Genomic DNA, 71,815 nt, shown 5'->3' with positions numbered 1-71,815 from the left:
GCAAGAGAATGAAAAAGAAGAAGAAGAATACGGAGGAAGAACAGATTTATTATACACACACAAGCAATATTTTAGAGCGACCAATATTATTTACAGCAATAGATGGAAAAGAGCAGTCACACAGTGCATTGTTAACTTATTCTATTTCATTTACTTAATCCCCAAGACAAACGAGTAGGACAGGACGTTCACACTCACACGGTGGATATTGCAGGCAGGTAATGGCTCGAGGAGTCGATTGCTTGAGAGGAAGGCAAGGTCGGAGGCCGCAGCACCCCTCGCGGTTTTGGCGGGAAAACCTCCGTCGCGTATCCGCGGCCGTCACGCGCTGGCTCGGCACACCTGCTCCTCTTCCTGGGGTGGAGCCGTCTCCCTCCGTTCAGCGCGTCTCTCCAACGACAGGGGGGTATTGCAGGCAGGCAGGTAGGTAGGTAGGTAGGTAGGGCTTGCGGTGGATTGCGCTCCTCTTCCAGGTCATCCCCCAGCGTATCTCTCAAGGCCTCTCTGTAAAGCAGTTCCTTACATTCCTTTTTATCACCTCCGGCGGAATTAAGCCGCCGGCTCCGAGGGCACACCTACCGGGTCACTCACCGCGGTGTTGATTGGCTGTTAGGGCCGGTTCACTCCTGCCCTCTTCTGACGAGGTGGAGCCACGCCTTTCTTCTCCAACCTTACCTCGTGGCCAATGGTGGTTGAAGAGAAAAACCGACCAAAATGCGGAAGGCAAATGGAAGGGAGGTTTTGGGGAAATTGGAAGGGCCTACGCTTATTTTGTTTGATACAATGCAAAGTCAATCTAGTGGAAAACACATACTTAGCCTACATGGAATAAGGAAATACACTATTTAAAAGATATATCGTGACCTGCGTGTATGTTCTATGAAATTAATTAGGAGGACGGCTGCGACCATTATTTACATTACCAGGATGTTACCATACCAAAACCATACTCTTCACATCCGTTACCCTTCCTCCAAAATTGTTACACTCCTCAAAACCCGTTACACTTCTCAAAATCGTTACACTGCACCCTCCTTTCTTCAGGCACGTCCTCGGGCCTACTAGACTTAACTGAGTGTGACATGTAGGTGTAATTCCCTCTACTTTTAGCCTGACCCTGAGTGCGACAGTTTTAAAACATAAATAAATGTGTCCCGCTGCTCCATTGCACCCTGCCTAACAGACTTACGCCCACAGTTAACCGAATTGCGGAATGGTCTTCAAACTACACACTGACGGTGGGAAGCATTATTTACAATTGACGCTATTTTTATTTACAAAACTAACCCAGGACCTGTAATTGTTCTTTCTGGGGGGAGGACAGTCTGCTCTGCATCAATGCACCATGAAAGCACCTATAACGCACCAACACACCCTCAAGCACCAATCAGTGCAGTCACCACTGTTCATCAATAAAATAAATCCAACAAACCCAAACCCTGCAGGTGATCTCTTGCTCTTCGGCTCCCTCTGCTGGTTATTATTTGTTCTTCCAGATGTTGTCATTCTTTTGCTTTGCTTACTGGCGGCCTATTTTCAATAAAGTGTGCCCAATGTGTCCTTTTTTTATTTGATTTTATTTATGGCCCACAGGGCCGACTAGTGTGGTTCACCTGTGGGGCATCGGTGCCCTGTGGCCAAGGTCCGCCAGCAAGATTTCGGGCCCTCTTGGCCGGTTCCAGCAGAGGGGCCTTGCCCCAACCCATGGGGTCCATAAGTGGTGCTCGGCCACTGACATGTGGTCCATAACGTGGTGCATCGATGCAGACAGCTGGTTCTGGGAATTTCGGGCGCACAATGGCCGACCCACGCACGCTCCCCTCGGCGCCCAACGGCGCTCAGGTCCTCATGTGGGAGACAAAAAGGGGGGACAAGACAGATGAGCGAGGGGTAAGGTCTCAAGGGTACACGTCAAAAAGGCAATGCAAGGCAAAATGCGTACGGAGGGCGAAGTGAGAAAGCTCGTCCCTACCGTACGTCACCCCCCTGTCACCTAGCCTACCCTTGCCCTTACGCCATATGTACAAAATCTACACATTACCAATTCGTCACTACTGTCACGTCTTCCCCATATTTCCCCTATACCAAATTCATCACCACAATCCCTCTACTTCAAAAATTTGCCATCATCAATTCATCATCAATCCTCATAAGGAGGAAGAGATGGAATTACGCACAATGTCACACCCACGTCATGATGCGTCTCACATTCCAAACATTTGCACAGTAAAAATAATTAAACATGGCATGGTGTGGAGTACCTGTCACCTCAGGTGAGTGGATGCAGATGGTGCGAGGAGATCCTTCATCCTAACTATCCTCTAAATGATTTTAACACACTTTACACTACCCGGGTTCTTTCTCCGGCCAAACCATTGGCCCTCTTACACTATGGGTTCTAAAAACCAATTCCCATTGGCCAAACTGTGGTGCTTCTCAATTTGGGGTCTCACTCCCCCGATTCATCTCCCGGTGCTCTAGCACAATTTCTGGGCTGCGACGTGTACCTCTCCCAGTGGGTCTACCCACCTGCACACCTCCACCACTGCAGTTGCCACCCGAGCTTACCTAGCTCCTCACCCTAACCTATCTAACTGGGGCAGGCCCCTCCTGGCTCTGTCACCCCACTCGGTGCCCTCTGGCACTGGGCTACCCGGGTCCGTCCTCCGGATCCTCGGGCCCCATCCACAACAACTACTACCGGCTCCCAGAGCCCACCTGCGGCCTCACCTGGCCGACATCCTCACAGTGGTGGAGCGCCCAACCAACTACACACACTAACAGGCTACACGCCCAGCCATTTCCACAACACCAACGCACCCATCCACATACCATTCTGTCACCCGCACCACAGATGCCAATATCCAACTACAATTTACCTGTACCCTCTACCTAACACTTACACTACCCGCCCCGGGTATCCGTGATGGGGGTCCACTCTTCCCCCATTCACACCTTTGCACCATCCACTCCACTCCACAATTTCCACCATTCTCACTCCACTACCATCCATTCCACTACTCCATACCATTTATTCCATACAACCACATACACCTGTTGTTGCACACCTGTGCAATCCTACCTGGTGCCACCTGCACCCTCCTCCTCTTCCTGGACCAGTTGGTCAACACAACACACAATCACCACTACTCCCTCATACACTGCTCCACACACCTGTTCAGTTGCACACCTGTGCAATCACACCTGTCCAATTCTCACCTGTTCAATCCTCACACACACGGCATCATCTCAGCTAACTACTCCCTTCTGAAACTTGCGCTTCCCAGTCGTCCCTTTAAACTATTGCGCTCCCACGTCATTATCATCCACACTAATCTACCTGCGTCCCCACTACAGGTATCAGTCACTAACTAACCTTAACGTTACCTAATGTCAATCTCTTCTAGATCCCTACAATATAACCTAACCCACCCGGGCTAGTTTTCACTGCCATACACCCCATAAACTATAGCTCCTTTGCCCCAATTTGACCCATTGGAACACCGGCCCCAGAACAGGATCCTCCTGCTGGGCCGTGCTCCAAGCCAACTCTCCAAATTCCTCGTCCGCGGTTAGTGGCAAAATTGGCCCTCTCACCCGGGTTGCCCGGACGACGAGAATCGGGGCGGAATCGCCCAATTGCTCCCTCTCCTCGTGTCTCGCACAAAATTTACAGTTTTCCCCCAGACAAGGACGCCGAGAGAGTGCGTCCGCATTACCATGGGCCTTCCCGGCCCTATGGGCCACATCAAAATCGTACTGCTGCAACTTTTCCAACCACCTTGCAATTTGGCCCTCCGGTTCCTTGAACCGAAGGAGCCATTGCAAGGAGGAATGGTCAGTTCTAACCAAAAATTTCCGCCCGTACAGGTACGGGTGGAAATGGTTCATGGCAGCCAGCATGGCCAATAACTCTTTGCGAGTGACGCAATAATTTCGCTCGGGCCTACTTAAGGCCCGACTATAGTAACCAATCACTCTCTCCACGCCCTCCTGTGTCTGGGACAAAACTGCGCCCAATCCTTCCTGGCTCGCATCCGTGTCCAGGGTAAATGCCCCGTTACTAGTGGGGTAAGCTAGAAGGGGTGCGGATGTTAGACACCCCTTCAATTTCTGGAAGGCCTCGTGGCACTCCGGTGTCCAATTAAATCGCGTCCCCTTCTCCGTAAGCCGGTGGAGGGGACGGGCCAACTCCGCAAATTTCGCCACAAAGCGCCGGTAGTAGGAGCAGAGTCCCAAAAATCCCCGCACCTCTTTGATGGTACATGGTGCGGGCCACTCCTCTACCGCTTTAATTTTGTCTGGGTCCGTTTTTACCCCCTCGCGGCCGATCACGTGACCTAGATAGGCCACCTCTCTTGCAAACAAAGTGCACTTACTCGGGTTCAGCTTCAACCCTGCCTGTCTGAGGCACCCGAACACCTGGTCCAAATTCGCTACTGCCTGGGGGAACGTTTGGGCATGTACCAGGACGTCATCCAGGTACACCAGGCATGATTGCCATGGCATGCCGCCTAGTACATGCTCCATCAATCTTTCAAAGGTGGCGGGGGCGTTACACAAACCAAACGGCATCACAGTAAACTGGTACAGTCCCTTACCTGTGGAAAATGCCGTTTTCTCCTTCCCTGCCCTATCCATCTCCACCTGCCAATACCCACTCTTGAGGTCCAAAGTTGTGAACCAATTTGAGCCCGCAACGGCATCGAGGGTGTCATCAATCCTTGGCAGGGGATATGAGTCCTTGAGTGTCACGTTGTTTAGCTGGCGATAGTCCACGCAGAACCGCGTGGTCCCATCCTTCTTTTTGACCAGCACAACAGGTGACATCCAAGGACTTCCCGAGGGCTCGATCACGCCTGCGTCGAGCATTTTTTCAACCTGCTCGTCAGCTTCCGCCCTCTTGCTCCAAGGGAGCCGTCGGGCGGCCTGACGAATAGGCCGGGCCTCACCGGTGTGGATCTGATGTTTCACCAGGCCCGTACGTCCAATATCCTCGGTGGACAGGGAGAAGAGGTCCAAATGGGACCCAACCAGTTTGTGTAAGGCCTCCCTCTGGGTACCTCCCAACTCTATGCTACTACGATTTACCATCTCGCAAATGGAATCGGGCCAATTCCTAGAACTTATTGAAGGCTCCCCCTGGGGCCGGCTCGGCTGGACGTTCTCGCCCCTCACTGACGCGACTTCTCTAACTGGGGTGCAGCCAGCTACCTTCGTGCCCCTCACTATAGTGCGTGGTTCTGTGCTAATATTAATTACTCGGACGGCCACCACCGGCCCGTCCGTTTTTACAAGGGTACGGCCCACGATTAAACCAGGTACGGATAGCGCTGCCACCGGTTCGACCAGGCCGCAGGATTCCTGCCATGTCGGGCGAGCTGACCATCGGGCCGGCACTACGGCCTCGGCCCCCGGAGGGATGGTCACGGCCTCAGGAGCCTCCAGCTCCACCCTCTCGGCCGTGCTCACCCCCTCCAATGGTAGCTCTTCCACTCCCCATCGCAGGATCCCCCGACTCAAGTCGATTTTACAACCGCTGGCAGTCAACAAATCCAACCCTATTAAGCATGGGTCGCACACCTCCGCCACCCAAACCTCTATCTCTTGCTTTACCGATCCCAACTTGAGGGTCACAAAACCACGCCCTATGATCGGAGCCGTTGCCCCGGTAGCCAACTGCAAACTATGATTTTCCAGACGCTGGATTTTACCCCAGCCGTCTGCACTCGAATTAAGGACCACGGGGCTGATGATCGTGGCGCTGGCTCCCGTGTCCACCACGGCGTCTACCCCCACGCCGGCAATTTTGCACCGAATTGTCAAACTACCCGTCCCAATTTGGCCACAATGAATGACCTGTCGCGTCAACGAGGGCTTCTCTCCATCCCCTACTGCCGAACACCGCCCTGCATGCCCGGCACGTTCTAGTTTCCCGGGCCCTGGCGGGGGGGGTGTCTGTGGTCGGCTAGGCCGATCGATACTAGGCGGAGTTGAGGGCATCGGTTGGCGGGAAACGTCCCGGCGCGGAGCTCGACACTCCCACGCACGGTGACCCATCCGAGCACAGTTATAGCACCTCACCTGGTAAGGTGCTTGCCTCCGGTATTCCAAATTCCCCCCCCTGTATGTCCGAATTGGGGTACTCTGTCGGGGACTACCGGGTGCCACCGCTGGGGCCGCCTGCCATGGTCCAGGTCCCGCCAGGCGCCGATCCACTAACCTCTGGACCATGCTTTCCAGATCAGGGCCCCCGTCGGGGGCGGGCCCCCTTGGGGGGCCGCCCCCCATCACGGGCCCCATCTGACGCACCGCCACTGCATGGCGCTCGCCTCCCCGGGCCAGGGGCCTCGCTGCTTCCCAACGGGCTGCAGCGTCGGCCGCCTGACTCATGGTCTGCGGGCGCCACATGGCGAGCTGTTGTCGGAGCTCCAGATCCGGAAGGGCCTGAATAAAATGATCCAGCGCCAGGCTTTCCTGGGAACTCGCTGCCATGTCTGCGTGTGCAATCCCTACTGCGCGGCGAATATCGTGAGCAAGTTCCCCGATGGTCTCCTGGGGCTTGCGTTTACGCTGCGCAAGTTGAGCTTTAACAAGCTCGCTTTGCTGCTCGATACCGAAACGGTTAATTAAAGCCGCACGGAGAGCTGGCAGGGTGAGAGCACCCGGTGGTAAAGCCGTCAGCACCTCCGCCGCCGCACCGCGCAGTGCCCCCACCAGGTGTACTCCACCTTCGTCCGGATTCCAACCGTTGCCTTTACACACATACTCAAACTGCGCCAGGTACGCCCTCAAATCACTCTTGCCGTCATACGGCGCGAGTGGGACCTTGTGGGCGCCCGAAGGTCGGACCCCGCGCGTCACTCCTTGCGGGATCAACGCGGGACCAAACCGCTCGGGCTCCCACAGTACGCTATTCCCGGGGGGCTCCCGCGCATCCCCCGTCCCTCCAAACACTACCCCTCCCGGTGTCGATGCCTGGGTCGCCCCTCCGCAACCCGCTACCCATGCCATACCCCCACAGCCTTGCTCACCAGCACCCCCCTCACTTCCCATAGCCAAACCTCCTTGCACACCTCTTCTGTCCATACACTCCGGACCAGTCATACATCTTACCATTGGTCCCTCACGAACACCCGGGTCTACACCACCCCCCAAGCCGACTGAATCTCCCCTCACATCATGTACATTGCCACTCACCTCCGTACCTCGTCGCACCTCCTCTGCCACCTGCAAACTTTTTATTTGGTTAGTGAGCACCGCATCATGATTTGAACACAGACCTTGTACATATTCCATGACTTCCTCCTTTATCTCCCTCTTAGCTTCCCTCCGTCTCTTCTTAATTTCACTCACCCCTTCTTCCACCTCCTCTAATTTTTCCTTTACCTCTTTCAGCTCCCGGTGCGCCCCCTCGATTTCTTCCTCCATTGCTACTTTAACCGTTTCTATGTGCGTCCTTACCTCCCGGTCCTTCGTCTCCATTACTTCTGTCACCTCTTCCAACCTCTTCGTCAATCCCTCATGTACCATTTGACATTCCTTTTGTGTCGCTATTAATTCATTTTTAATGTCCTTTTGTGTTGCTTTTAAACCCCCGATGATTGCAGTGTTCTTTTCCACTTGGTCCGCTAGTTCTTTTTGTCCCACCATCAGCTGTTCTACTCCTTTCGTCAGATCTTCTATTCCCCCCTGTAACTTTACCGTATTATTTCTCACCTCTTTCTCGATACGCTTTTCGCCTCGCTTTACCTCCTCGCGTAGCCCCGAGACCTCCTCACTCACCCCTCGTCGTATTTCCTCCATCTGGTTCCCCATCTGTTCGATTTCCCGGGCGGATTGTTCCCCTATTTCCCGCAATTTGTCCTCCATCCTATTTTCTAACCCCATTAACCCATTTTTCACCCCTTCTATCCCATTGTCTAATCCCTCAAATTTCTTGTCTAACTCCTTAAAATTATTGTCTAACCCCTCAAATTTCTTGTCTAACTCCTTACCGGTACCCCTCGCTTCGTCCCTCATTACCCCCATTTGGTTTCCCATTACCCCCATTTGGCCCTCCAATCGCTCACCCTGAGCATCCATCCGGTTCCCCATTTGTCCCATTTTGGCTTCTAGCCTGTCCATAAGGGCCCCCATTTTTCTGCTTTCCATTTTCTCACTATCGTTATTTTTCTGCATTTCCACCATGAATTGGGTCATGAAGGCTTGCATTTGGGTCGCGCTCATTGGTTCCGCGACCGTGGCCTCCTCAACCACGTGCGCGAGGGCGCCATTTTGTGCGTCTGAAACCTCCGCAACCACATTGCCATTTTTCTCCTCCTCCCTTTCCTCCACATACATTTCCCCGAGGTCCTGGGTCGATTCCACCCTGTCTATCTCTCCCACCGACATCCGATCGCCTTGATTGTCCATGGCGCGATCTCAAAATTCGGGTTTTGCTTTATAAAACAAAATAAATTTCGGCAGCTTGTAATTTTGAGCGCGTTAAGCGCGCTTCGGGTCCGATTTCGGGTCCGATCTCCCTCCTCGACACCAATTGTTACTCTAATAGTACAATTGGTGTTCCAAAATTTGGGCCTAACAAATTTAGTCCCAGGTTCGAATCCAACTCCTCGACACCAATTGTTACAGACGCGGCTTTTAGATGTTATATTGACCGAGCGGTGGTGTATTTAACCGCGTCCGAACAGTTACTCCCCGATTAAAACCCGATTTCACCCGACGTTGACCAGATCGCCCCACGGATATTCAATCGGGAAATCTCTAAAGCGATCGCAAGAGAATGAAAAAGAAGAAGAAGAATACGGAGGAAGAACAGATTTATTATACACACACAAGCAATATTTTAGAGCGACCAATATTATTTACAGCAATAGATGGAAAAGAGCAGTCACACAGTGCATTGTTAACTTATTCTATTTCATTTACTTAATCCCCAAGACAAACGAGTAGGACAGGACGTTCACACTCACACGGTGGATATTGCAGGCAGGTAATGGCTCGAGGAGTCGATTGCTTGAGAGGAAGGCAAGGTCGGAGGCCGCAGCACCCCTCGCGGTTTTGGCGGGAAAACCTCCGTCGCGTATCCGCGGCCGTCACGCGCTGGCTCGGCACACCTGCTCCTCTTCCTGGGGTGGAGCCGTCTCCCTCCGTTCAGCGCGTCTCTCCAACGACAGGGGGGTATTGCAGGCAGGCAGGTAGGTAGGTAGGTAGGTAGGGCTTGCGGTGGATTGCGCTCCTCTTCCAGGTCATCCCCCAGCGTATCTCTCAAGGCCTCTCTGTAAAGCAGTTCCTTACATTCCTTTTTATCACCTCCGGCGGAATTAAGCCGCCGGCTCCGAGGGCACACCTACCGGGTCACTCACCGCGGTGTTGATTGGCTGTTAGGGCCGGTTCACTCCTGCCCTCTTCTGACGAGGTGGAGCCACGCCTTTCTTCTCCAACCTTACCTCGTGGCCAATGGTGGTTGAAGAGAAAAACCGACCAAAATGCGGAAGGCAAATGGAAGGGAGGTTTTGGGGAAATTGGAAGGGCCTACGCTTATTTTGTTTGATACAATGCAAAGTCAATCTAGTGGAAAACACATACTTAGCCTACATGGAATAAGGAAATACACTATTTAAAAGATATATCGTGACCTGCGTGTATGTTCTATGAAATTAATTAGGAGGACGGCTGCGACCATTATTTACATTACCAGGATGTTACCATACCAAAACCATACTCTTCACATCCGTTACCCTTCCTCCAAAATTGTTACACTCCTCAAAACCCGTTACACTTCTCAAAATCGTTACAATATATATGTATATATATTGTTACGGACCACGGACAAGATGTTGGTTTGCCGAGTGGATGGCCCCGCGGCCCTAACAGTTACCCCGATTCCCGAACGTTGGCCGGATCACGCCACAGGTATTCAATAGGGAAAAGACAAAGGCGACACGGAGGTGAAGAAGAAGAAGAAGACAAAAAGGTTGGAAATACTACAAAATTTATTCCTACTATTTACACGCTCAAAGTAACCAAGGAGAAGGAAGGATAATAAAATAATTTACAGAAGATATTAGAGACACAGTGCAATGCTAGCTTACCTACAGTCTTAATTAACCCAGGACAGAACAAACAAAAGACAGACTCACACGGGGAATGATGACAGGAATGGCAGGAGGTGGATGGCTGGAGGGGGAGGAAGGTTCAGCTGGACCCGCAGCACGGTCGGGTCGGGGATGAGCAGCCGCCACCCTCTATCGATCAGCGCGTTTAACAGCCGCCGTTCCTTCGCGGCCCTGCTCAAAACTGCCGTCAAGGCCCCCAAGCTGCTGCTGTGGCTGCTGCTGCTGTGGCTGAAGCTGCTCTTGTAGGGATCCCTTACTCAACTCCTCTCGTACTCAACTCAACTCTTCTCGTACTCAGTCCAACCACAACTCTCTGCACGTCTCCCTTTTGGTCCAACGACACCCACTTGGCTCTTGCGCGCACGCTTTTATAGCGCCTCAGGCGATCAAGCCGCCGGCCTTCAGGACACGCCCCTCAGTGAGCTCGCTTCGGCCCTGATTGGTGGGCACAGGCCCTCTGACTCCACCCTTGATGACGATGGGCGGGCACGCCCTTCTTCCCCGAGCTGAGCACATGCTTAATGGCGGCTATTGTAGTTGGCAGTAGAAGTTTTGGGAGTGGGAATGGGGCATGAAAGGGAATCTATCTTATTTCACTTGGTGCAATGGAGTGTCATTTTAATGGAAGACAAAGCCTTAACCTAATACACAGAATAAGGAAATAAACTACTGAACAGGGATATTATAGTGTCCTTCATGTATGCTTTATGGAACTAACTATGGGAACGCCCCTTTTGACCTTTATACAACCACAACCGGAGGGAGGAGGGGCGATACTTTCAACAACCTTTTACAACAACAATAAATAAATAAAAACCATTCTCATATCCACAACAATATATATATATATATATATATATATATATATATATATATATATATATATATATATATATATATATATATACATACATATATATATATTTATGGTTTTTAGAACTGGCACTTGTAAATAATAATCCTTGTAAATAATTCCCTGTAAATATTCCCATTTTCTAAAGGTTAAAGGTAGCACCCTAATTAGTCCATATACAACACGCAGGGCACCATAGGAACTCTTTCAGTTATTTCATTGGTATGTTTTTCAGGTAAGGCTCTGTTTCCAATAGTTTGACTCTGCGTTGCATTAATTAAATAAGATAGGTCCTTCAATCCCGTGCATTTTGATCTCTCTCTCTCTCCAAGCTACTCCATCATGCGCAGCTACAGGCGGGGTTTGTCTCTCTCTCTCTCTCTCCAAGCTACTCCATCATGCGCACCTACAGGCGGGGTTTGTCTCTCTCTCTCTCTCTCTCTCTCTCTCTCTCTCTCTCCAAGCTACTCCATCATGCGCACCTACAGGCGGGGGTTGTCTCTCTCTTGCTATTACGCACCTTAGCGCTTGCTTGCTAGCAGCGTTCGCTGCATCAAACGCCATTGCGCACGCGGTCAGGCTGGCGAAGAAGGGGGGGCGCGGGGAGGAGGCTAGGCCCCCCCCCCCGTCGACTCATCATCAAAGGTGGAGCCAGCGAGCCCTCGCCGACCAATCAGGGCTGAGGTAAGCTCGCTAGTGGGCGTAGCCCTATGAAGGCGGCTTGATTTCAACGCGCGAGATATAAGCGCGAGCGCGAAGCCCTAATACGAACTGCGCAGGGAGCCACCATTGACGACGGACTGCACGAGGGGAGACCATTATGCAAGGACTGCGCAGGGGAGGGTTGATTGTCAGGTTACGAAGAGGACTGCGGAGGGAACCATTGCTTGATACGAACTGCGCCAAAAGAGAGCTCGATTACCTAGAACTGCGCTGGGGGATGCTGATGATTACGAACTGCGCAGGGAGCGACCAACTGTATCGGACTGCGCCGGGGACTTCTGTTGAACTGCAGCATGTTATGAACGTTGAGAGAGAGAAAGCCGAATACCTTCCCCGATATATGAACCCCGCTAATTAAGGTCCGCTCACGTGCAACAATATATGAGCAGCGCTACCTGCCGGGTTTCGCCGCGGAGCTGGAGCGTGGATCGGAACTGGAGCGTGGACCGGGGTGGAGCGTGGATCGGAGCCGGAGCCCACGCCGTCCTTCTGCTTGGACCTTCCCTTCCTGGCACCATTACTCCTTCCGTGTAAGTCTGTTTGTGTTGTCCTGGGCGTGATAATTAAGACTGTATAAGGTTGCCCTGTGTCTGCTTCTTCTTCTTCTTCCCTTGTACATTTACCCTTTCGTTTCCTCTTTATTTACTGTGGTAATAAATTCCTGTGTTCTTCCTTACTCTGGTTTCTTCTGTCCGATCGTCTTAGTCTTTTCACAATTGAATATACGTGGCACGATTTCGGCAATCGCTCAGGATCGGGTTAGTCAACCGCTAACGGCTCGGGCTTCGGATTGCTAACCGCTCGGCAAATTCCATCTTGTCCGCGGTCCGAGCAGGAGTTATCTCCCTGCTTCACGGCCAGGGGTAGCACTCAGGCATTTGGGACGTCATTGACCAATCACCCTGGCTGCTCCCGACCGGAAGGAGCGTTATAACTTCTTGGGTTGGGGGAACGGCCAGCTTAAAAGACAAGGGGATTAACCCCCCCTTGGTAACGGGAGTGCCGTACCCAGAATCCGCAACAATATATATATATATATATATGTAATGATCTTTTGACTTATGAGGGAAAAGATGAGTTTGCAGGTTGACAAAGAATGTGGTTGTCATAGCTACCGAGTGATTTCCCTGAGGCAACAAAGTTCCGCCTGCAACAAATTGGACTTCTGAGTTTTAAATCTTGACAAAACTACGTATGGGTTTTTAAGTATGACAAATTGTGAAGTAAATACCTATTTATTAAATAAGGACTTTCTTATTTAATTGCATGCCTGTTTGAAGTTTTAACATGACTTATTAAGTTATCATGTTACTATTGTGTCAATTTGCAATATGGTATGATAACCCTTGCATCAACTGGCAGGATACTCAGGTCCTGTGGAAACAATGATGTTAACAATAAATGAATTACAGATAAAACCACAGAATGGTAAATCATTTGGTATAGTTTTAATAATAAAGGCACTGTAATTATTTAATTATGACTAAGGGTAATATAGTTAAAGATATGGTGCTTTGAAATAAAGTAAGTGGTCTTTGTCCTTGTAGTGTCGAAAATGAGTAAAAGATATATCCACTTATTTCTTATTTATGCTTCACTGAGATAGTCAATGAATGACCTTCAAATGTTCTTGAAGTCTCCAAGCAGAATGAAAAGGATGATGGCTCCGAAATGTCTGGCAGGGGACAATGGGAAACAGATGTGCCTCATTAAAAAGATTTGATTTGCAGACCTACTCGGCGGGGAGCCTCCCCATCCCAATATTTCACTCGATCAATCACATTGTATCCCTCGATCCTTGCTCCCTCCCACCCCAATATTTCATTCGACCAATCCCCATTGCCTTCATCCCTCCCACCTGCACTTTGCCCAACCAATCCTAATGCTCCCCTCCCATTTTTCCATCGCAACCAATCCCATCCTCGCTCCTCCCTCTCCGCTTTCTCCTCCCACTTTCAACTTGTATAAAGATCAGGACTGACGTCCAAATAGTAGGATTCTCACTTGGTTTGTAAATGTTGGTTTGTTGTACTTAGGATTTTCACTTATGTTGTAAATGTTGTACTTAGGATTTTACTTGGTTTGTCTACACTGTATGTTGACTGTATACTGTGCATGCTACTGTTATTTGGTGTATCCTTATGATGTTTCCTTTGATGTACATCTCTACTGTACCAGGATTTTTCACTTGAGACCTTGATCTAGGATTTTGTTGTGAATCTTGCAATGTGCTTTTGTGAATTGTAGTATGCTCTTCTTGGTTTGATAAAGGTTATTGTTCCTTGCTGTGTATTCCCTTGTAAACAAAAGTGTTGTCCTCCTCGGGAATTAAAATTTGTGATTCTTCTTCTGACAAAAGTTTATGGACATTGAATTATTGATTCATCTATTACATACTGTCCAAAAAATATATTCAACAGCGGCATAGCAAAATATCATAACAATTGTTCATTTTGTGAAAAAGCACCAAATTTGACACATGTACATTAATATATTATGAACAGATTTGGATGTTGGGCCATCACAGATTCTGCCCCCGACGGCTGTGGTAGCCATATTACAAAATGGCCGTCAGCAGTTTTTATTTCCCTGTGAAGCTGCTCAACCCAGAATAACTAGATGGAACAATTGCAACATTGATGATGGATTGATGGAACAAATAGATACTGAAAACTTCCAGATCTTCTTCGGTGATTGCCATTAGATTACCACACTGTACTAATCATAATTAATGCAAATTATGAATATTTTCAAAAAAAAAAAAATCGATGCTGAAATGCCATTTGTGAAGAACATGACATGATATTCTATTGATAACTAAGACTGTGCCAGGAAATGAACTTTTCCTGATGATCATGAAGAACAGATGCATAGTAAACAATCCAAAATGCTCGTCAATCTATAATGTAGAATAATAAATGTCAGTGTGCGTCAGTAAATCAGTGTGTCAGTGTGTGTGTGTGTCTCCTCCATACCTCCAAAACCATGAAACCTAGCGGCTCTAAACGTGCATGCATACCAAGGGAACTCCAAGGGAGTGCATGAATGAAATTTAAACACCCATTAAGAGAATTAACGGCTTTATTAACTTACAACAAAAACAGGCATTAGATGTATAGGGGCAAAAACATAACCTCCATCCACCTTTGGTGGCAGAAGTAAAAATTTTAATGTCAACAGGAAAAGTCATTAAAGTGACACAATCATGATTATTCTAAAAGAATTGTGTTTAAGAGGATGATATCCCTGACCCGTTTGCACAAAAAAAACATTTGGGTAGAATAAGCCGGATAATTGTTTTTTTATTAAATCGGACTATTTTCACTGGCATTAAGCAAATGAACTACTTCCGTAAATTTGTGTGACGTCACAGGTGCACAACTCAAAAGTATGTCCCTAGTGTAAATTTACTAGCCAAAATAGCACATCCACATACTTTTAAATTTTACATTACAAAATATTTCGTTTCTAAAGATATAATTTCAGAATTGTTTATAAAATATGCCGAATGGCAAAACTACAAATGCCAAATCCGCGAATGTCACATGTGGAAACCGTCACATAATTTCCACTGCTTTAAACTCAATCTCTCTATATTTTCATTCCAAACAGCATCATTCCAATCACAAATGAATACTATAGCATTAATCTTACTATAATTCACCAAATGTCTGTCTGTCCATCCGTCCGTCTGTTCCCAGGTACCGCAAAAACGGCTGAACCGATCGCAACGAAATTTTGGGTGGGTAATCCTGGGACCCCCTGGAGTAAAATAGGCTATATTGTTTTTCAATTTTTTCCCAATTTTTCCAATTTCCAAATTTTTCAATTTTCCAGTTTTTCCAAACATGATGAAATAATATTTACCGATATGAACAGTGATGTGGCTTTTATTGAAATTCTACAAATACTGTTTAGATTTTGATGATTTGCGTGTCATATGATTTAACGGATGTTTACATAAATTGTTTAAAAAAACAAAACAAAACCTTCAATTTGTGATATTTTGCCTTTTCATTTGGGCCTCCCCATTGAAGCCCCGCCCGTAGGGCGGGTATCGTTGCTAGTATCACAAAATACAATGTTAAATAAACTTGTGATGTAAATGCATATTGATCGATCTGATGTGATAACCAAAACAAACCAATCTGCCAGAGAGAAAGGGTGGATACGAAACACTATGTACAAATCGAAAAATCGAAATTATAATCATATTAAGGAGTTTATGAAACTTCTCATCCATCTTTGGATGGATAAAAGTGGCGTCGGTTGAGTGGAAACTCAAAATCACGATTGTAATGAGATATTTATCAAACCAGCGAATCTTCCTCATCTTGTGTACATCCGGATTGGGAGCAACTTCCTGACGATGAAGTTTCAAAATCATAATCGTATTGAGGAATTTATGAAACCTCCCACCTACCTTCGGACACCCGCTGGGACCTCAAAACGTTTCACAGGTTTGGCTGGGCTAGCCCCAAAACTGAGAGAGTAGTTTGGGGACACTTCTGTTTTATACTATAAATAACTACTTGAGGACTAGATTTGAGCTTTGCTCACATGGGCCTGGCTTCAAATCAACACGCAAGTCTCGCCCGTGTCTAGGCTGGAAATGGCATAATACTAATTAGTAGGCCGGGCAGACAGCTCTGGAGGCTGAAGACCGAGAAGCCGAAAGCAGTAATATCCCAATTAATCAATGACTACTTTTATTTTACTTACTGGTAGATAAAGGGGAAGAACCCTTTTGATCATATATCTTTATGGGGGGAAAATGGTTTATTGCAAAAAAATCATGAAAAAGAACGTGTGGAGTTGACTGACCGGGCGGGGGCGGGGCCGTAGCAGTACCTCTCTACTATACTCGCTGAATATAACGTAGGGCTAGTACCGTAAATTTCGGACCATTGAGCACATCGTTATAAAAGCCGCATCCCCTAAAAAAAAAATTTTAATCTGGAATTTAAACACACACAAGCCGCACTGGTTTATAAGCCGCAACCGTTTATTAACCACAAAAAGTGAGAAACTCAACAGCCACAGAAACTTGTCAGACGTGCGCAAAGCACAAATTCAATCACAAATGAAGTGACAAAGCAACACAAAAATACAGCTACACCAAAGATACACAATAATACACACAATCAAAAAATACCAGTAGTCACATTTATTCGTCGTCGTCATCATTTCCACTGAAGCCACTGAAAGCTTTGTCTTCAGTGTCGGAGTTGAACAACAGAAGCACAGCTTCTTCTGCTATGGCTGCATCGCTGACCCCGGCCTCTTTTTCACTGTCGGATGAATCCGAGTCTTGCTGGCTGGAGCTGGTGGCTTCTCTGTCGTCTGCTACATACAAGAGTTCAGCTTTGCGAAAGCTGTTGACGATCGTAGATTGTTTTACTTTTCCACACGCTGTCAAAATCCATTGACAGACCTCCGCGAAGCTTGCTCGTCGCATACGTCCAGTTTTGGTGAAAGATTTTTCGCCACTGGTCATCCATGTTTCCCATTCGACACGCAGTGCTACTTTGAAAGCACGATTAACACTGATATCAAGAGGTTGAAGATATTTGGTCGTGCCGCCTGGGATCACTGCTGGGATGGAGTTAGTCGATCTGATTGCTTCTTTTACGGTATCAGTAATGTGGGCCCTCATGCTGTCAAAAACCAACATGGCCTTGTTTCGGTGGAAGAACCCTACGTGTCGCTTGCCATAGCACTCAGTGAGCCACGTCTTCATTAGCGTTTCATTCATCCACCCTTTCTTGTTCACTTTAATAACGATTCCTTTTGGAAACTTCTCCTTTGGCAACGTAACGCGTTTAAATATGACCATTAGTGGAAGTTTTTCTCCGGATGCCGTGCAGCTCAGGACGCAAGTAAAATTGGTTTTCTCGTGACCAGTTGTTTTTAAACAGATGGACGATTCGCCTTTTTTGTTTACAGTCCGATTGAGAGGTAGGTCAAAGGTCAGAGGGACCTCATCCATATTAATTATGTCCTGCGGAGCAATGAAGTTCTCTGCTATTTTCTCCTGCGTGTAGTTCCGAAACTTTGCGATTTTTTCTTCGAAGTCAGGAGGGAGTTGTTGATAGAGAGTCGTTCGTGCTCTGACAGAAAGACCTTTGCGTTTCATAAATCTGAAACACCATGACTGCCCGCCCTGAAATTCTTCTATTTTCTTTTCTGCAGCGATCGATCTTGCTTTGAGTCTAATCTGAACAGCAGAAACACCACGACCATCCACTCTCTGTGTGTTAACCCAGTCTTCAAGTTAGTCTTCCAGTTCGGGCCATCGCCATTTCCTACATCTGAAAGCCTTTGTTGACTTTTTGCAGCCAGAAAGTTCGCCCCTCTGCTTTCTCCACCGTCTGATCATGGATTCATTCACTCCAAGTTCATAGGCAGCAGCTCGGTTTCCCTTTTCCATAGCCAGTTCGATCGCCTTCAATTTGAAAGCTGCATCGTAAGCATTGCATCGTGTTTTCGGCATGATGGAAGTTGTCTGCGCAAGGGCGATTAACTGAATGTTTCGTGTGTGTAAAGGCCGTGTGTAAATTTGGAGGAAAAAACCGTAAACAGTTATCAATAGCACACTTTTACAGTGAGTTTTGAATTCACGAAGAGTCAAAACCAGTTTTGAAACCTAATGTGAATCTAAACAGACTGGAGACTGATGACAACAACCTGATTTGGCCTGAACGCGTCATCAGGAAAACCCGCAACATCGGAAAATTCCATAAACAAGCCGCATCGTTATTTTAGCCGCAGAGGTCGAAGTTAAGGGAAAACGTTGCGGCTAATAGTCCGAATTTTACGGTATATACATTACTAGCAGACTGTCTTTTCACAACTAGCAATATCGATGAAGTTGCAAAGGATAATATTATGGGGAAAAAAAGTTAAAATAAAATTTCTTACCTGTCTTTGTATTGGAACATTATGTCTCCAAACCGTAGAGGGTCGTGATGGGGGCACTGTGTAGGATTTGTGGCTGAAAAGTGTCGGTAGGGCATCGTGTTTCAGAAATTTCCGAGGCTTGTTTCCCAGTAGTGAGCCTGTTGATCAAATACAAACGCTGACGGCTCGAAGTGGTCTTCGCAAACAACACGATATTTTGAATGAACATACGTTTTGATGTTCAATTTGGTTGTTCCTTGGTTTTTCAACCACAAAGCACAACGTTTATGATCTTTTTGTGGGACAACGATGCAAAAAACCAATTTTGGAGTTATGTGGGCAAATTTCTCAACGATTCGAACAGTTAAAAGCTTGGCACATCGGCATCTAGAACGCTGGAATAACTCGTGATGAAACGCTTCCATCAATTGAGTTGTGCACCGGTGACGTCAGGCGAATAGACGGAAGTAGCTCATTTGCATAATGAAAGTGAAAATAATCCGATTTTTAAAAAACATTATCAGGATTATTATTCACCCAAAAAAATGTTTTGTGCTAATGAGTCAGAGATATCATCCTCTTTAACATATTTCTTTTAAATTTGTCATGATTGTGTTGCTTAAAGGTTAGCCCCAAAGGGGCACATGGTGTTGAAATAGTACAGTTCTGATCAGTGGTCACATTCACAGTTCGCATTAGAGGACAGGATGCAATGCTATGAACACTCCCCATCACAAATACAGAGTTCTGTTCATTCAAGTGCAGCCTTCATACACTTGTAACCTTTCTTGCACTTCATAGTTCGCTGGCTACCTCCACGGGATTTGCTTTGCCAAGGCAAATAGTGGCTGTTCAAAGGTGATTATTGATATCTGCCCAAGATTCAGATTCTTGTCCGCATTCTTGACCACATCCATCGAGTGCTTGGTCATTGCCACTGTGTGGGTGCAGTCAAGGAACAGTGGAAGTGGAGCAGATGACCCGACCTTTGAGTGGCTGGTGACTTGTGTGGTTTGCAGCCCAAGATACATTTTCCACGGTCTCACTTTTGCTGTCAAGGACCAGCCTTGTATGATCTAGGCAGAGGTACTCTTCCTTAGCCTGCTGCTTGAAACTGTCCTTGCTCAGAAATGTCACACTGGCAGTTGGGACAGATAACCGCTTGATGCAGTTGGTGACAGGGGGCATGTCAGTGTAGCCCGCGTCCCCAGAACCTCCAACAATGACAATATTTTGATCCACTCCAAAAATGGCAATGCAAAAGTGGGATTCTGGAGAAGGGAGATGGCAGTACCATGAAAAGACCCCTTCGCTGTAGTTGTTGGTGTTGTCTAGATAGTTCTCTATAGTATAGCCCCAGATAGTTATCTCGAACAAGCCTGCAGCACGGATACAGCCGATCCTGGTTCTGGGCCTGCATGTCTGGAAACTGGGCCAGGAATCGTTGCTTGATTCGTGTACTGTATGCTCTCACATCCAGCTTACCCTCCGAGCTGCTAAATTCTAGACATCTAAAGACGTGCAAGATCAACCAGTTTGAAGACTGGTACAGTCTCTTCATCCAGGCGTGTTTCCTCGATGTACATGCCAAGTTCTGCAAAGACGATTCCTGATATTGCTCTGTTGATCTGTGTCCTCGGGTCCTTCAGACTTGGCCTTTCTTGCACATTTGTACAAGCCCACAAAGCACTTGGTATGGTATTTGGCTTCCAGTGCCACCATGTCTTCAGCACCGAGTCAGGCCAGCAGTTCTGTGTCCTCAAGCACTGCACACTGCACAGGCCCGCACCCGGCCGTCCATCAGGAATGTGGCTGATTCATGGAGACCATCGGCATCTGGAGATTGTCCATAGAAAAAACACGCTTCTCAGACGGACTATTTTATCGGTACTTGACAAACGTGAATGTCACCTCGTGTGTTTGCATGCAGCATGGACATTGCGACCCTCCATGTCTGTCTTAAACACTCCCTTTTCTGCTCTTTGCAACTTTGTATTGTCTCTTTGAGCCTACATGATTGAAATTGAATTTTTGGAACCAATTCAATGTATAGCCCATAGGTTATTTGCGTGAAAATACAGAAGTTGTTCGAGCTCATTGAATTTGACCAAGTTTTCCACCAGTTTCTGCAGCCGCTTCCCATGTCTTTACTTTTGGATTGTGATGGATATGTCAGTAGCTCTCCTTTATCTTCTTGGCAAATGATGCACAGTTTCTAAATAGTCTAAGTTGGATGCTGGAAGGACATAGATGGGGCTGGAGGCCCAGGGTCAACCAGTTGGAAGCTCTTCGACATGAATTTGCTTAGCCAACACCACCACTAGTCCACAGGATGACCAGCAACCACCACCATTAGTCCACAGGATGACCAGCAACCACCACCATTAGCTGGACATAACACCAATCCTGCAGTGATACAACGTAATCTTTCTGGTAACGACTCGCCTAATTAAACTTGTTACTCTGTCCAAATCAAAGAAGTAAACAAAGTAGTCCGTCTTAGAATCCATTACACCTCTGTGGGTCAATTAGACGACACTTTCACCTTCTACTCTTTCTGAATTCAGTCGGGCTGTAAGCAGTGGCAAAGAAAAAATTTGGTGGGCATTTTGCAAGATGTCTAGAGCAGAATCTGCAATGGCTCAATATCCAAATATGTTCACAATATATTTGTCTACATGTATGCCAAAGTTGGTGCTTTTACCACAAAATACACAATAGGTTTGCTATAATACCGCACTAACATACTTGGTACATTTAATTCACTCGCTATCAACGTGTAGTTTATATAAACAAATCTGTGTGAGCACACACTGTTTAAAATTGAACCATTATATCATAGAGAGGTTCATAAAACACCGAGGAGTGCGGTGTCCTGTGTCTGCCTCCGATTACCTTTGGGCAGGTGAGTATCATCGCTGGGGTCTTCGGAAGGAGAATCACATGGTTCCTGTTTTACACTCTCATTGCTCAAAGCATCCTGGGCAGACTGAAGAATGTGTCTTTGGTGGAAATTTTCTGTCTTCACTGGATGAGCTTCACCTGCAAATTGTAAAGTTTACTACAAGGAAGAAAACAAAAACAATTCTTTTTTTTTTCAAAACAATATTGTCAAAACTTAGTTGTGGAAAATGAGTGCTCTGGACCAATTTGCCAACCAGTTCCCTTCCCCAAGTGGAACAACTCTCCACCAAACTGATATCTCCCTCAACTTCTCCAATCAGGGATGGAGCTGTCATTTGCCAAATACTTTCTTCTTCTTCTTCTTCTTCTGCCACCTAGCTTCTGCTCTGCCTTAACCACAAGACTCCTCCACTTCCATCTTTCTTCAGCCAACTCTCCTCTCTCCAAACACCACCACCTTACTGATATCGCTCCTTACACAATCCTCCCATTTCAACACCTCTTTTCCTTCAACCTATCCACTCTCTTTGTCATTCTCTCTTCCCATCTGCACCAAGTGTCCAGCCCATCATCTCAACCGTTTCTATCATACAAAGTGTTGCAGGAAATTTCAAGACTACATACCATACAAGAAAACATACCACTACATTTCATCCGTTCATAACTTTTTGAGATATCCTGTTGACATACAGACAGACAGACAGACAAACAGGGGTGAAAACATACCTCCATCCACCTTCGGTGGCGGAGGTAAACATTCCGAAGCCATTTCTGCTTCGGGATTCTTTTCCAACCAGATGCAATCTTCTCTGCATTGAGAAACTGGTTTCTAAAGTTGAGGACACTGTTGTAGAAGGATTTTTGAGGTATGCACCTCTGAGCTGTCTCGTCAGGGTTTGAATTCCAACCCAGCTATAAACTAGCATCCTGGTGTATTGTAGGCAGGGCGATTCATAAATGCGTGATGTGCCTCGGATGGATGTTAAACTGTGTGTCCCAACTGCCGGCATTAGTTGGTGGCCATTAAAGATCCCACATTGTCCTCGGTAAAGAGAACATGATCTATCGCTGGCAGCCTGAACAAATTACAAAATTCTTGCGAGAACTTATATAAAGGGGCACTGCAACAGCGGCACAGTCAAGCTACCATTATTATATCATGTGACCACCAGTCACGTGTTGAAGGAGAAGTAGAAGACTGTTTTAGAAGTCTTTTGTAACCATTTTCCTAAATCTTAATGTTGAGTCGAGTTAATTTATGTGTTTTCGTGAGGACATTTGCTCTGTGTTCATGTGTCATCGGATGGGCTATAGGCTCACGTCGGAACCATTCCGATTGACTAATCTCTCCTCCAATTGATATACCATCACATCGCTGTTCATCTTAGTTCATGGATGACAAATTCGAGGTGAGCTGTTAAAGCCATAACCATGTCCTTCAGTCAGGCAGTCCTTTAACCTTTTTTTTCCGTTTTTTCCCTACTCCTCTGAGGTGGCACCACGGATGGTTTGGAAACCAGGCATCCGATCGCAAAAAATAATGGAAGCCTTTTTTCAATTTCCATCCAGGTGGTGAGATAATTAACTTAAAATGTAATTACGTAAATATCACACACAATCTTACGATAATGGAGCAAACGTGGATGTCACCGAAACTCCAAAATTGACATGTGGTGGAAATATCGCCCCCTTTGGTGGTAAGCCGGTATTACAAATCATATGATATGGAATACATGTTGTGATCAATAAAATCTCTTTCAAAAAATATAAAGTGCATTTCCAAGACTGTGCCGCAGCACATTGCCCACCGAAGGCAGGAGTGCCCGCTAGTGATAATAATTTTCCATCAAATTAAACTGAAAATCAACTATAATACCTCATGCACCCAGACTACGACTGTCCTCCATTGAGGGACGACTGCCCTCCATTGAGGGACGACTGCCCTCCATTGAGGGACGACTGCCCTCCATTGACCCATGACTGCCCTCCATTAACCCACGACTGCACCGTGAAATGAGCGTCTGTCTGTCCCACTTGCGACTTCATTATATAAAGGTTGCTTCACTGGCGTGGGGGCCGCGATGACTACCTTTACTGTGAGGACATTGCGAGTCTACATTTTGGGTCCGTATTTGTGTATCTTTATCTAAGTTGCATTTAGATATGTTCACCACTCTCTTTTTCTGTTCGTCTCTCTTTTTTGCACTTCTACCATCCTTGATCTCTCTTTTTATCCCAAGAGGTAGCTTATCTCTCATTGTTCCCCTCAACCTGTCATACCCAAACCATTTGATTCTCTCTCGTACGTTCTTCTTCTTCTTCCCTCTCATGCATCTTTCTCGAGCCCTCCCCTCCCACCCCCCACCCTACCCCGATGTATCCTTCCCACATTCCATGCCCTATCACATTCTGCCATGTTGTTTATCTCTGACATTTTCGCTGCAGTTCTGTTGAACCTGTCCATGACGTGTGCATGCTTTTACACGTACTCAGTGTAAAAAAATAGAAAAAAGGTTTCCATCATTAACAAGAAACAATTTCAAACACAACACACATGTCACTTCATGCATGTTGGTATAGCCGGTGATTTGTGCTGTGAAACAAATTCTTATGAATAGTTTGAAACACTTACCTTTGATGGGACAATCAAGTTCAGGATCCACCTTTACCTTGCAATCAAAATCTGTAAAAACAAATGATCATCCCATGATATCTCAACATGATCTCCATTATCAGGATTACATGTTGGTAAACGAGCTATTTCCTCACAACCCTCGCGATGTGCATGCTTACGCCGAGTCTGAAGAATAACTTCTTTATAAATATTGTGTGGCAATAATAATAAAAAAATAGGGGTAATGCCCTCGGGCTCATCTGGTCAAGCCAGGAAACCACTGGTGGGTGTGGATGACCCACGGAATATGTAACGGAGAAGAGAGTGAATATCTATTTTGGGGGGCAAACCCCTCATTTTTTAAAATGCCGTGAACAAACCTTAGTACATCACGGGTGATGAAGGTTGTGGTCAATTTTCATCAAAAGTGTGTATGTAGTTTCAAAGAAGTAAGCAAATACCTATTTTGTGGGGCAAACCCCAGTTTACCCCTCAGACCCTGATTTTTTTTTTATGCCGGGAACAAACTTTAGTAGATCACAAGTGATGAAGGTTGTGGTCAGGTTTAATCGAAATTGTGTGTGTCATTTTGGAGAAGACGTTCCGAGTATTTACACACAGCCTGACTGAAGGACACCCGCGTGATGCCAATACCTCCGCTGAACCTTTTTTGTTCCCGGTGACCTAAAAATGCAAATCTAAATAAAAATGCAAGTCAGTGGCAGGCAAACAAGTACATGACAGACCCGCCTCCGGAACCTTATCAATAACTTGACACGCTACACTCAGTGTTCCGGCATCATGCATCCTATGCGGAAGAGAGAGATGAGTGATTGGCAAAGAAGATTAGATGAGGATAGAAAGAAATCGATAGGAACAGGACAGACCCATGCACACCTCACACTTGTCGATTATGGCTCCCACGTTCTGTCTGAAATTAGAACCCTCCGCACTCCCCTCCTACTCCAAACAGAGAGTGGTCGAAAGAACGTGGGCGACCAAAGTGAAAGGAATGACAGAGAGAAGGATGCAAAGAGAGAACGGTGAGAGGACCCTCACGTTTGTGTGAATAATAATAAATCGAGCCTCAAACAGAGTCCGAAAACCTTCTCAAGCTGCAAAGCTTTGAATCTCCGATTCTCTATCTTTCTACGCCATTTTTCCTCTGCCCTCCTCTTCCTCTGAATATAGATATTCAAGGCCCCCTGCATCGAATCTGCCCCCCTCCACTGTCCGGGGGAGGAAAAAACCTTCGGCCTGTTTCTTGGCACGATATCCTTTTGCAGGCGCTCACAACACCTGTTTGAAGCAGTTTTTGGGGCGCCCGTGAAGAGAATCGTCTCGGGAGCCTCCGATGTTGGTGCGAAGGTGTTCGGGTGTGAGAAAAATGTGCGGCTAATGTTCTGTCGAAAAGAATGTGGAATGAGAAAAATGACATAAGGGAATTGTAACTTCATAATCGCAACGCAGATCTATCAACACAGACTTTAGACAGTTCGACTAAACAATATAGCTGAAAAAACTGCTTTAACTATGCGAGGATCTCTGGACTCCTCAAAACCACAACAATATGTTAATCACTGAAACTATTAGGAGGAGAATGTTGTGGGTCAGACCTTTGTCCACAGAGGACGAATCGTCGACAAACTCGGGCTTCACCTTCATCACTAAATCTGAAGAAAAACAAAAAACTTTCGTCAACATTTCTAAATAAAAACATTTCCCTTGCTATGTTTCACTGAAACAAGTAAAAACGTATGACTAGTGTTATAGCCACAGCCCATTCCGATTACCCAGTTCAAGATCCGCGGTTGGTATCAAAACGGACCCGTATGTCACGTTACAATAGTCGGTGGGACTGTGGAATGAACCGGGTGATGCGCCAACATGCGCTCGAGACCCGTCTCATCTGGTCGAGCAATCATGGATTGCAAGCGCGGCCTGAGCCGGTTTAAGCCAGCTGGTCGATCGACACGGAAGTCACCAAATGAGGACACCACAATGAGCAGCCAACCCCAAGACCAGGTTTCACCGAGGCATAAACTCACCCAACAATGGATGGAGATCCTCAATGTCAGACATGAGATCAGGACCATCTCGCTGGACATATCTTGTGCCTTTGATACAGTCTGGCATCCTGCATTACTCTCCAGACTCTCTGGCTATGGCATCCAAGGCCAACACCACACATAGCTTACTGACTTCCTCTATTCTCGTAGCCAATGTTTGGCTCTCAAGAGAATCCTTTCGTCTCCTGTCCCTGTCAAGGCTGGAGTGCCACAAGTCTGGGCCACGTCCTGTTCCTGGTCTTCATAAATGATCTGTCTGACTCGATGGCTGATGAGTCCACCCTCTGCCGTGACATCCCTGATCCTTCATACCGGCAGGCTGCACCCTCTTCCCTCTCTTCAGTCCTTGACAAAATCACAAGCTGATCAAACACATGGAATATGTCCTTCAATCCAGACAAATCTCTCTTTCTCTCTATCTCTCTATCTCTCTATCTCTCCGAAAGGACCGTCTGGCAAACCCTATCAACTTTCTTAACAATCCCCTTTCGGGCGTTGTCTTTCAAACTCCTGGGTCTCACTCTCAGCCATGATCTTTCTTGGGCAAAGCACATTTCAAAGTTGGCCTCCAAAGCCAATCACTGAGCTCCTATCCACCTACAAGGCTTTCATCTGTAAGTTGGAGTACTGCTCTCCCCTCTGGGATGGCTCCCTTGCCTCAAGTCTTACTCAACGTGACACCGTGCAAACCAAGGCCTTCAAAATCATTGGAAACTCACGCGATGAAACGGAGTCTATGGGCTTATCACTACACCATCGCAGACAGGTCGGTGGTCTCTCTTTTTTCAACCCACTCCTTTCTGGTCTTGCACCCTCTGCTCTTTTTGTGCTTTGCCCGCCTCCCCCCCTGCCCCTCCCTCCCCCAGGTTTCTGCAAGGCACACACGGTCCACCATCAACCCCCTTCAAGACAAACTACTTAAATCCAGGATGACTGCTCACCTCTACTCATTTGTTCCTGTTTTCTACCGGCTGTGGAACTATCTTCCACATTCTCTTCAATCTTATTCCTCCCTCCAGGTCTTCACAGTTCACCACCTCCACAGACAGCTGCGCACCACCATCTCAGATTGTCCCCAATCCTAAACGACGATAGTTTATACCCTCATTAAACCACCTTCTCCCTGACCCCCAATCCCACGCCAATCCCTCCTCTATCCAAACTTCCAGTTTTCCCTCCTATATCCATCTTGTTCATCCCATGCATCCTCTCTTTCCCCTTATTCTCCACACACCCATTGTTTGTCCACCTCTCCTGTCTTGGCCATCAGATCTGCTATTGCTGTTTACTCCTTCTCTCTCTGCTGTTTATTTTGTCCCTTTGCGTCCTGATCCATATAGTGCACTGTACTAGCTCTTCTATGGGCCTCGACTATGTATACAACAACAAAAAGTAGGATGGGGAAAACAAACATCTATCCACACATATGCAACGCATATCTATTGCGCGAATAGTATGTCACGCTTATCTAAACAAACACTAAGAAATAACTATCGTTAAATAATATAATAAGCACTTTTATTAACCCACAAGATGGTGCTTCCCACAACAGTATTAAAGCGCGGCGTTACGCGCGCTGCTTGTGAGCAAGGAGGAAGCGGACAAGCGGTAACATCCAAACGTCTTTATTGTAAGACTACACTGTAACACTCAACTCCTCCGGGCTGGTCGCCCGGTGTATATCATGAGGCCACGCCTACCCCTCAGGCGTGGCCACCGCCCACTTGGTGCGTGGAATGATGTCACCACGCCAGTGGGCTTTTGTGTCCGCCACACGCGCCCCCCCAGAATTCCCGCGCACCTGGAGGGCCAGTTTGTGGGGCAGTCGAATGACCCGGCCGAAGCGCCCCCTGGCGATCGGCGGCGTCCGGGGTGCAGGGATACCAGGTGGGATGCCCCTGGCTGCCCCTGGGATGGGTGCAGGACCGGGGGGCGCCGTGGCGGCGGGGCTGGGCGGTGCCGGGGGTCTGCCCGCAGGAGGGCGGCCCCGACGTGGGGGTCGGGCCACTGGCGGTGGATGGTCCACATCGAGGTGGGCCGGCTTGAGGCGGTCTACCGAAACGCGGTCAGGAGTACCGCCGATGTCCAGGGTGAAGTGCTTCGCCCCGGTCTCCAGCACGCGGAAAGGCCCGTCGTACGGGGGCCGCAGTGGTGTCCGATGGGCATCGTGGCGGACGAAGACGTACTCCGCCGTGCGAAGCTCCGGGGCGACGTGCGTCGGTGGGTGCCCGTGGCATGCCGTTGGCACCGGGGCGAACCTCTGGGCGGTCTCTTGCAGAGCGGAGCGCTGCTGTGCCGCGGACCATGGTGCCGTGGAGTCGGGGAGGAACTCGCCCGGCACCCGCAGCGGTTGCCCGAAGACCAACTCCGCCGCGGATGCGCGCAGGTCCTCCTTGGGCGCCGTCCGGAGGCCCAGCAGGACCCAGGGGAGCCTGTCGACCCAGCCGCCGTCGCGGAGGGTGGCCCGGAGCGCGGCCTTCAATGAGCGGTGAAATCGCTCACACAGGCCGTTAGCCTGGGGGTGGTAGGCCGTGGTTCGGTGCAGCCGGACCCCGAGCCCATGCGCAACCGCCCCCCAGAGCTCCGAGGTGAACTGGGGGCCGCGGTCGGATGAGATGTCTGAGGGGGCGCCGAACCGGGCGACCCAGGTGGCGATGAAAGCCTGCGCGACATCGGCCGCCGTTGTCGACGCCAAGGGCACGGCCTCCGGCCACCGGGTGGTGCGGTCCACCATGGTGAGGACGTGGGTGAAACCCCGCGAGGGGGGCAGAGGTCCCACCAGGTCCACGTGGACGTGGTCAAACCGGCGTTCCGGCACCGTGAACGGGGCCAACGGGGCCTGGGTGTGCCGGTGCACCTTGGCGCGCTGGCACGCGAGGCATGTCCTGGCCCAGCCGCGGACGGCCTTCCGGAGGCCATGCCAGACGAACTTGTCGGCGATCAGCCTTTGGGAAGCCCTCGCGCCCGGGTGGGACAGGCCGTGGATGGCGTCAAACACCTGGCGCTGCCAGCCCGCGGGCACAATGGGGCGAGGACGCCCGAGGGAGACGTCGCACAAGAGGGCCGCGCCCGCGCCGTCGAACGGCACCTCGGTGACGCGGAGGCCCGTGACGGCGGTCCGCAAGGCCTGGACGTCGGGGTCAGCGGCCTGGTCCGCTGCCATCCGGGCATAGTCGATGCCGAGGTGGACTGCGTGGGCGACGGCCCGGGAAAGGCAATCCGCAACCGGGTTGTCCTTCCCCGCGACATGCTGGATGTCCGTCGTGTACTCAGACACGGCCGAGAGGTGACGCTGCTGCCGGGCCGACCACGGCTCGGTGACCTTGCCCATCGCGAAGATCAGCGGCTTGTGGTCGACGAAGGCAGTGAACGCCCGGCCCTCGAGCAGATGGCGGAAGTGCCTGACCGCCAAGTGAAGTCCGAGCAACTCGCGGTCGAAGGTACTGTAACGGCGTTCGGGCGGGCGAAGCTGCCGGCTAAAGAACGCCAGCGGTTGCCAAGCTCCACGCACCCATTGCTCGTGCACCGCGCCCACCGCGTAGTCCGAGGCATCGGTGGTGAGGGCGATCGGTGCATCGGGCGCCGGGTGCGCGAGCATGGTGGCGTTAGCCAAAGCGAGCTTCACGCCCGTGAACGCCGTGTCCATCTGCTCGGTCCAGGTAACGTCGCCTTTGCCCGGCTTACCTCGGAGAGCTTCGTGCAGGGGGCGCAGGAGCTGGGCGATACGGGGCAGGAACCGATGGTAAAAGTTCACCATGCCCAGGAACTCCTGCAGCCCTCTGATCGTGCGGGGGCGCGGAAACCCCTTCACCGCCTCCACCTTGGCCGGCAGGGGGACGGCTCCGTGCCTGGTGACACGGTGCCCCAGAAAATCGATTGTGGCGGCGCCGAACCGGCACTTTGCGGGGTTCACAATCAGGCCATGCTGGCCCAGGCGTTCGAAGAGCGTGCGGAGGTGGCGTAGGTGCTCTTCGCGGGACGCGCTGGCGACGAGGATATCGTCCAGGTAGACGTAGACAAAATCCAAGTCACGCAGGACGCTGTCCATCAGTCGCTGGAACGCCTGAGCCGCATTCTTCAGACCGAAGGGCATGCGCAGGAACTCGAAGAGTCCGAATGGCGTGATGACCGCCGTCTTCGGGACGTCCTCCGGCCTGACGGGGACCTGATGGTAGCCGCGTATGAGGTCCACCTTCGAGAAGAAGGACCTGCCCGCCAAACGGGCGGAAAAGTCCTGAATGTGGGGGACGGGGTAGCGGTCGGGAGTCGTGGCGTCATTGAGACGGCGATAGTCCCCGCACGGTCGCCATCCCCCGCCGGGCTTCGGCACGATGTGCAGCGGCGACGCCCAAGCGCTCTCTGAGCGCCGAACGATGCCGAGTCGCTCCAGGGTAGCGAACTCCGCTTTTGCCACCGCCAGCTTCGTCGGCTCGAGGCGGCGTGCCCGGGCGTAGACCGGTGGCCCGACGGTGGGGATGTGATGGGCCACCCCGTGCTTGACGGCCCCCGCCGAGAAGGTGGGCCGCGTGAGGGCCGGGAAGCCGGCGAGGAGGCGGGTGAATGCGTCCGCTGCCGGAAGCGTACAGACCAACGTGGCCGGAACCGAATCGTTCGGCAAGCCGCTTGGCAACCTGCCCTCCAAACCGCAGAGAGAGGCAGCGTTTTCCGTACGTACGGATGGGCGTCCCGTTCGCGGCATGCAGCGCGGGGCCCCCACCCGCGGCGTGCTTGTCTGACGTGCCGGCGGGAATGACACTCACCTGTGCTCCCGTGTCGCACAGGTAACGGCGCCCGGAGAAGGTGTCCGTTATGAACAGCAGGCTGCTCGAACGGCCGGCGCTCATCGCCACAATTGAGCGCCGGCCCGGGCGTTTCCCGACCCGTTAAAGGAGCACGGCGGATGACACCGCCGAGCTTCGTGGCCGAACTTGGCGTGGAACCAGCACCAGGTGGTGGAGCTGGAGGAGCGCGGCTGGCTCCGCCAGGCCGGTGGAGTCGGCGGGTTTCCCCGCGGTGGCGGTTTTCGCCGCAGCGGTGGGCGGGGCGTGGCGGCGTTCACGAGGTGCGTATCAGCATGCTGCTTAACCACAGCGTGCTGTAGAAGATGATGCTGTGGAACATCAGCGTGCTGTAGAAGATGATGCTGTGGAACATCAGCGTGCTGTCGAAGATGATGCTGTGGAACATCGGCGTGCTGTAGAAGATGATGCTGTGGAACATCAGCGTCGAAGGCCGTGACGGCCACGCCAACGCTCGCCCGCGTGTCCGAAGCGGCGAAGTACTTGTCCGCCTCGGCCGCCAATGCTCGGGGTTCCGTTAGCCCGGTCCCGGCCAACGCGAGGCGAACCTGCGCTGGAAGTTGGCGACGGAAAAGCGCCCGGAATAGCGAACCGGGGGCTTCGTCGCCCAACAGTGACAGCATATGGTCCATTCGGACCGACGGGCGCGTCTCACCGAGCTCGGGGAGATCCAGGAGGCGATCGGCCCGTGCGTCGTCCGTGAGGCCGAACGTGGCTAGGAGTAGCCGCTTGAGTGCCTCGTACTTGTGGCCGTCCGGTGGGTGGCGAAGGACGGACACCACTCGAGCGGCCGTGCCGGGCCCGAGGGAGGCGACGACATGGCAGTAGCGCAGGTCGTCGTTGGTGAGGCGCCGAAGCTGAAATTGGGCTTCGGCTTGAACGAACCAGACTTCGGCCTGGGCCTCCCAAAATTCCGGAAGTTTGACGAAGGCGGCCATGGCGATGGCGTCGCGTGTGGAAGGATCGCTCTGGCAGATCCAACGTCGAGGGTCACCAGTAAAGTGCGGCGTTACGCGCGCTGCTTGTGAGCAAGGAGGAAGCGGACAAGCGGTAACATCCAAACGTCTTTATTGTAAGACTACACTGTAACACTCAACTCCTCCGGGCTGGTCGCCCGGTGTATATCATGAGGCCACGCCTACCCCTCGGGCGTGGCCACCGCCCACTTGGTGCGTGGAATGATGTCACCACGCCAGTGGGCTTTTGTGTCCGCCACAGTATATTATTTAATAAATCATCCCAAAATACACCGTGTTCGAGAATGTTCGGGATGACATGACAGATCACAAGGAGTGAACGCGAGTACGAGATGTCTCTTGTGGATTTGATTCTCGATCCGACTACAAACTGCTGTCCTGGTGATTCACATCCAGAGCTTTCCATCAATGATTGGAACATGAAGCAGGCTGTCTCATCTACTTGTATTCGATTGGGAATGTTAAAGATCCCACGTTCGTGAGGAAGGGAAAGAGAATGTCTCCAGAAAACAATCTCCATTACAATTTAACATTTTTATTTTAAGTAAAATGTGTTTGTGGTTCAAACCTTCATGTTGAGGAAACGAATCATCGACGAACTCGGACTTCACCTTCACCTTCACAATAACACCTGAAACAAAAACAATCCATTAAAACTAAACTTTCAGGAACCAGCAGAAGGTGACGGTGCGGAGAGAACGACACGTACCGGGTCCCGGGTCTTCATCCTCGGGTGGACCGACCCTGGCCCCGGGATCTGAGGGAGATTCTCCCGGAACGACCGAGTTTCCTCCATCGGAACCGCTCGTGGATCCCGGGGGGTTCGATCTGTGATCTTCACCGGAGACATCTCGGTTCATGGCGCATCGGGGGACTGCAACGAAGGGGAGATTACCGCATGGTACAGTGTAGTAAAGTATGGTACAGTGTAGTAAAGTACGGTACGGTTGATTAAAGTACAGTACAGTGTAGCACAGTGCGGCACTGTAGGGTACAGTGGATTGAAGTATGGTACAGTGTAGTAAAGTACGGTACTGTGGATTCAAGTACGGTACAGTGTAGTAAAGTAAGGTACAGTGGATTAAAGTATGGTACAGTGTAGTAAACTACGGTACTGTAGGGTACAGTGGGTTAAAGTATGGTACAGTGTAGTAAAATACGGTACTGTAAGGTACAGTGGATTAAAGTACAGTGCTGTAAGGTAGAGTGTATTATCGACAATATATAGATGGTACTGAAAGGTGGAGTGTATTATAGACTATATATAGATGGTGCTGCAAGGTAGAGTGTAGTATACAACAACACACACAACATGCATTTTAAGGCCATTTTCCCTGCTCGAACGGGGGTTAGCCTTGCGGTCCCCATGACAATCTTCTCCATTTTGCCCTATTTTCTGCATCTCCCCTTGTTAACCCCCTTGCCCGCATTTCTTCTTCCACCATCTTTAGCCAAGTCTTTCTCGGTCTTCCCCGTCCTCTACTTCCTTCTACATTCATTTCCATCACGCTTCTCAACCAGTCACTTTCATCCTTCCTCAACACATGACCAAACCATCTCAACCTGTTCCTCTTCACAGCATCAATCACAGGCTCTATTCTCATCATCTTTCGCAATTCATCATTTGTCTTCCTCTCTCTCAACGACACTCCGCACATCCACCGAACCATTCGCATTTCCACCCTTCCCAGCCTTCGTTGCTGCTCTATATTCATGACCCATGTCTCGCTCCCATAAATCATAACACTTCTCACACATGCAGCATACACCTTTCCCTTCAGCTTCAACGACACTCCCCTCCTCATCAGCACACCACTCAGTTCCGGAAACTTCTTCCATGCACATCTCACTCTAACAACCGTTGCCGTGTCTGATCCACCTTCTCCATTCAGCATGTCTCCGAGGTAGCAAAATGTTTTCACACCTTCCAGCTTCACGCCGTCTCCAAGATCCAACTCAACATTTCCTCCATCTGCAACTCCCTCTGTGCCTACCTCACATTTGAATGTAGCTGCCACACTGGTTAATGACCCTCTCAGACCACTACATTTTTGATGAACCCACTCAGCGCACATTGTATATTGAATGGAGTTCACTCCGACACCCTTCCTGCACACAGCACATGGCCACTTCCCAGTTCTTTCAACCTCACCACATGCTTTACCACTTGCCATCACCTTCGTCTTTCCTATATTCACCTTCAGACCTTTTGTCTCCATACATTCCTTCCACGTGTTCATCTTTTCCTTCAGTCCATCCATACTTTCCGCAATCAACACCAGATCATCTGCATACAACAACTCCCATGGTAAAGCCTCCTTACCATCTGAGCCAGCACCTCCATCACAGCTACAAATAGTAGTGGACTTAGTACCGACCCCTGATGCACTCCCACCTTCACCTCAAACTCAACACTGTTCCCGTCCTTCGTCCTTCCAGATGTGCGCGCTCTTTTGTACATTGCCATCACTACTCTGATAAACCATTCCTCCACTTCTAACTTCCTCAATGCCCATGTCAATACTTCACGTGTAACCCGATCGAATGCTTTCTCCAGATCAACAAACCCAAAAAACAACTTCTTCCTCTTCTCCATGTACTTCTCCTGCAACTGCCTCACAATAAAGAGCGCGTCTGTCGTTCCTCTTCCTGGCATAAATCCAAACTACATTTCGTCGATCTTCACCTTCTTCCTTATCCTCCTCTCCAACACCCTTTCCAATACCTTCATTCCATGCTCCAATAACTTTATCGCTCGATACGAGCCACACTCCAGAGGGTCACCTTTCCCCTTGTATAGAGGGACGAGGGTACTCAGTTCCCAATCCACTGGAATGTGGCCTTCTTTCACCACCAGATTACAGATCTGTCATTCTCTTCACACCCCAACTTCCTGCTGCCTTCAACATATCTCCCACAACTCCCGTCGGCCCTCCCGCTTTTCTACTCTTCATTGCTTTTAACGCTTCCTCAACTTCCTCCTCAGTTATCTTCTCTGCCGGTCCTAAAACTGGGTTACTCTCTATGTTGCCATCCCATTCATTCTCTGTATTCAACAGCATTTCCATATATCTTTTCCATCTTCCTTTAATTCCATCTGGGTCCACAACGATTTGGCCCACTTCATCCTTCAAGCAACTCACCCCCATCACACCTCTCTTTCGCTATCTGCTTTGCAATCCTGAATACCGCTCTCTGACCCTTTTCCGAATCCAAGCGTTCTCCGAACATTTTCCTACATGCCTCCTGCGCCTTTGCTTCCTCTTTCTTTGCAGCCTTCTTGGCTGCCTTATAACTTTCATGCTCTGCTTTTTCTGCTCCCGTACCCTTCGCCTTCTGCCACTCCTTGAACTTCTTCCTCTTCTCTTCAATCCTCTTTCCAACTTCATCATCCGACCACCATGTTTCCGAGTGCCGTGGTGGTCCTTTTGTCCATCCACATACCTCACCAACGGCTCCCAACAGACTATCTTTCATTGACATCCAACCACGTTCAAGCTCAACCACATCATCCTCTGCCCTACTCAGCCTCTCTTTTAATGCCTCCCTTACTGTCACCTCTTTCAACCTCCACACCTTCATTCTCGGTTGGTACTTCACCCGCCGAGCTCTCCTCGCACCTTTCACCCTTATGTCGCAGACAACCAAGTGGTGCTGTGAAACAGCCTCCTCCCCCGGGATCACCTTTGTGTCACGGAGGTGCTCCCTATCTCGCCTACGCACCATCAGGTAGTCAACGGTTGTCGTCGACCCACCTGACGTGTATGTAACAAGCTTATTATCCCCTTTCTGGAACTGAGTGTTACAAATCAACAAATCAGCTCCATCAGCAAACTCCAAAATCCTTTCACCTTCTCCATTTCTCACACCATATCCGTAACCCCCATGAACTCCCTCAAAACCGTCCATACTCCTTCCCACATGTCCATTTAGGTCTCCTCCTACCACAACAACTTACTCATCTTTCACGTTTTCCATCAGCTTCTCTATCGCACACCAGAACTTGTCCTTCTCTTCATCGCTCCGACCAACCTGCGGAGCATATCCCGAGATGACGTTCACCAAGAGCTTTCCAATCATCATTTTCACGATCATCAACCTATCACTCACTCTAGTCACACTCACCACACTGTCTACAAACTCCTCAGAAAACAGGACACCAAGACCATTCACGCCCTCCGGGCACCCTTGCCACACAAACTTGTATTTCTGTCCCTGCCTACCCTTCACCATTCTCACACCACTTCCCTTCCATCTCGTCTCCTGCACACAACATATGTCCACTCATCTTCTGACCAATACTTCCACCACTTCTCCTGATCTCCCTGTCATTGTCCCTACATTCCATGTCCAAAACCTCAGAAACCGATCTCCACTTCGGGCTGTACCCTGCCCATATGTAGTTGTAATTGTCATGGTTCTCTTTTTGAGGCAATGTATTTATGGCCGGATGCCCTTCCTGCCGCCAACCCTCTTTGTCGCCTCTTACGACATGCAGGGATACGGTGTACCTATTCTAACCAGGGTACACACCGGGAGTGTAGTATAGACGATATATAGATGGTGCTGCAAGGTAGAGTGTAGTATAGACGATATATCGATGGTGCTGAAAGGTAGAGTGTAGTATATACGATATATAGATGGTGCTGAAAGGTAGAGTGTAGTATATACGATATATAAATGGTGCTGCAAGGTAGAGTGTAGTATAGACGATATATAAATGGTGCTGTAAGGTAGCTTGTAGTATAGACTATATATAAATGGTGCTGAAAGGTAGGGTGTAGTATAGACGATATATAGATGGTGCTGTAAGGTAGATTGTCGTATAGACGATATATAGATGGTGCTGAAAGGTAGAGTGTAGTATAGACTATATATAGATGGTGCTGAAAGTTGAGTGTAGTATAGACGATATATAAATGGTGCTGTAAGGTAGAGTGTAGTATAGACGATATATAGATGGTGCTGCAAGGTAGATTGTAGTATAGACTCTATATAGATGGTGCTGCAAGGTAGAGTGTAGTATAGACTATATATAGATGGTGCTGTAAGGTCGAGTGTAGTATAGACGATATATAGATGGTGCTGAAAGGTAGAGTGTAGTATAGACGATATATAGATGGTGCTGTAAGGTAGATTGTAGTATAGACTATATCTAGACGCTGCTGTAAGGTAGAGTGTTGTATAGACTATATATAGATGGTGCTGTAAGGTAGAGTGTAGTATAGACGATATATAGATGGTGCTGAAAGGTAGATTGTAGTATAGACGATATATAGATGGTGCTGAAAGGTAGATTGTAGTATAGACGATATATAGATGGTACTGAAAGGTAGAGTGTAGTATAGACTATATTTCGATGGTGCTGCAAGGCAGAGTGTAGTATAGACGATATATAGATGGTGCTGAAAGGTCGAGTGTAGTATAGACGATATATAGATGGTGCTGAAAGGTAGAGTGTAGTATAGACTATATCTAGACACTGCTGTAAGGTAGAGTGTTGTATAGACTATATATAGATGGTGCTGTAAGGTAGAGTGTAGTATAGACGATATATAGATGGTGCTGAAAGGTAGATTGTAGTATAGACGATATATAGATGGTGCTCAAAGGTAGAGTGTAGTATAGACGATATATAAATGGTGCTGTAAGGTAGATTGTAGTATAGACGATATATAAATGGTGCTGTAAGGTAGATTGTAGTATAGACTATATATAGATGGTGCTGTAAGGTAGATTGTAGTATAGACTCTCTATAGATGGTGCTGTAAGGTAGAGTGTAGTATAGACGATATATAGATGGTGCTGTAAGGTAGATTGTAGTATAGACGATATATAGATGGTGCTGAAAGGTAGATTGTAGTATAGACGATATATAGATGGTGCTGAAAGGTAGATTGTAGTATAGACGATATATAGATGGTGCTGAAAGGTGGATTGTAGTATAGACGATATATAGATGGTGCTGTAAGGTAGGGTGTAGTATACTGTATAGACTATATATATAGATGGTGCTGTAAGGTAGAGTGTAGTATCGACGATATATAGATGGTGCTGTAAGGTAGAGTGTAGTATAGACGATATATAGATGGTGCTGTAAGGTAGAGTGTAGTATAGACGATATATAGATGGTGCTGAAAGGTCGAGTGTAGTATAGACTATATATAGATGGTACTTTAAGGTAGATTGTAGTCGTACGGTATACTACGATACACGAGTACAAACCTCGTATCTTCTCCAAACGATCTTATTCAGGATTTCAAGACGACAGATTCACCACTCTTATCACGTGATCTTCATCTACGTCACCATGGAAACCTAGAAATATCTACAAATGTTGTGATTTACGCAAAATTTTGCAAAAGTTCTTTCCATTTTCATTTTAAAGTTTATTTCAGGTATATTTGACAAAGCAGACAAACTATCTCTCAATTTTATATCCAATCTGATCACTGCCAAACAGGTAGCATCACAATCATTACACAGGTAGCCAGCTATTATCCATACACAGTAACACACGCATGCTCCTTACAGTTACAGGTGTTGCCAATATCCATGTACCCTTCAAATGCCTCAATGCACAATGTTTCGAGCCGCACCTGAGGAGACTATCGTACTGTGCAGCACAGTGTGACGCGGTAAGTGCGGTGCGAGGTTGGCGCCGTTCCCTGTGACTCCTCATGATCACGCACAAAATCTGGAAGAGACCGTTTAACTTCGCCGCGCAAACAACACGAAACCATACAACCTCACGGGCAGTCGGGCACGGACGATCACGTGGGATGCTGTTGTTGTTTTTCATCCCATCCGAGAAGATGATTTTTGAGTCACATCGGAGAAAAGGATAAGACTGTTACAAAGAACGAAATATATTATTATACAAAACGTTTTTCAGGAAAGTATTGATGCTTGACTGGAAGCACTGAGGTCTTGTAATAAACCTGGATGCGCATGCGCCCTGTATCTATTCGCCATTCGGCGAGGGAAGCCGATTTGTAGTGCTCCGGCGGCCATCTTGGCATGCCGTGATTTCTGACGCGGTACATTCACGTTTCTCTCCTGAAATCTTTGCTTTCGTCAATTCTATTGCGATTTCTCTCAGAAAAATCAGATTGCATTTGTTTGTTCGGCTTCGTATGCAGCCTGTGGCTGCTGGTTGAATCATTTTTCTGGAAGCATGATTGTTCCGCTGATGCAGTGCCCCTGTTCGTGTTACCCACGACCTTCACCGTTTCTCACAATTCGGGAGCAAATAACTCAAGAGATGCGACAATTTTCTGTGGCAATCAGGTTATACTCTTCCTGTAGTTTGTTTACAAAACAAACCAGCAACAGCCTACAGAATGTTCTGCGGAAACTTTCCCTTTTTGGGCGGTGTATAGACGACGAAACGCTGCTTCGCATGCTCACGGAAATTTATGTTTTAGCAACGTAAAGGTAGGACATGGCGATTATGAATAGGACAGGCTTGCTTGAACTGCATGAAAATCAAAATGCAGGTGGGTGGAGGCAGCCAATGACGTAGGTGTGGGTGGAGTCAGGGCAGCTGTCCAACCAATGGGCGGAAAGAAAAGAAAGCAGAGCCGGACGTTTGCACTTTGCAGTGTCCCGACACAGCAGCTTCGGCAGAACCGACTCTGTAATGGTATATCGGAATCTATTTATTACGTGCGGACGAGAATAAAGGTTTGAAGGGAACATGGATGTCCAATCGCGCTTTGCCGAGCTTGTGGCGAATCGGCTTTTTGCAAACCGTTAATTCCAATATTTCCACGTGAATCGAAGGCAAACGTTTCACTTTCAGCGAGCGTTGTATTGTGATTTGATTACCACTTATTTTCAAATCCTATTTTAACAGTAAAGTGCAAATCCTCGTCCTCACTTCCTCGTCGCCACATGATACACTACATGTGTTACATAGGGGGGAGACCGGGGCTAGTTGGAACACGGGAAAAGCGGAAACTGCCATTATCCAATCAGATTTATTTGTTTGATGACGTCATAGGTCCAGTGGAAAAATTAGAGCCATGCTTGGTTGGGCCTTGTACCCATTTTGGTTCGGTTAATGGAAGGCAGGTGGACAGAGAAGGCCAGGTCTGTTTGGTTTTGCTACTTTGTAGTAATGTTTTGGGGTCATGACAATTTTGATCGGCTGTTTTAACATTCCAAGCAAATTTTGATTGCTGAATTGAATTCATATTGTTCGATGTTTGTCTTGGAATCAGTGATTGACTGCTGACTGATCAGTTGATCTCGGGTAAAATTTTGCACGATCAAAGTTGAAACTGTAAATGGGATTTGTTGGAATGTCAAATTTGTTGGAACATTGGGTCTTGGTTGGAATATGTCCCGACGAGCCCCGCCCACGTCCAGACTAACCCGCCCATGGCCCAACGAGCCCCGCCCATCTTCCAAAAAACCCCGCCCACATCCCGACGCGTTCCGCCCACGTCCCGACGAACACGGCCCACCTCCAGACGAGCCCCACCCACCTCCAGACAAGCCCCACCCATCTTCCGACGAGCCCCGCCCATGTCCAGACGAGCCCCACCCATGTCCAGACGAGCCCGCCCACGTCCCAACAAACCCCGCCCACGTCCCAACAAACCCCGCCCACGTTCCGACTAACCCCACTAATACTTTACGCAGAATTATGTGGTATGCCTCGTATGTATAATCATCATGCATTCGCAATTTATGCATCTAACGTCATTATTTTCTTTTAGAAATGAGGAATTATAAGCGGAAGACAACAAGGGCAGGCACTCCAGCTGATGTCATGATTCGTGCAGCGAAGGAGGTTGTAAACAACAAAAGAAAATGCAGGACCGTTGCCAAGGAGTATGACATAGCCCATGTCACTTTGCGTCGCTATTGCCTGAAGTTAAACCATTCGACGGCAGGAAGTGAAGCTGGGAATACTTCTGAAATCCATGTTGGTTACCGAAAAAACCAGCAAGTGTTCACGGATGCCGAGGAAAAGTTGGTGACTGAATATCTCTTAAAGGTGGCAAACCTGTATTATGGCCTTTGCCCCAAGGAGATCAGGAAACTGGCTTATGACTTTGCCATGAAGAACGGTAAACGGGTTCCAAAGTCCTGGACTGAAGACAAAATGGCAGGTGTTGACTGGTTCACAGGTTTTCTGAAGAGGAATGCCAATATTTCACTCGGAACACCCGATGCGACGTCGCTGAGCGGAGCAGTCGGTTTCAGCAGGCATAACGTTCAAACTTTCTTCACCAACCTGGAAATATTTATGAATCGACACAACTTTGCTCCTCAAGATGTATGGAACATTGATGAAATATGCTGTACACCTGTCCCGAAGCCATCCCAAATCATCGCAGGAAAGGGTGTAAAGCAAGTCGGCGCGACGACATCTGCGGAACACGGTGTGGTTGTGACTGTATGCTGTGGAATAAACGCACTGGGCAATTTCATCCCACCGATGTTTGTATTCCCTCAGGTGAACTTCAATGACCGCTTCGTTCGAGATGGACCCATCGGATGCATTGGTGCAGCACACCCCTCAGGATGCATGACTGGGACAAACTTTCTGAAGTTCATGAAGCATTTTGTTCATCATGCCCACTGCACCCCGGAGCAACCGGTTCTCCTCTTGTTGGACAATCACGACTCGAACGCGAGTGTCCAAGTGTTGGATTTCGCAAGGAATAACGGAGTTTTAATGCTTTCCTTCCCACCCCATTGCTCACGCAAACTTCAACCGCTGGATCGCACGGTGTATTTTCCATTCAAGAAATTCTTCAATGATTGTTGCGGCAGTTGGCTAATGCAAAATAAGGGCAAGACAATGACGATTTATGATATCCCTGGCATTGTCCGTCATGCATTTCCAATGGCCATGACGCAGATGAACATCACAGCCGGTTTCAAGGTGGCTGGCATTTATCCTTTTAACCGCAACGTTTTCGGAGAGGAAGAATTTTTCCTGGTGACCGACCGACCCAATCCATCGACCATGTGCTCGACCGCCGACGATGGGACCATCTCCGACCAAGGTGATGCTTCAAACATTGAGGTGAATGGTTCTGTCCCTCGAGCAAATCCGAGTAATCCTGGTAATGATGCAGTCCATCCACCACCTCATGCGACCGACGAGTTTGGGAAACACCACCAGTGGAAGCGCCTCGAGCAAGGGAATTGGGTTTTGATTCCGTTATTGAACTGTTTGTTAACCGTAAACCCTGCAAAGCACCTTTGGGCTCGAGCTTCATTTAATCATAAAAAGTATTTATTGTTTTCTTTGTACATGTGCAATTGAATGAATGAAAATGATTAGAATAATAATCGGAATAGAACCGCCTTTAGAGGCCATTTTTCCCCGCAGAGCAGCGGTTGGCCTTTTTCAGGCACCGTGGTCCCCTTTTTGAAGCAATGTTTTACAGCCGGATGCCCTTCCTGCCGCCAACCCTGTTAGTCGCCTTTTTGTGACACACAGGGAATTACCAGTGAACTGGTACTCAATTTGCCGACCTCGGAGGGATGATAAGCTGAGTCAACCCTCCTGGCATTAATTCAGCGATCGATCGGGATTCAAACCCAGGATCCTAGGATCCCAAGCCGGCACCCTAACCGCTAAGCCAACACCAGGCAACACCAGGCTAAAATAATAATCAGAATAATAAATAATATCTTGTTATTTTATGGATTTTATTTATATTTGTTGATGCTTTTACGTTTTTTACGTTCATGCTGTGAGCTAAGAATGACTGTTGCTGTCATTTTGCTTTGTTTATGAGCCTGTTGCAGTCCTAATTCAGGATCTTCTTTTTAGGTAGGTCTCAAAAATGTTTAAAAAGAGGAGAGAGGAAGTGGGGGGTCGGGGCACGGCGTTGTTTGCCCTGGGTCCATGCTGGCTCTCATCTGCCTGCTTCAGCGGGAGGTGTGTGTGTGTGTGTGTGTGTGTGTGTGTGTGTGTGTGTGTGTGTGTGTGTGTGTGTGTGTGTGTGTGTGTGTGTGTGTGTGTGTGTGTGTGTGTGTGTGTGTGTGTGTGTGTGTGCACGCGCACCATTGGTCATTGGTTGTTCTCTCCATATGTGGGTTTCAGAAGGAGGAACGGAGTCCTCCCAGGTCTCAAAGTATCCACCACCTCGATTTCAGTAATGGATCATGATTCATGGACCAAGTCGTGAATTTTTCTTATTCTCAAAGTTTTGTTCCGAGAGCTCTTTTGAGGATCGTCACCGAGCCTCGGACAGCTGCAGTTTGTTTGCAGCAACAACTGCAGTTTGTTTGTAGTAATATTCTTGGGGATGTTTTTTAAAGATATCTGTAAGGTTCTTTTTTTACCATTCCTGTTGCTCCAATAATTAATCATGGCACAACTTTGTCACTCCTCAGCTTCCAGGATCCTTTCACTTCATTTTTGAGTGCTTGGTGTTTGGTCTTTTTTTTTTTCTGTGTTGTTTAGGCCAAAATTGCTGGGTACTGACACCTGAATTAGCAATGCCTTCTTTTCTTTTTTGTTCCTGAGTACTATATCCGGTCACAATACTTTGTTTTCTATGTTCATGCTCTGTGGGATCATTAGGTCGTATGTGAACATGACTTCCTTGTTTTCAGTGATTGCTTTTGGTTCATGTTTCAATTTTTCTGGAACTGGGATATTGAGATTTTTGCAGATGTGCCAGTGGATTACTCAACATACTTTGTTGTGCCTTTGGGTGTACACTGTACAGCTGTTCTGACATGAGGTTTTTTTTACATCCTGATCGGATGAGGCTCATACTTTCTGTTTCTACCTTGCAGAACCGACACTTGTCTGATTTAATCAGTCCCGTCATTTTCTTAAAGCCATTGATGGAGTGTCCTTGGTCTTGGGCATTTATAATGATTTGTTCTCCATGCCAGTTGAGCTGACCTCTTCTTAGCCATTCCAAAGAGCCTTCTTTGTCTACTCCCTTCTTTGTCCAACTTTTTACGGCGTAGCCCATCGGGCAAAACTGTCTAGAACATTGTTTGTCCGTCCGTATGTATGTATGTCCCCTCAAACGTATACCAATCAGAGCTGAGGATCTGGTCACATGACAGGGTGATGTGAATACGCCTGATGTGATTACGGTGGTACTGCGGCTGACTCTCCACACACCACCATTTTGATTTATATGCCGTTCATGCCGAAGATATCGTCGAACCTGTCATACGAGGTGTGTTCAAAAAGTATCCGACCTTTGTTCATAAAAAATACTCGTATCCAGATACAACAAACTTACACTAATCTACTTCAAAGTAGTCCCCTTGGGCTGCCACACACTTCTCCCAACGGTTCTGCCACTGTCGGAAGCAGCGCTGGAACGCCTCTTTTGGGATGGCGTGCAGCTGGTCCGTCGCATTCCGCATGATGTCTTCTCTGGACTGAAATCTGGTCCCTTTCAGGGGCATTTTCAGCTTGGAGAAAAGCCAGAAGTCACACGGAGCCATGTCGGGAGAGTAGAGAGCCTGACGAAGCACAGTTGTGTTGTGTTTGGCCAAGAAACTCTGTATCAAATGTGAAGAATGGGCGGGTGCGCTATCGTGATGGAGCTGCCAATTGCCCGCTGCCCACAGGTCCGGCCGTTTGCGTCGCACAGCGTCACGAAGGCGACGCAGAACCTCTTGGTAATACTCCTTGGTGATGGTTGTGCCGTGTGGTGCGTACTCGTGATGAACCACGCCACTGGAGTCGAAGAAGACGGTCAGCATGACTTTGACATTGCTGCGGACCTGTCTTGCTTTTTTTGGCCTCGGGGATGTTGGATGCTTCCATTGTGATGACTGCAACTTGGTTTCTGGGTCGTACCCATAAACCCAGGACTCATCGCCAGTGATCACTGTGTTGAGGAAGCTGGGATCGCTGTTCACAGTCTCCAGCATGTCCTGTGCGATCTCCAAACGGAGTTGCTTCTGCTCAATCGTTAGCAGCTTTGGTACGAACTTCGCTGAGATTCTCCTGAAGCCCAAATCCTCCTTCGTAATGGAATGAACGGATCCAATGCTGACGCCCACCTCGTCTGCAAGTTCTCTGATCGTGATTCGACGATCCTGCATCACCAGGGTCCTCAATTGGTCAATGACGACCTCATTTCGGGATGTTGAGGGCCTACCCGAACGTGCTTCACTCTCCACTGATGTGCGGCCACCTTTGAAGCGGTTGTACCACTCCTTTATCTGTGTGGTGCTCATTGCCTCGTCCCCGAAGGCCTGTTGAATCTTGCGGATCGTTTCCACTTGGGAATCGCCAAGCTTTACACAAAATTTGATGCAGTAGCGTTGTTCAAGTTTTTCCGTCATTTTGTCAAAAACGAAAATCCGATGGCGCTCACTTACACTTCCTCACTCATCGGCGGTCTGCCGTCGAATGACAGCTTCTGCAGGTGGGAAAAAATTCACGCATGCGCATTAGGATCGCCTACATACGTGCACCAATCAACGCCTCCCTAGCTTCATTTGTTTACGCACGACAAATTAAGGTCGCATACTTTTTGAACACACCTCGTATATCACAATCGCCATGCTCTTCCTTTACATTTTTCATTCAGTGTGAAACACAAACAAACCGATTGTTAAAATGATCATCAAATATCGAAAGCATAGATGTTACGGCTCTTCCAACAATATGGTACGTATAGGCCTTAGGCGTTATGCCTCATCTTCGGACTGCTTCGGACAAATTAAGCCCAGGTTTCTTAATACAGTAGTGTATCGTTTCAGTATTATCGTTTTCATTATAATAATCATCATAATAATATAGTAAATATAACCATAATACTTTAATCCCAATGTCGTGAATGGAAGGTTAATGGATTGAAGTGGTGTATGGTTCATGATCAGTGATGAACGTTGTTCGGCACTAATATTAATAACCACGGAAGTAAGGAATTCGCCTCAGTTTTTTGATGGTAATATCATTTTCGAAATACTGATAACGTAACGTTAATATTATAGTAAATCTAATCATAACACTAATCCCTTCATAGTGACTGCAAACGTACTGGAAGTTAAAACATATCATCTTCTACATATTAATTCCCCCGCTCTAACAGGGAAAATGGCCTTTAAAATGCATGTTGTGTTGTTGTATATTAAATTAGCTGCAGTTTTCTGTCCGTTACGTCATTACGTCTATGATGTCATTACGACAGCTGACTCCACCGACCGACATTTTAATTTACAAGTACACCCGTTCACTACGGGAGTGGCAGGAAGGGTCATTTATCTTTGGGGTATATAGATTACAATCGATCTATGGTCGGGTCTCAAGAACATTGGGTGTGTGTTCATTTACCAAGATTCTTGTGGAGAGATCGCCAAGTGGTTTAAGCATTCGAGCAAGCACCCCATTCAAAACCGTTAAGGAACGGCTGGCTTGGTAAGCGCTGGCTAGCTGCTTGGTAATTGAGCACACCTCCAACCCTTGTGGGGTATATAGATTACAGTAGATCTTCGCTCAGTTCTGCAAGTAAAACGTACCTCACGGATGTCGGGATTCCTCCAAATTTCTTTGTTTAATGTTATAAACAGCATTAGCGACTTTACTTATTATTTTACAAGCCAGGCTATGCCGCTGTTGGACTTTCGGTCTTGTTTTTTTTATACCTTCCTTCTCTTTTAGCATTTTCCCAGTTGTCGGTGTATATCTGTTGAAATTTTGTTTTCTATTTTTATTTTGTCTTTTTTGCAATTGTTGGGGCTGTACTCGTTTCAGTTTCTTTTGTGACATCTTCCATTCGTACCTGTCTTTGAAATTTTTTGTGAGGTGGGTTAGGGATACTCTCTCTGGTTTAATGTCTTGGTGTTTGCATGCAAATTGCATTCTGTAGTCTGTTGAACTTTTCACGTATTTAGCCAATCCTCCAGTTGTCATTCTCTGTGCTTTGTTGAACTCCATCAGGCGGCTACCTCCTTCTCATCTCTGCAGGTACATTCTCGGGATGCATTGATTTTTGTAAAACAATTTGTGGATGGTGAGAAGTTTCCTTGCTTTTATATCTAGTTAGTTGATTTGTGATTGTGGCGAGTTTATTATTCCGCACCTGTACTGGAATACTGGTATTGCGAGTTGATTTATGGCTTTCATTTTGTTCCTTGGGGAAAGGTATGTTTTCAGGATCAGCCTCGTTCCACGCAGGTATTCTTTGATAATTGTTTAGCGCATGTTTATGACATACTTTTGGTGGCCCTCTTCTACTCCGAGGTATTTAGATGATGCTTCGTTGTTTTGCTCCTTTTATTGTTGTATTTGTGTCAATTTTTATGTTATCCGTTTTTATTGATCTACGTTGTATGAACGTGCACTTGGCACACTTTTCCAGATAAAATGCCATTTGCGTGTCGGCAGGGTACAGTTTCACCAATTTGAGTTGCTATACCATTTTTGTCGTTTGATGCAAAGAGTTTTAAATCATCCATGTAAAGTAGATGTGTCACCTCTTTGTCTCTGGATGTTTTCTTATTTGATGTCGGGGTGTATCCATGTCCTTGCTCATTAATGAGGTTGCTCAGTGGGTCCAGGGCCAGGCAAAATAGGAGGGGTGAAAGGCTGTGTCCCTGGAAGATCCCTCGATGTATCTCATCCCTGGTATTTTGGCGTGTGTGCGTGTGTGAGTACCCCAGAGTTTCTTGGATACCTCCTAGTACTAAACCACAGTTTTGGTTTTTCTGCCATGCTCGAACTGCATATCGGATCCAGGTGGGACTTTCAGAATGAAATTTTGTATCAATAATGGGAATGCAAAGTATGTGGGTTGACATCTTCTTTTGTTTTTTTTACATTGACCTCATTCTAAGGTCATGACCTAATATATATTTTGTTTTTATTTTAACTCGATTAATTTTTGTCCTGTCGGAAAGAAATTGCCCTTTCTAGATAGCCTAGAGCCAATCACCTTTGCACTTATCTTATATCGTACCCCTCAGAGTTAAAGGTGTGGCCTTCCAAGATGTCTGCATCATAATAGTGTATATTATGTGGATATGCACTGAAGGTGTGAAGGTGTCACATTGTCATATTTTCCCTCTCGACGGATCATCTGGCAAATCGACCTCCCTAATGCATGAATCAACCACTTGGAGGTCAGTTCCTTTGAGTCTCACCAACGACTAAGACCTCCCTCGGACAAAACATTTATCCAAGTTGGCCTCCAAGGGGGTATTCTCCTTTGTGCTGTCGTTCCTCAATAAACGTGGTCAAAAAAAGATTTCTATTTTATATTTTTAAGTGGTCAAAACATTCGCCAAACTTAAAATAAAACATTAAAATACAACCTTTTCTTTTTTCCCCCCTCCTCTTGGAGCGAATGTATCAAATCTCGTTAATTTATCAATTACCGGATGAATTTTATTCTCGGTTTAACAAATTGCATTAAAGCATTTAAGCTATGAATTAATTTGACCCACAATTGCACAACTTTTTATCCCGATGATGTGCAGGGTCCACCGGGACCTCGTGAAAATTGTTGCTTTGCTAGGCCGAAAGCATCGTTAAGGAGGAATTCAAATAAAATTATCCGCAGTGTTAACACTATCTCACCTCATGTCCACCTCGCCGACATCTCCACCGTAAGGTAACTCGCTGACTCTTAATCGACAGACCATTTTAACACCTTTTTTGCTTGTATCTTGGTGTTGTCATGCTTGCATCATTTTAATGCATTGAGGTTTTTTCAGATTTTATTGTGAAAGTGAAGGTGGAGTCCGAGTTTGTCGAACATTCGTCCTTTCAAGACAAAGGTCCGAAGCACAATGGTATTCTGCCAATTGCGGTTGAAGACATTGGTGAATGTACGTCATTTGTTCTTGAGAGATTGCTCGACTCGCTTTTCAAGTCTGTGTCATGATATTAGGAAACTAGAATTGTTCTCTGACATCCCGTTTTTTTGATTGCGGACGAGTCCATGGCTTAACGCCCGTCCTGTTAGACTATTAATTAGTTACTAACGTGCAACATCAATAAAGGAGTTAACACTGAGATACGGCAGGAAGACTGTTTGTTGTTTCAGATTTTGACCAGAAGCTGAGTGTGGATCATGACCTTGGTGGATTGTCCCATAAATGCTAACTGTTATTAGTCACGACGAAGCTTGTACGTTTGCATTCCTCAATATGAACAAATATATTGAAAGGAAAATTTGTCGGTTCGTCACGTGTAGATGGCACCTGCTTCGCTCCTCCATAAACTTGTGTTCTGTCAATCACACTTGTTGCATTAGTTTGTTTGTTTCTATTTGTTAAGTCGTTATAAAATATTAGGGTGTAAATGAAGTACCAAATTTCTTCTTGCATCTGCTTTTGCATTGCTTGGTCGAGTGATGCAATAGTTCACACCTTGGCTAAATATAACTGCCCAGTGCACCTCCCAATCCTTTCCATCTGATCCATGAACATCCTAGGCCTTGCGATCCGATATCTCTCCCTGCAGCCTCATCTGTTTTTCTCCCTCCTCATCCGCCTGTGTTATCGGCAATGACTGACACCTTTCTTCCCGAGGATCCCTGGTTATTCCTTGTACAGAATGTTCATGCTGTTGGTGGTGTTTCAGATTAGGAGCCCCTTCCATATTGTCCATGGCACAGCACCATCCCCTGCTCCTTTCCCAATAGTTTTGGAATACGTCTGGATCGGTGTCCTTCTCTACAGTAACGGGTTTTTACGTGCGTGGTTTACTTCAGAACTGCAATGACTGTTTGAGTACACCTGTCGTTGTTCCAGCTGTATTGATGGTGGTCCTCACACCACTTTCCATGGTCTGGTGGCCAAGATTTTTTGTGACACTTCCGGCGTTGTTGGTCCATGCCAGTCATTGGATTTTTGTGAGGGTGGGCAGTAGCTGTGAGCTGATTCTTACATCTGGTGAATGTTCTAGTGTTCGTGAGACTGCCTGTTGAAGTTGGGGCGAGTGATCAACACTGGATTTTGAAGATGACAAGTTTGCCCTTTTACGAGTGCTTGTGATGCGAAGTATTGATTGGCATCGGAGCGTGGTAGTCTCCGCTGAATTGAGGATGAAGAGGTTGTTGGATATTAGAAGCGATTTAGGCTGGGGGCAGGGAACTGTGGCACTTTGTGGCTGAACAGCAGGCTCTGGGGAGGAAGCAGAGACCCTTCAAAAGGGATATTGAAAGAGAAAGACAAAAGAGGGAAGATAAAAGTCAAGCTTCAACTGAATATAAAAGGAATGAGGCTGAGAGGGAGGAGAGAAGATCTAAGATAGAGGTTATACATGTAAACGGCATGACCATAGAGCACTGAAACGTGTAAGAGCTCGGTTAAGGGCAGGGCTTTGAGATGCGGTGTAATGTATAAATCATCTAGGGCATGTAGCAAGGGATTGCACATTGTCTCCTCGCGGTTGGAAGGCCTGCTGGAGGGGTCGTGGAGAAAAACATCAATGGATGATTCTTGTAATTGCAAAGATTTTGAAGTGAGTATCGGCTGCTTGGTGGAAATGAGCTGCCAAGGTGGAAAGTGTCAGATATGAAGTTGGAGAGGACCATTCATTGCCTTCATGTGGCAAGAAGTTTTCACGAGTGATCCCCGCGATCCCGAGACTCTAAAGGGCGACGCGGTCCCCGGGAAGCCGAGGGGCGATGGGACCCCCACTATCCGAATACAGCAAGGGGAGATGAGATCTTCGTGATCCTGGGATGTGTCAGTAGTCTGACCGTGTTGTATTTAAATATATATATTCACTACTTGTTCTCTTTATTCCCTGTACTGACGTCAGTTTGTATGCAGGTGTACCTCCAGCAGTGAAGACAGAAAATCTCAATAGTAACTTTCTTCAGACTTCCCAGGATGCGTTGAGCGATGATTGTGCAAAGCAGGAACTGTATGATGGTTCTCCCATTGAGCTCAGCAATGCTGCACAGCTGCCTGAACGTAAGCAGAGCAGGCCAGAGAACACACAACTTGCAACATGACGACTACAAGTTCTCTTTGTTCTCTTCAATCATCAAAAATTTGTTTGTTCAAGTAATCAGGAAACACTTAAAACCACAATCCTGCAGAACAGAATATCTATTTAAATGGCTCTCTCAGTTGCTGGGGAAGAGAGAACCGTTCCAAAGTGTGACGTAACGATAATGTATGACGTGATCATGCAGGTGTGAAAATTGAAATTGGGGCATATCAAACAGGTAGAGTGATGATGAAAAAAGAGAAAGCAACACCATTGAGAATTTAAATGTTTTGACTCACTTTGGTCGAATCACAACAGAGATAACTCAAGTAGAACAGGACTCGGTAGAGCGTATACATCCGCCAGGCTGAACACTTTACGTTTTGTATCCACTGATAGGCCGGATCTGGATCCGGCCCTGAACCAAAATCAAATCGGCTTGTTCTTGTCATTTAACCAACTCATCCACCTTAGTTTTGTCATAAGTAGTCCACAACTTTTTGAACTATCATGCTATATATCGTTTTTTGTCCCAATTACTTAATGGTGAAGAATCACTTTTTAAAAAATTCTCTGATACGGATCCGGATTAGAATCTTCACCAAAATTGAATCAATTCTTCCTTGTCAAACACCCAATCTGTCCACAAAGTTTCGGCCGAATCCAGCCACAACTTTTTGAGACATCCTCTTCACAAACAAACGGACAGGCATGAAAAGATAATCTCCATCCAACTCCAGAGGAAAACTAGAACAATGCGACTGTGTCGCCAATATGCCTCCGCATAGTCCCACAACGGATAGATGCCATCACTCTGCATATGTATGGGTAGGGGATCACGTTTGTGAAGTTTTGTGTTGATTGGATAAGGTTCGTTTTCCTATCCAAGATGGCTGCCAAACCACGTGACCTACGACATCATCATTTTCGAACTATATGAAACAGTGCTGTTAGATGATATTTGTAAAATTTCGCATCGATAGGGTGAGCGGTTTCAGAGAAGGGATTTAAAAAAATATTGACTTTCAAGCTGATATGGCTGCCACACCAGGTGACATATGACCTTTAAAAATGTACACTATGTATGTGTCTGCGATCACATTTGTGAAGTTTCGTGTTGATCGGTTAAGGCTCATTTTTCTATTCAAGATGGCTGCCAAACCACGTGACCTACGACATCATCATTTTCAAACTATATGGAACAATGATGTTAGATGATATTTGTAATATTTAGCATCGACAGGGTAAGCAGTTTAAGAGAAAGAATTATTTAATATTTCCCTTCAATCCAATATGGCTGCCAAACCATGTGACCTATGATGTCATAAATTTAATATATCAATACAAATGGGTCATAGATCATGTGCATGCAATTTCAGATTTTTAGGATAAGGAATTAGATTAAAACATTTTGGCTGTTTTTTGGCTCTGCAAACTTCACCTATGATGTTATCAGTATCATGCTTTTGTGCCCCATTGGGAGTACTTGAAAATGTTCCAAGTTTAAAAAATTTCCATTCAGCAGTTTCCGATAAATAATTTTGTAATTATCTGCTTTTAATCCAAGATGGCTGCCATACCACGTGACCTATGACGTCACAATTATAAAATCATTCTGCATGGGTGTCACTCCTACCCTGAAAGTTTCGTCTCAATCGGACATGTGGTTGCTGAGAAAAACGAGGTTTAGCCCGTACAGACAGACAGACAGACAGACGGACGTACAGACGGACAACCCGAAAACATAATGCCTCTGGCGACTTTGTCGGCGGAGGCATAAAAAGGATTAAAGTCCTCGGGGATGAAAACCGGACAGAATGGAGGTCATCCCATTCATCGTCCCGGATAATGATTTAATGATGTACCATGGTCGTGCACCGCTTGATTGAAACAAACATTCTGTGAACAGTAGCATCAAGACAAGCTCCATTATTTATAGCCCAGGAGCATTAGCCAAAAATGAAGGGGAAGCCTAGAAGAAATTAGTAGAAAGCTGATTTTTTGCACAGAGCTCCAGAATGTCAAGTGGATACCCACAGTACAAAGTCCCACGAGTCCCACCTTGTGGCATTTTCAAAATTCAAGATGTCCGCCGGTTAGACGGAAAATGCATAAATTGCGATAACTTCAGCCTAGAACCTCATAAAAGTATACTTTTTATGTCTAAATATATATTTTTAGCATCCTAGGATTTCAATAGAATATCTTTCAGTGACCTCAGATAATGATATTGTTGCGAATATGGAATTTGGCCTCCATATCCGCTTGTAAATATTCCCCTATTTTCTCCAATACTCCCCAACTTTCCCCAATCCCCCATTCCCTAGTCCCATTGCATGTAAATAACAATCAGTAGAGCCGACCTTCCCCTTATTCCCCCATTAAATGTCGTGCCCAGGTCCACCGCACCACACGTAGACAACTTTCGGACATCTTCCTAGTTATTCTTAGTCTATGTCAGTTAAGGCCTCGTCTCCATTAATTATGACTCTTCGTTGCACCAGAATGTGATTATATGGCATCAGTAGTGAGTTTAGGACCTTTCCCATACCTCTTTCCATCTTCTTCCCCAACCAACTATGGCTGCAGCAACGGAGGGGATGGGGGCGGCGCGGCGGCGCGGGGGGGGAGGATGCGTCCTCACACCGGCTCGATTAGCGCCATTGACCACGCGCTCCACGGGGTTACCACGGAGGGGCTGGCTGTCAGCTCCTCCTCAAGGGCGGAGCCTGGTAACCCCCCGCACCCAATCAGAAGGGCGGACCGATTCCATCTGGGGCGGCGCTAGCGAGCCGAGGGCGTGTCACTCCCCGCCGGATATACGCGGCCACGTAGCGGACGTGACGTCAGATTCGCCCCCAGCTGGAGAAAGAACGTTGCCTTGCCTACGACCGCTGAGAGGAAGAGAACCCGCCTGAGAAAGAACGTCACCTCTGAGCGCTGCGACGAGACCTCCCCGCATCTCTGGACCGGACCGGGTCGATTCTAACCTTTGAGCACAGGTGCACCTGGAGCCATCGCTACCCGCCTGTCCTTTCCATCAACCCCCGTGTGAGTCAGCCGTTGTCCCGTTTGCCTGTCGTCTGTTGGGGAATAATATAAGATTGTGTCTAAGTGCTTGTCTTTCTATGTTGTACCTCTAGCCCCTGTAATCTAACCTTTTCCGTAACGAATATAATCTCCTCCGGAGGTCTTGAGAACCGTATCCCTGGTGTCGTCATTTTATAACCCAGCCGGGTGTCTTCTTTTTCTTATTGAGCCAGCGTGGCGCGGCTTCGTCAACGTCGAGTATAATCGGTAACTTGTGCAGACGTGGTCATACCAAAACCGCTCGGTAAACTAACATCTAAGCCACGTCTGTAACAATTGGTTGTCAGGAGTTGGATTCGAACCTGGGACTAAATTTATTTAGCCCAAATTTTGGACACCAATTGTGTTAGTACGGTAACAATTGGTGTCGAGGAGTGAGATTCGGACCCGGGACTAAATTAGTTAGGCCCAAATTTTGGGAGGGAAAATCGAGCCGGAGCGCGTACGGCGCTCGACCAAATCGATCCGGAGCGCGGTCCCGCGGTTACTGCGCTCGACGAAATTATAACAGCAAAATTTGGATTGGTGTTACGAAACTCGAATTTTGAAAGTCGCGCTATGGCGGATCAAGACGGCTGGGGTCCGGTAGGGGAGAGTGAAGCAGGGTCGGTCCAGGACCAAATTGAGGGACATGAGGAGAGCGAAACAGCGAGGGTAGCAGGCACGCAAAATGGCGCCTCGCAAGAGCGCGCGGTAGCCGAGCCCGCTGTATCAACGGGCTTTAACATGCAGCCGATTGACATGCAGGCCCTCATTGCGCAGCTTCAGGCAGCTGTACAGATGAGTATGGGGAGCCAAATTGAGCGATTGGGTGAGCGGTTGGGGAACCGGATGGATGCTCAGGGTGAGCGATTGGAGGGCCAAATGGGGGTAATGGGGAACCGGATGGATGCTCAGGGTGAGCGATTGGAGGGCCAAATGGGGGTAATGAGGGACGAAGCGAGGGGTACCGGTGAGGGGTTAGACAATAATTTTAAGGGATTAGACAAGAAATTTGGGAAGTTAGACGACAAATTTGAGGGGTTAGACAACGGGATAAAAGAGGTGAAAAATGGGTTAGAGGGGTTAGAAAACAGTATGGAAGGCAAATTGAGGGACATGAGGGACCAAGCGGAAAGGGAAGTTAAACAAATGGAGCAGCAGATAGAGGGGGTCAGAATGGGGGTAGAAACTAAACTGGATGCTCACAGGGAGGAAATGGAGCAGATGAGGGTGGCATCTGGGCAGGAGATGCAAGTGATGGGAGAGGAGATCAGAAGAGGAGTGAGTGAGGAGGTCGGAGGAGTGCGCGAGGAGGTGAGGCACTGTAAGGAGCGCATGGAGAAGGAGGTGAGAAAGGGGACTGTAAAGTTACAAGGGGGCATAGAGGTCCTGACGCAGGAGGTGGAGCAGCTGACGGTGGGACAAACGGAGTTAGTGGAGCAGGTTCAAAGGAACACTGCGGTATTAGGAGGTTTAAAAGCGACACAAAACGACATAAAAAACGACTTAATAGCGACAAAGAGGGAATGTCAGATGGTACGTGAGGGACTGACAACGAGGTTGGACGAGGTGATAGAGGTAATGGAGACGAAGGACCGGCAGGTGAGGACGCACCTGGAAACGGTCAAGGTAGCCTTAGAGGATGAGCTTGAGGAGACGTACCGGGGAATAAAAGAGGTGAAGCACAAATTAGAAGAAGTGGAAGAAGGGATGAGCGAAATTAAGAAGCGACGGAGAGGGGATAAGAAAGAGATAAAAGAGGAGATAAAAGAATTGGTCCAAAGTCTGTGTTTGGATCGTGATGATGTGCTCATTAACCGGATGAGGGATTCGCAGGTGATGGAGGAGAAGCGAAGAGGAAGAGGACCCGGTGTAAGTGGTGACCAATATGGTCGTGCGTATGATGCGCCAGGGGATTTAAGAAGCTTGGGGGTCGAGATGGACCCGGGTGTTCGTGAGAGGCCATTGGTGAAGTGTGCGACAGGTCTGGTGTGCGAAAAAGGAGGTGTGCGAGAAAGTCCGACTCTGGGGTGTGTGAGGAAAAAGTGCACGCCGAGGAGTGAGTGTGCCGTCAAGAGTGAGTTGGTCGAAGCGCGTGTGCGAGGGGGCACAGGGAAGCGCGGTGTGGTGAGTGTTACAGAGGGTGTAACTGGAGAGTGTGCGCGAGAAAGGTGTGTGACGGACAGGTGCATGAGGAAAGAGTGCGCTGTCAAAGGCAAGGAAGAATGCACACCTGTGGTGAGTGTGACGGGAGAGTGTGCGCGAGAAAGGTGTGTGACGGACAGGTGCATGAGGAAAGAGTGCGCTGTCAGAAGTAAGGAAGAGTGTCCACCTGTGGTGAGTGTTACAGAGGGTGTAACGGGAGAGTGTGCGCGAGAAAGGTGTGTGACGGACAAGTGCATGAGGAAAGAGTGCGCTGTCAAGAGTAAGGGTGAGTGCGCTGTCAGGAATGGAGGTGAAAGTAGTGGGAGTGACAAGGAGCGTGAGTTGGTTGTGACAGGTGAGCGAGGATGTACACCTGGGATGGAAGGATGCACACCTGGAATGGTAGAGCGTGAGTGGGAATGCACGCTGGAGTTGGTGGTGAGGCACGTGGATGGGTGTGCGAATGAGGGCACACCTGTGATTGTCACAGAGGAGGTGACCGAGGAGGGGGCGCGAAGCGGTGTATTGGTGAGGTGTGCGAGCAACGAATGTGTGCCACAGTGTTCGGTGGTCAGGTGTGTGACCAAGGCTGTGAGTGGAATGAGGGTACCTGGGTGTGTAAGGAAAGGTACGAGGAGCATGGGCACAGCTGGATGTGTGAGCAAGGAACGGGCTGCGGGGTGTAAGCGTCCAGGTGAAGCATCGACGTTACACGGGTTAGAGGTTAGAGCGACTTTTAGCCGAATCGGGCCCTCGGTGCGTGCTGGGCCTCGCTTTGAACGGCCGCGTCCAGGCTCCACTAGGCGGAGCTGGCAGCCCGATAGAAAGGGTCGTCATGGCGACCACTTTTTGGTGAGACGTGCCGGCAGGTCGAGATCGGGGCATTGGATGGCTCCGTGCCGAGATGGTGCGTGGGATCTCGGCCCGGGTAAACCTCCTTCCCTGCACCGAATGCGGGACGCACCCAGCCGCTGGCACAAAACAACCAGCATTCATGGCTTGGCTTTACGAAGCCGGGCTTTGGACAGGAATTGGCGCACCGAGAGGTATTAGTGAGTCGACTGGGTGATGAGGTTAGTGTTTTGGACCCAAAATTAGAGAAAAACAAAATTTGATGATTGGCAAAGGATTGGCAGTGATGATTGGCAGATGATGGGTAGTGATTGGCAAATTTTTAATTTGTTGAAATTTGATGTGCAAAATTGGTAGTGAGAGACCCCCGATGTGGTGGGATGGCATCCCTGCCACCCTTCCCATGTGGGGGGCAAAGGAGCAATAGTTTATGGGGTGTATGGCAGTGAAAACTAGCCCGAGTGGGTTAGGTTATATCAATAGGGCCCTAGAAGATGACAGTAGGTAACGTTAAGTTTAGTTAGTGACTGATACCTGTAGTGGGGACGCAGGTAGATTAGTGTGGATGATAATGACGAGGGAGCGCAATAGTTTAAAGGGACGACTGGGAAGCGCAAGTTTCAGAAGGGAGTAGTTAGCTGAGATGATGCTGTGTGTGTGAGGATTGAACAGGTATGATTGCACAGGTGTGCAACTGGACAGGTGTGATTGCACAGGTGTGCATCTGGACAGGTGTGTGGAGCAGTGTATGAGTAGTGAGTGTTGTGGATCAGCGCGAATGCGCTTGGGGAGAGAAGGGTGCAGGTGGCACCAAGTGTGAGAGCACAGGTGTGCAAGTACAGGTGTGTGGAGAGAGTTGGAGTAAGTGGTACGGAGTGGTGTGCATGGTGCGAAGGTGTGAATGGGGGAAGAGTGGACCCCCGTCACGGATACCCGGGGCGGGTAGTGTAAGTGTTAGGTAGAGGGTACAGGTAAATTGTGGTTGGATATTGGCATTTGTGGTGCGGTTGCAGAATGGTGTTGTGGATGGGTGCATTAGTGTTGTGGAAATGGCTGGGCGTGTAGCCTGTTAGTGTGTGTAGTTGGTTGGGCACTCCACCACTGTGAGGATGTCGGCCAGGTGAGGCCGCAGGTGGGCTCTGGGAGCCGGTAGTTGTGAGTGGGTGCCTGAGGATCCCGGGTGTGGATCGGGTAGCCCAGTGCCAGAGAGGGCACCGAGTAGGGGAGAGCGCCAGAGGGCCTGCCCCAGTTAGTTAGGTTAGGGTAAGGAGCAGGTAAGCTCGGAGGCAACCGCAGTGGTGGAGGTGTGCAGGTGGGTAGACCCACTGGGAGAGGTACACGCCACAGCCCAGAAATTGTGCGAGGGCACCGGGAGATGAATCGGGGGAGTGAGACCCCAAATTGAAGAGCACCACAGTCGGGCCAATGGGAATTGGTTTTTAGAACCCATAGTGTAAGAGGGCCAATGGTTTGGCCGGAGAAAGACCCCGGGTAGTGTAAAGTTGTTAAAGTCATTTAGGAAATAGTTAGGATTGAAGAACCTGTCGCACCATGCGCTCTACTTACCTGAGGTGATGATGATGACTCCACACCTGTGTTTCCTTTGTTTTGTGCAGAAGTAAGGATTGCTGTGAGGATTTGTGAGACGCATCACGACGTGGATGAGACATTGGAGTGATTCCATCTCTCCCTCCCTAGGAGGGACTGATGATGAATTGGTAATGGCAAATTTGATTGGTTAGGAGGGAGAGAAGACGAATTTGGTTGATGGGAGGAACGGGGAAGACAGTAGGGATGTTTGTTGATTTGTAAAGTAGATGTTTATGGGTAGTGTTGTGTTTTGTGGATACAGTAAGGGGTAAGGGAGGGGCCATGTAGGTTACCTGGTGGGGGGGGGGCGTACGATAGGAACGTACCTGTCTCACCTGGTTCCTATGTGCCCCCAGTGTGCATCACCTTACATTGCGTGCACTTTTGCGCCCTTACCACCTTACTCACTTGTCTGCTTCTTTTGTCTCCCACCTCCGAGGATCTGGCTTTGGGGTAGAGAGAGAGGAGAGAGAGGTGCTGGCTGCGCAGTTGTGGGCCTGCACTTTCGCTGTTTGCTGCCGGGATCGATACACCATATGGACCGCAATGTTTGTGGCCACCCACAATGGACCGCAGTTCGTTTGCGGCCAAGCACCACCCGTTGATGGACCTATGGGTCAACGTGGCACCTATGCCATAAAGGTGAACCACTGTTAATTAACACCACTGAAGGCCACACGAATAGCAAGAGACACCTGCAGGGTTAGGGGTTGTCGAATTTATTTTTATTCCAATGAACAATGGTGACTGCACCGATTGGTGGTGGGGTGGTGCTTTTGATGCTGGGAAAGGGTGCTCTGCACGTTATTAAAGGCCGTCGGCCACAGAGCACTCGTGGGTTGGTGTATCGATGCTGGCAAGCGCGCTCTCTCTATGCATAACATCTGCATGTGTTCCTCCAAAGACAGGTCCTGGATCGTAGTGTAGATATCAGCGTAATCTTGTAAATAATGCTCCCTACCGGCTGTATGTGTAGTTTGCGAATTCTTTCCGGATTCGGTTATCCTGTGGGTGTGTTTCTGTGAGGAGAAGGGTGCAACGTCGCAGGGGGACATATTTACTCATTTGTGAATATCTGTAAAACTGTCGCACTCAGGGTAGAGTTAATAGTAGAGGGAACTACATTGCGTGCCACACTAAAGTAGGTAAAAATTTATCGGGTCGGGACGCCCCGAGGGTAGAGAAGGGTGCAATGTTGCGAATATGGAATTTGGCCTCCATATCCGCTTGTAAATATTCCCCTATTTTCTCCAATACTCCCCAACTTTCCCCAATCCCCCATTCCCTAGTCCCATTGCATGTAAATAACAATCAGTAGAGCCGACCTTCCCCTTATTCCCCCATTAAATGTCGTGCCCAGGTCCACCGCACCACACGTAGACAACTTTCGGACATCTTCCTAGTTATTCTTAGTCTATGTCAGTTAAGGCCTCGTCTCCATTAATTATGACTCTTCGTTGCACCAGAATGTGATTATATGGCATCAGTAGTGAGTTTAGGACCTTTCCCATACCTCTTTCCATCTTCTTCCCCAACCAACTATGGCTGCAGCAACGGAGGGGATGGGGGCGGCGCGGCGGCGCGGGGGGGGAGGATGCGTCCTCACACCGGCTCGATTAGCGCCATTGACCACGCGCTCCACGGGGTTACCACGGAGGGGCTGGCTGTCAGCTCCTCCTCAAGGGCGGAGCCTGGTAACCCCCCCGCACCCAATCAGAAGGGCGGACCGATTCCATCTGGGGCGGCGCTAGCGAGCCGAGGGCGTGTCACTCCCCGCCGGATATACGCGGCCACGTAGCGGACGTGACGTCAGATTCGCCCCCAGCTGGAGAAAGAACGTTGCCTTGCCTACGACCGCTGAGAGGAAGAGAACCCGCCTGAGAAAGAACGTCACCTCTGAGCGCTGCGACGAGACCTCCCCGCATCTCTGGACCAGACCGGGTCGATTCTAACCTTTGAGCACAGGTGCACCTGGAGCCATCGCTACCCGCCTGTCCTTTCCATCAACCCCCGTGTGAGTCAGCCGTTGTCCCGTTTGCCTGTCGTCTGTTGGGGAATAATATAAGATTGTGTCTAAGTGCTTGTCTTTCTATGTTGTACCTCTAGCCCCTGTAATCTAACCTTTTCCGTAACGAATATAATCTCCTCCGGAGGTCTTGAGAACCGTATCCCTGGTGTCGTCATTTTATAACCCAGCCGGGTGTCTTCTTTTTCTTATTGAGCCAGCGTGGCGCGGCTTCGTCAACGTCGAGTATAATCGGTAACTTGTGCAGACGTGGTCATACCAAAACCGCTCGGTAAACTAACATCTAAGCCACGTCTGTAACAATATGCAGAGATAATCCAAGATGGCCGACAAAATGGCCACCGCCGTAATGCAAAAAACATTAAAATCACGATAATTTTGTTCTTTTACCACATGGAGGTGTACTTTTTTGTCTGTTTCAGCATACTGGAATTGCAATCAAATATTTCTGAATGACCATTCACAATGAAGTGTAAATAACATCCAAAATGGCGGCCAAGATGGCTGCCTATTGTACTATAAAACATTGCAATTATCATTATTCTGCTTATATACCTCATGAAGTAATACCTAGCTTTTTCTGTCAATATATCTGTTATGTCACCCATGTATTTCAAATGAATGTCCTTGTATGTGGCATTTTGAAAATGCCACAAGGTGGGACTCGTGGGACTTTATATTGTGGGCATCCACATGGTATTCTGAAGCTCTGTGCAAAAAATCAGCTTTCTACGAATTTCTTCTAGGTCCTAACCTAATGCTTCTGGGCTATTAATGGGAATCATACATGACCTTCAAAATAAAACCCATAATGAAGACTTTTTTTATTGGCGGATCTCCGTCCAGCATGTGACGTGATTGGTATTGTGATTGCGTCACACATGTGAGTAGAGATTAATTTTTGATAATTAACTGTGCTTAAACCAGGAAAGTTGAAATGTTAAGATGATGATCAAATGTAATTTCATTCTTTTTCAATGCCTTGATGGATGCATTAAAACAGAATTTATTCGTTTGATAAGAATCTCTTTTTCGTTCACTTTGATGACTTGTTAAATAATGCTCTTACTTGCCGATTAATTGATTTATAATTTTTACAACTGTTTCCATATGCTCCTTTTACAAATTGTTATGTACAGTGTTTTGAAGTCATTATATATTAAAAAGTATGAAATGATTTATCTTGTAATGTGTCATCTGCCTTTTTGCTTTTTATATATTTATTTATTTACTTTTTACACACACTTGGCACTACAAGAAGCAGCACAACATCACCATTGGTAAGCCCTCCTCTTGCTCCCCTATTTTGTCCCCCCCCTGCCCCTCCCCCTTTGTCTTTCCTGCTCTTACTCTGTTTTTTATACAATTAGTGTGTGTGTGTCGTTGGTTATCTCCATTTGTGGGTATCAAGAGGTGGAGCAGAGTCCTCCTAGGACTCAAAGTTTCCACCTCCGCTTCGGTAAGGGGTCACGCACGGTTCATGGACCGAGTTGTTCAACTTTTTCAGAGTTTTATTCCGAGGTGTCTTTTCAGGATCAGGGAGAATTTTTCAAGGAGAACAGGGAGACTTTCAGGATCAGGGAGACTGATCAGGGGGCCTGGTGATGACACCCGCTGAACCCTCTGTTTTCACTCCGTTTGTTTGTTTGTTTTCTTGTTTGTTTGTTTTCTTGTTTGTTTGTTTGTTTTTGTCCGGGCGACATCTCGGCCATCCTTTGAGCTAGGAAGCTGAAATTTGGGCACAATAGTGAGCAAGTACTTTGGCAAAAACGGTATATATTTTGATTAATCAATTAATTGATTAATTATTTAATTATTATCGATTTATTGAGTCCTTTATTTCCTTTCTCATCTGGGCATTCTTTCAGGCACCTTTTGAGCGAGGTAGCTGATATTTGGACACAACAATGACCAGGTAATTTTGCTATAAAAGGTATTTTTTAGCTGTGACGAGCAGCTCTATGAGAGGACCCCGTTGTTGTTCTTGTTGTTGGGGTGCCTTTTTGAATAGCGCATGCGCATACACTCGGACTTCCCCTACCGACCAAGCCCATTTCAAATTATCCCTCTGCCACCCAGAATTAACATTAATAAATAACATTAATGAATTGACATTAACAGAAATAACATTCACGTCCATACATTATATGTAATCAGTTGATGAAGCATGTTGCGTCGCAAAACAAAGGACAAGACCAGAACTGAAAGACAAAAAGACGCTAGTGCATGCGTATAATTTAATGACTGGTCGACTCTGGTAGCGCATATTGCAACGGATATCCTCATGATTCTACACGTTGCAGCTGGTGACCACACTGTGGTCATTTTTCTCTTGTTCGTTTATTGATTAATCAAGAAATAGATTAATTCTTTGATTATTAACTCAGTTAATTACTTTTTTTAAGTTACAGATTTGGATGAAACACTGGTGGTTTACGTATGCTATTAGCTCCCTTCTCCCACTCCCTTCAATCCCACTCCCCCCTCCAGGTCTTTAAAACAGCTGTTCACCACCATCTCTTATCTTTCCCCATCCAAAACCTTGATCTTTTCTACCCCCACTAATTCACCCCAGATCCACCTTATTTGAAATTCCAACTTCTTTCCTGGAAGTCCTGGCAGTGTCCATATGTTTTATACCTCCCACCCCCCATTCCCATGCCTCCCCCCCCCCAAAGCCCTCTCCCTCCCACAGATCTCTCGATGTCCCTGCTCTCAGATGTTGTGTTTGTGTTCCCCCCCCCCCCTCTCGCCCCATCTTGTCTACCGCTCCCCATGTTATATGTTTTATGTGTCGGTTTGTCTTTCTGTGTGATTAATGTTAGCTCTTTCACGAGCCTCGATCTTGTATACAAAAAAAAAAGAAGCCAATTAATTAAGAAATTAATTCTTTTACGATTATTATTTATTTATTTCAATTACGCAATTGATCAATCAATTAATTGTACACCTTTTCCTCCCAATACAGTCCATCCCAATACTGTGCAGTCCCTCCCAATACTGTGCAGTCTCTGCACAGTGGCATCGCTGGTCACCAAAGGCGCCTGGCAATGCAGCACGCTGGAGGATATGTTATTTATTTGGCCTGGGGTGGTGTACTTTGAATTTACCTGTGCTTGTTTTTTTTTTTGTGGTTCCCTCCCCCCCCCCTCCCCCTCCCCTCTCATGCTCTTTTGTAATTCTCCCAAGTTGTTGTTATTTCGTTTGGTAGTTTTCTTGTCTTTTTTCCAATTGTCGGGCCTGTATTTCCTTGCTGTTTTGGTTTCATGTGGGACATATCCTATTCGCTCCTGTTTTTCTAAATATTTTGCAAAGTGAGTTTGGGAGAACTTTTCTGGATTCCTGTCCTCGTGTTTGCAAACAAATTAGATTCCCTAGTGTCAAACTTTTCACATATTCGGCCAATCCTACAGTTGTCATTCTGTGCACCTGGTTGTGCTCCATCAGGCCACCACCTTCTCGTTTCAACAGGTACATTGTGGGGATGCATTGATTGTTGCAGAACATTTTGTGGATGGTGAGAAGTTTCCTTGTTTTTATATCTGGATGGTTAATTCTTGAGCAGTTTCACGGAAGGGGACGATAGGTTTGTTCTCCGGCTGTCCCTCATCTTTTGCTTTTATTATTGTTCAGAGTGGGTTGAGTGAAAATAATGGGGATCACGGTTGGGGGCCAGTCCTTGACTTTTATTATTGTTCAGAGTGGGATGGATGGGAATAATGGGGGGCCCGTCCTTGACTTTTATTCTTGTTCAGAGGGGGTTTGGTGGGAATAACGGGGGTCTGGGTTGGGAGGCCCGTGCTTGACTTTTATTATTGTTCAGAGTGGGATGGATGGGAATACAAAGGGTGGTCTGGGTTGGGGGGCCCGTGCTTGACTTTTATTATTGTTCAGAGTGGGATGGATGGGAATACAAAGGGTGGTCTGGGTTGGGGGGCCCGTGCTTGACCTTTATTATTGTTCAGAGGGGGTTTGGTGGGAATAAAGGGGGTCTGGGTTGGGAGGCCCGTGCTTGACTTTTATTATTGTTCAGAGTGGGATGGATGGGAATACAAAGTGTGGTCTGGGTTGGGGGGCCCGTGCTTGACCTTTATTATTGTTCAGAGGGGGTTTGGTGGGAATAACGGGGGTCTGGGTTGGGAGGCCCGTGCTTGACTTTTATTATTGTTCAGAGTGGGATGGATGGGAATACAAAGGGTGGTCTGGGTTGGGGGGCCCGTGCTTGACCTTTATTATTGTTCAGAGGGGGTTTGGTGGGAAGAATGGGGGTCTGGGTTGGGGGGCCCGTGCTTGACTTTTATTCTTGTTCAGAGGGGGTTTGGTGGGAATAATGGGGGTCTGGGTTGGGGGGCCCGTGCTTGACTTTTATTCTTGTTCAGAGTGGGTTGAGTGAAAATAAAGGGGATCACGGTTGGGGGCCAGTCCTTGACTTTTATTATTGTTCAGAGGGGGTTTGGTGGGAATAATGGGGGTCTGGGTTGGGAGGCCCGTGCTTGACTTTTATTATTGTTCAGAGTGGGATGGATGGGAATACAAAGGGTGGTCTGGGTTGGGGGGCCCGTGCTTGACTTTTATTATTGTTCAGAGGGGGTTTGGTGGGAAGAATGGGGATCTGGGTTGGGGGGCCCGTGCTTGACCTTTATTCTTGTTCAGAGGGGGTTTGGTGGGAATAATGTGGGTCTGGGTTGGGGGGCCCGTGCTTGACTTTTATTATTGTTCAGAGTGGGATGGATGGGAATACAAAGGGTGGTCTGGGTTGGGGGGCCCGTGCTTGACTTTTATTATTGTTCAGAGGGGGTTTGGTGGGAAGAATGGGGGTCTGGGTTGGGGGGCCCGTGCTTGACCTTTATTCTTGTTCAGAGGGGGTTTGGTGGGAATAATGTGGGTCTGGGTTGGGGGGCCCGTGCTTGACTTTTATTATTGTTCAGAGTGGGATGGATGGTAATACAAAGGGTGGTCTGGGTTGGGGGGCCCGTGCTTGACTTTTATTATTGTTCAGAGTGGGATGGATGGGAATAATGGGAGTCTGGGTTGGGGGGCCCGTGCCTGACTTTTATTCTTGTTCAGAGTGGGATGGATGGGAATAATGGGGGTCTGGGTTGGGGGGCCCGTGCTTGACTTTTATTATTGTTCAGAGTGGGATGGATGGGAATAATGGGGGTCTGGGTTGGGGGGCCCGTGCTTGACTTTTATTATTATTCAGAGTGGGATGGATGGGAATAATGGGGGTCTGGGTTGGGGGGCCCGTGCTTGACTTTTATTATTGTTCAGAGTAGGATGGATGGGAATAATGGGGGTCTGGGTTGGGGTGCCTGTCCTTGACTTTTATTATTGTTCAGAGTGGGATGGATGGGAATAATGGGGGTGTGGGTTAGGAGGCCCGTGCTTGACTTTTATTATTATTCAGAGTGGGATGGATGGGAATAATGGGGGTCTGGGTTGGGGGGCCCGTGCTTGACTTTTATTATTGTTCAGAGTAGGATGGATGGGAATAATGGGGGTCTGGATTGGGGGGCCCGTGCCTGACTTTTATTCTTGTTCAGAGTGGGATGGATGGGAATAAAAGGGGGTCTGTGTTGGGGTGCCTGTCCTTGACTTTTATTCTTGTTCAGAGTGGGATGGATGGGAATACAAAGGGGGTCTGGGTTGGGGGGCCCGTGCTTGACTTTTATTTTTGTTCAGAGGGATGGATGGGAATAATAGGGGTCTGGGTTGGGGGGCCTGTGCTTGACTTTTATTCTTGTTCAGAGTGGGATGGATGGGAATACAATGGGGGTCTGGGTTGGGGGTCTGTGCTTGACTTTTATTCTTGTTCAGAGTGGGATGGATGGGAATAATGGGGGTCTGGATTGGGAGGCCCGTGCTTGACTTTTATTCTTGTTCAGAGTGGGATGGATCGGAATAATGGGGGTCTGGGTTGGGGGGGCCTGTGCTTGACTTTTATTCTTGTTCAGAGTGGGATGGATGGGAATACAAAGGGGGTCTGGGTTGGGGGGGCCTGTCCTTGACTTTTGCCCAGAGCCCCGGAATCACCAAGACCACCCTTACCCCCTAACCCATAACTTGTAGGGCAAGACCAAAGATGGTGACGAGAACAAGATGTAAACGAGAGTGAAAGGAACGAAGGAAAGGAAACATTCTGTTTTTAAATGGATCCTATTTTCCATCCATTAGCGATTTTCACGATTCCGAGAACGGATCTGCGGGTTTTTAGAAACAAAACGGGTCAAATCCGTGAAATGCAGATCTCTTGGCATCCATTAGCTAATGAACGTCTGGGAGAATAAGGAAAGAAAATACTTTTAGCAACTTATTTGTAAATCATCACATTTGTTGTTCTTTTAAGGTACCGGTACCACAGATAGACGAAAACGGAGGGTAGCCTAAATGGTTCCAGATGCACCAGCGGATCAGGATTTCGGTTGAGCTGGTGATTTGGATGGTGATCAGTGTGGCGAATCTGCCGTCTTGAAATCGTAAATAACATGGTTGGGAGAAGGTACGCGGCACGTGGTTCGTTTTTACTGGAATACCTCGCTCTGTATTCGTGTACCATAGTCCATAGTGTACCTTACTTCACTACACTCTACGTTACAGTACGGTACTTCACTACAGACTACCTCACAGTACCGCGCTTTACCCTCCTCCACCTTGCAGTCCCCCGATGCGCCATGAACCGAGATGTCTCCGGTGAAGATCACAGGTCGAACCCCCCGGGATCCACGAGCGGTTCCGATCCGATGGAGGAAACTTGGTCGTTCCGGGAGATTCTCCCTCAGATCGCGGGTCCAGGGTCGGTCCACCCGAGGATGAAGACCCGGGACCTGGTGTTTTTGTTTCAGCTGTTTTTGTGAAGGTGAAGTCCGAGTTTGTCGATGATTCGTTCCTTAAAATGAAGGTTTGATTAATCACAAACACGTTGTTGTTGTTGTATTGATTATGAGGTAAGGTACCAGGGCTCCTGCCTGCCTCTTCTCACCCTACAGTGATACCTTTGTTAGGTTCCTAAAAATGGGCAACAACAAATAATGGGCTTATTTATGACCCCTTCATGACCCCCGGAAAAACCCCAAACGACCCCCAGGTTCGGAACCGCTGCCCTACACCTCCCCTTCATTCATTCCTTCCTCTCCCCTCCCCTCAGTCATCTTTCCTCTTCCCCTCCCTCCTTCCACACACTCCCTCCCCTCCCTCCTTCCACCCACTCCCCTCCCTCCTTCCACCCATTCCCCTCCCTCCTTCCACCCATTCCCCTCCCTCCTTCCACCCATTCCCCTCCCTCCTTCCACCCATTCCCCTCCCTCCTTCCACCCATTCCCCTCCCTCCTTCCACCCATTCCCCTCATTCCCCTCCCTCCTTCCACCCATTCCCCTCCCTCCTTCCACCCATTCCCCTGCCGCCTCCAACTTCACTCCTTTTTTCCGAACTCCCACCCCACCTCCCCTCCATCCAAACTCCCACCCCACCTCTTTCCCTCCCTCTGATCTCCCACCCCCACCACTTTCCCTCTCTCAGATCTCCCACCTCCACCACTTCCCCTCGCTCCGAACTCCACCCCACCACCTCCCTTCCATCCAAGCTCCCACCCCCACCACTTTCCCTCTCTCCAATCTCCCACCTCCACCACTTCCCCTCCCTCTGATCTCCACCCCCACATCTTTCCCTCCCTCCGATCTCCCACCTCCACCACTTCCCCTCCCTCCCAACTCCCACCCCACCACATGGCATCATTCATTGAGGTGCAAGCATCATCACACCCAGTGCCGTGTATATTACGGCACTGATCACACCTCCCCCCTCCCCCTCCCCGTCTCCCTCCCCCTCCCCGTCCCCCTCCCCCCTCCCCCTCCCCCTTCCCCTTCCCCTCCCCCTTCCCCTTCCCCCCCCCCTTCCCCTTCCCCCTCCCCCTCCCCCATCCCCTCCCCCTCCCCTCCCCCCTTCCCCTCCCCCCTCCCCTCCCCCTTTGTCATCTTTCCTCGCCAGGATTGAGTCGGCAAAACACAACAAGCTGCTCGGCCAGGCTGCATCCCAAACACTTGTCGGTTGACGCAACTCTGAGCTCGTGTGCACAGTCCTCTGACTCACCAAAGCTGCTGTCAGTGTACAGAGAGCAGCGTCCGTGTATTTCCGCGGCATGGCATTCTAATTACAAAAGACATCACAAACACAATGATAACATTCTAACAAAGCATATAATCATTAATATGAATAAAATTGACAGCAAAAATAATGGCAGCATCATTTGGTTGGTGGGAGCATCAAATGGGAGCGGTTTGGACCGTGGTTGGTGGGAGCGGTTTGGACCGTGGTTGGTGGGAGCGGTTTGGACCGTGGTTGGTGGGAGCGGTTTGGACCGTGGTTGGTGGGAGCGGTTTGGACCGTGGTTGGTGGGAGCGGTTTGGACCGTGGTTGGTGGGAGCGGTTTGGACCGTGGTTGGTGGGAGCGGTTTGGACCGTGGTTGGTGGGAGCGGTTTGGACCGTGGTTGGTGGGAGCGGTTTGGACCGTGGTTGGTGGGAGCGGTTTGGACCGTGGTTGGTGGGAGCGGTTTGGACCGTGGTTGGTGGGAGCGGTTTGGACCGTGGGTGGTGGGAGCGGTTTGGACCGTGGTTGGTGGGAGCGGTTTGTACCGTGGTTGATGGGAGAGGTTTGGACTGTGGTTGGTGGGAGAGGTTTGGACTGTGGTTGGTGGGAGCGGTTTGTACCGTGGTTGGTGGGAGCGGTTTGTACCGTGGTTGATGGGAGACGTTTGGACTGTGGTTGGTGGGAGAGGTTTGGACTGTGGTTGGTGGGAGAGGTTTGGACCGTGGTTGGTGGGAGAGGTTTGGACTGTGGTTGGTGGGAGAGGTTTGGACTGTGGTTGGTGGGAGACGTTTGGACTGTGGTTGGTGGGAGAGGTTTGGACTGTGGTTGGTGGGAGCGGTTTGGACCGTGGTTGGTGGGAGCGGTTTGTACCGTGGTTGATGGGAGAGGTTTGGACTGTGGTTGGTGGGAGAGGTTTGGACTGTGGTTGGTGGGAGCGGTTTGGACCGTGGTTGGTGGGAGCGGTTTGTACCGTGGTTGATGGGAGAGGTTTGGACTGTGGTTGGTGGGAGCGGTTTGTACCGTGGTTGGTGGGAGCGGTTTGGACCGTGGTTGGTGGGAGAGGTTTGGACCGTGGTTGGTGGGAGCGGTTTGGACCGTGGTTGGTGGGAGCGGTTTGGACCGTGGTTGGTGGGAGCGGTTTGGACCGTGGTTGGTGGGAGCGGTTTGGACCGTGGTTGGTGGGAGCGGTTTGGACCGTGGTTGGTGGGAGCGGTTTGGACCGTGGTTGGTGGGAGAGGTTTGGACCGTGGTTGTGGAAGTTGTTTGGACCGTGGTTGGTGGGAGCGGTTTGGACCGTGGTTGGTGGGAGCGGTTTGGACCCTGGTTGGTGGGAGCGGTTTGGACCCTGGTTGGTGGGAGCGGTTTGCACTGTGGTTGGTGGGAGCGGTTTGGACCGTGGTTGGTGGGAGCGGTTTGGACCGTGGTTGGTGGGAGCGGTTTGGACCGTGGTGGGTGGGAGCGGTTTGTACCGTGGTTGGTGGGAGAGGTTTGGACCGTGGTTGGTGGGAGCGGTTTGGACCGTGGTTGGTGGGAGCGGTTTGGACCGTGGTTGGTGGGAGCGGTTTGGACCGTGGTTGGTGGGAGAGGTTTGGACCGTGGTTGTGGAAGTTGTTTGGACCGTGGTTGGTGGGAGCGGTTTGGACCGTGGTTGGTGGGAGCGGTTTGGACCGTGGTTGGTGGGAGCGGTTTGGACCCTGGTTGGTGGGAGCGGTTTGGACCGTGGTTGGTGGGAGCGGTTTGGACCGTGGTTGGTGGGAGCGGTTTGGACCGTGGTTGGTGGGAGAGGTTTGGACCGTGGTTGTGGAAGTTGTTTGGACCGTGGTTGGTGGGAGCGGTTTGGACCGTGGTTGGTGGGAGCGGTTTGGACCCTGGTTGGTGGGAGCGGTTTGGACCCTGGTTGGTGGGAGCGGTTTGCACTGTGGTTGGTGGGAGCGGTTTGGACCGTGGTTGGTGGGAGCGGTTTGGACCGTGGTTGGTGGGAGCGGTTTGGACCGTGGTTGGTGGGAGCGGTTTGGACCATGGTGGGTGGGAGCGGTTTGTACCGTGGTTGGTGGGAGAGGTTTAGACCGTGGTTGGTGGGAGCGGTTTGGACCGTGGTTGGTGGGAGCGGTTATGACCGTGGTTGGTGGGAGCGGTTATGACCGTGGTTGGTGGGAGCGGTTATGACCGTGGTTGGTGGGAGCGGTTATGACCGTGGTTGGTGGGAGCGGTTTGGACCGTGGTTGGTGGGAGCGGTTTGGACCGTGGTTGGTGGGAGCGGTTTGGACCGTGGTTGGTGGGAGCGGCTTGGACCGTGGTTGGTGGGAGCGGCTTGGACCGTGGTTGGTGGGAGCGGTTTGGACCGTGGTTGGTGGGAGCGGTTTGGACCGTGGTTGGTGGGAGCGGTTTGGACCGTGGTTGGTGGGAGCGGTTTGGACCGTGGTTGGTGGGAGCGGTTTGGACCGTGGTTGGTGGTAGCGGTTTGGACCGTGGTTGGTGGGAGCGGCTTGGACCGTGGTTGGTGGGAGCGGCTTGGACCGTGGTTGGTGGGAGCGGCTTGGACCGTGGTTGGTGGGAGCGGTTTGGACCGTGGTTGGTGGGAGCGGTTTGGACCGTGGTTGGTGGGAGCGGTTTGGACCGTGGTTGGTGGGAGCGGTTTGGACCGTGGTTGGTGGGAGCGGTTTGGACCGTGGTTGGTGGTAGCGGTTTGGGCCGTGGTTGGTGGGATCGGATTGGACCGTCGTTGGTGGGAGTGGTTTGGACCGTGGTTGGTGGGAGCGGTTTGGACCGTGGTTGGTGGGAGCGGTTTGGACCGTGGTTGGTGGGAGCGGTTTGGACCGTGGTTGGTGGGAGCGGTTTGGACCGTGGTTGGTGGGAGCGGTTTGGACCGTGGTTGGTGGGAACGGTTTGGACCGTGGTTGGTGGTAGCGGTTTGGACCGTGGTTGTGGGAGTTGTTTTCATTGTGGTTGGTGGGAGCGGTTTGGACCGTGGTTGGTGGGAGCGGTTTGGACCGTGGTTGGTGGGAGCGGTTTAGACTGTGGTTGGTGGGAGCGGTTTAGACCGTGGTTGGTGGGAGCGGTTTGGACCGTGGTTGGTGGGAGCGGTTTGGACCGTGGTTGGTGGGAGCGGTTTGGACCGTGGTTGGTGGGAGCGGTTTGGACTGGGGTTGGTGGAAGCGGTTTCAATCACAGTTTCCATGACGTC

At 48.6% G+C, this 71,815-nt stretch overlaps 1 protein-coding gene across 3 annotated transcripts; it reads left to right on the top strand.

Annotated features, from left to right (window-relative positions):
• Positions 1–39,969: 39,969 nt before the first annotated feature.
• On the top strand, positions 39,970–51,856 carry LOC137427474 (uncharacterized). 3 transcript variants are annotated; one of them, XR_010984501.2, is made up of 4 exons: positions 39,970–40,054; positions 40,687–42,005; positions 48,632–48,745; positions 50,688–50,830. XR_010984501.2 is itself a non-coding variant. In XM_068117004.2 (4 exons), exons 2-4 carry the CDS (start codon positions 40,689–40,691, stop codon positions 50,881–50,883), a joined length of 1,596 nt encoding a protein of 531 aa, XP_067973105.2. In that variant the 5' UTR covers positions 39,970–40,054; positions 40,687–40,688; the 3' UTR covers positions 50,884–51,856. The 3 variants fall into 3 exon arrangements, 2 of the variants coding, with proteins under 2 accessions (XP_067973105.2, XP_067973106.2); XM_068117004.2 differs by having other exon boundaries at positions 40,687–41,985; positions 50,699–51,856; XM_068117005.2 differs by having other exon boundaries at positions 40,687–41,985.
• The last annotated feature ends 19,959 nt before the right edge of the window (positions 51,857–71,815 follow it).

The sequence above is a fragment of the Myxine glutinosa genome, unplaced genomic scaffold (assembly GCF_964187855.1).
Source record: "Myxine glutinosa unplaced genomic scaffold, kmMyxGlut1.1 SCAFFOLD_718, whole genome shotgun sequence".
NCBI classification, from domain to species: Eukaryota; Metazoa; Chordata; class Myxini; order Myxiniformes; family Myxinidae; genus Myxine; species Myxine glutinosa.
The sequence above is the reverse complement of the archived record's forward strand: the minus strand, read 5'-3'. Positions and strand labels throughout refer to the sequence as shown.

What these genes read in the sequence shown, in the direction of transcription:
- LOC137427474 (XM_068117004.2), top strand. Translation starts at nt 40,689, where the DNA reads ATGAGGAATTATAAGCGGAAGACAACAAGGGCAGGCACTCCAGCTGAT. An exon ending in TGGGACCATCTCCGACCAAG is followed by an intron (nt 41,986 to 48,631) that starts GTGATGCTTCAA and finishes AGGTTTTTTCAG; the next exon opens with ATTTTATTGTGAAAGTGAAG. An exon ending in GGTTGAAGACATTGGTGAAT is followed by an intron (nt 48,746 to 50,698) that starts GTACGTCATTTG and finishes GTTTGTATGCAG; the next exon opens with GTGTACCTCCAGCAGTGAAG.